Below are 72,089 nucleotides of genomic sequence, written 5' to 3'. Positions count from 1 at the left end.
CATCCCGGTCTGCTTTACGTCATGTTGTTGTAAGACGTTTCAAAATCTTACGTGTCCTTTTAACTCTAGAGCACTCGTTCCTTGGGAGCTTTCTGCACAGCCCTGGTTTGACCCCTCCCCTGAGGCCAGTGTGTAATGGGAGACACTGATGCCTCAGACGACACAGCCTGCAGGATCATGAGGCGGTAATTCTGTATTTATGATAAAAAAGGCTCCTAAAAGGCTCCAAAACGACATTCAAAAAGAGGAATTTTGATAAATTATAATAATATGTCCCTCCTCTGCTGCTTCTGACTCAGCTTATTACCAGACTCAGCCCCATGCTTAAAAAACAGCTATTTACGTCAAATCAGTTTAAAAAAAATCTTCTTGAGGGCACATCTCAGTGAAGCAGCCCCATTCAGGAAGTGATGGAACTTCCCTTTTCATTTCAAGTGGATGGATGGGTAACTGTGCCAGGTGTTTTTTTTTTCTGTTTATCTTAGTTAAACATCAGCTTAGCGCAGAACTGCCTTTTCCCCTGAACCACTTTCGCTCGCGGGACAAACAGGATGTCCTGAAGCTGCACTCACATGTCCTAATAAAGGACAGAAGCAGCAAAAGGGCTTTGTGATTATTATCACACCTGATGGTTACTGATCACACAATGGGAATATAATAATTTAAAGATGGTTTGAGAAGTCATATTTAGTCAGTTGTTGGTGGTTCCTGCATGGGCTGTACCAAACAGGAGCCTTGATCCACCGTGTTCTACACGATTTAACAGGAAATCGACTGTTTAGTGCGTAAAATGTCTTTCTACCAAAAAAGCGCAAAGTTCATTAAACTGTGTTGTTCTTGAAGGAATCCCGCACGGGGATGAAAATGCAGAACAAGGCAACTGTTTTGTTGGTTTTGACCTGCGTGAGTCAAACATACTCCCTAGAGCAGTCAGAAGGTTTCACTGTCTGTACTGAAACACTACCTGCACCCTTCCACATGCTGGGGCTTGTGCAGTTTCTGCTGAGGAAACCATGGGGTTTAGCCACTCCCACACGGGCATACTAATGAGGGCAAAGTGACGAATGCAGTGTACCGTTTTGCTATCCGGGTTAGTTCTTGGACTGACTTAAGTCACATCTTATCTATCATCACGTGGGCCTGCAGAGGCAACCCCACTTTAATGGATGGGTGCTCACCAGTGAGATACACAACAGAGCAGCTGCTGTTTTCAGTTTCACTGACCTGAAAAGAAATAAAAAGAACAAACACTGAGCTGTTTGAAAGGAACAGTTAAATAAGTGTTAACAGAAAAACACATTTAAAGTCTCCATGATGCATAAAAAGGTAGATGTGGCCACGTCAGCGAAAGGCTGCTTCATCCTAATCAACCACTGCCACCTAGTGGTGAGCTAAACATACAAGCTGGGTAAGGTAACCACCAGGGGGCAGCAGAGGACCATCCTCTCATTATCAGAGCCAGCAGTAAAAGGAAAGGATGTAAGTAGGATGTAGAACATATTGTTTGCTGCCGACCTCATCATGGATTCTGACAGCTGAGGACAGCCTCTTCTGTCACTCAGACAGACCTGGTAAGGAGAGGAGAAATAAGTAGGCGATTATTCTTGATGAGAGGGTTATTGTTATTCATCCTGAGGGATTCATTAGTCCTGAGGGTCAAGATGCTTCTCAACCTCTCCCTGAGCCTTGTCTAGGGTCCAAGAGGGACCTTCACACCTCTACTCCTGAGGTCCTTGACCCTTCAAGTTTATTCTAGGACCACGCACAATATTGAGCATAAATATTAGTGTCTACCGTACCCATGTAGGGGCTATACTGAGCATGTAGATTCTCAAGGAAAATCTCCTTGAAACATTTTTCATCTTCCATCCCCTCCTTACATACCGTACCGAAGTATGCGTCAAAGAGGCATAGATAGAAGGCTTGTGGGTCTTCAGAACGACCCTGTTTGACTGACAAAGCTAACCGTAAACCAGCCTCCTTAGCATCATAAGTGTACTCTTTTTGAATTGCAGCTTCCAGCTGGTTGTAATCATTTGCAATCTCATTACGCTGGCGATCGATGAACGAACCCACGGCATCAGAGGTTAACCTTATCAAATAGATCTTTTCCTCCAAGGTCATTCCCGGACATCTCTGAAAGTGATGCCGAAGGTCACTCAGGTATGTGTCAACCGGGTATGAACTACCCGGTCGAGGGTTGAATCTCTTGACACTACGGGACATCCTGTAGATGTCAGCCATGGACACAGGGGAGTTTGGTTGGGCTGGCTGGAAAGCTGGCACAACCATCGCAGCAGCACCGGCAGGTGCAGCAGGAGGGTACTGTTGTGCAGCCAGAAGGTGTGGCTGGGCTGCAGGCACATATGGATGCGCTGCAGGTGGAAATTGATAAGCTTGAGGTGGATATTGATTAGCTAGGTGTGGATAAAAATGGCCTGGCTGAGAAGTCAGATAGCCTAACTGAGGAGCTGGCGGTGGAGCTAAATGGCCTGGCTGTGGCCCCAGATGGGCTAGCTGTGGAGCTAGCACTAGCTGAGGAGCTAAATGGCCTGGCTGAGGAGCCAGTCCCACCACAGCAGCAGAAGGTGCAACCCCATTAGCAGCAATAGCAACGGGTGGAGCAGCAGGTGGAGGAAGGTGGTGGAGGAGATGGAGCAGTGGGTGGAGGAGGGGCTGGAGCAGGTGGTGTCAGGGGAGGAAAGGGGTCTGCCTTTCTCCCTGAGTGCGGAAATCTCTGATTTTAAATCAATTTCATCCTCTTGTTTTCTTACCTGATCCACAGCAGCAGTGAGACTAACCGTCAGGTCATCTGCCTTCCTCCGAGCATAAATTAGCTCAATATCTGCCCTGATTTTCTTCTCCAGCAACACTTCATTTTCTCTCCGAGCTTCATTTAGCTCATTCCTGTCTAGATCCTGGTCAGAGTCAGAACCACAGGCTCCTTCTCTTTCTTTTTTCAGAAAGTGTGCGCATAGAACTTTGTGTCTCCAGATGAGCAGTAACCTCTTTGTCCCAGAGATGAGCTAGCAGAACAGCAAATCCCACCAGGTTCCCTGTGCGGGCTGTTGGTTTTACCTTCTCACCTTCTCTAGGCAAATTATTCATGTGTGCCAGCAACATACCTACCAGATCATCTGCTGAATAATCCTGCAGGGATGCATGAGCCGTCATGATGGTAACACCAGCACATGCTGTCACAGCGTCAATAATCTGTCTGCCCACAGTGGGAGAACACAATTGTTCCTGATCAGACATAATTCAAATCACAAGTTAGTTTTACACCAAAAAGAAGTGTAATGTACAAAAGATGCCACGAGATGGCGGCAGAGCGCCGGCAATAGTACAGGCATCACTTGCATCACCCGTGACGTCACAACGTTGCGTCAGATCTTCCTCAACATGGTTGATCGACTAGAACGTTTTCACAACACAATTGTCAGAAAACACTGCTAAAATGTGCTCGAACGCTGTCGGAGCTTGTCCCGTAGGAAATAGCGGATTTGGGACACAGACAACGCTGTGTCAGGCGGGTGACAAAGCTGTCGGGTTCGCGAGGCCCGGCTGTCGAACCAAAGCTAGAGTTAGCAGCTTGGCGTTCGTGATTTTTATCTTGAGAGGTGCTATAGAAATTATATTTTCTTCTTCTTTCTTCTTGGCTGTGCTAAGCTAGCAGGAGCTGGAGCTACCAGGTTTTCGGTGCAATTCTCTCGTAGCATTGACCTGCCCGATTAACGACGGACCTGCGTTGAGGCGTTCGTGTTAATTTGTTGGACAAATAGCATTTAATGCGGTCCGAGACTCGTGCGCTCTTCCATTTAAAAGCTTATAAAGACTGTTAGCACTTCGATACTAAGTCAAGCGAATGGGGGGTGGCGTACCACCTTGAGTCGGCTAAGCCTGTCTAACTGTGAATAAATACGGATCTCGTCTGGTATTTTGGGTTAGAATCAGTTTTACGGGGACTCAGACCGGAACCGGGTAGCAAGCTACCGTGGAGACGCTGCTGTCTCCAGTTCCACAAGTTAAAACACAGTGAAGACAGATTCACTCAAAAGACATGAAAGAATCACAACAGATTAAATGACATGAATTTACCTTATAAATGACAGCAGGAAAATCCTGTGCAGATAAAGCTTTTGTAGTTATAAAACTCCAATGTGGCAGAGCTAGTAATAATGGCTCAGCCTTTGGGTGAAAGAGAGGAATCAGTGCCCCCTGTCAGAGGTGACTGGTCCCCCCCCCCCCCCCCCCCCTTTAGACTTAAATGGAGGTCAACTGCTCTCTAGCGGCGGATGACGAGATCGTCTTGTCTCTCACCAAACACATCAATTTTTGATGGATTTTGAGTGTTTTATCGATTAAAATGACTCAGAATCGACACGAAATGTCATAATATACAAATAAATGGCTTAGGCTCGCCAATATGTAAAGGATCGGTTGTTTACATCTTACTTATGAACCATAAAATGTGAGATTCCATAGAAATATGAAATATCAAATCTGATGGATCTTTGAATATTTTAACCACAAGATCGGAACTTTTTATTGCAGGGATTAAGTGACACTTTGTATTTACTCCAAGGAAAGAGAGAGAGTCAGGTTTACAATAGTTAAGAAATTTATTTCTACACAATTTAAACAAGACTAACTTTAACACTCTGTGTACTGACGGAACTAAGGTGAAGTGAGGCAGGAAATGAACGATGGTGTGTGTGTGGAATATTATTCAGAACCAGCGGATCCAGAGAAGCAGTTAGTTCTGAGTGGGAGTGAATGTTTTGCTCTAAACTTTAGTAGGAGATTCATAACACACATGAGATGCCATCTGTCAGTCTACGTACCCAGGGGAAGCCTCCTTTAGATCCAGAATGCCGAGGTCCTCAAGGACCCTCCTTGGTACCGAAGCTGGTAGAAAGCAGCAGTGCTGACCAAACTAGTCTTGGAATGCTTCCAGGTCAGGTTATTATTGGCATCAGCGAGACCCTGAAGGGGTCGTGAGGTTCAGCTTTTATTCTGAAGGATCCGTTGCGGTGAGGTGTAACTTGCAACAGATTTTATCCAGCTTGTCAAGGTTCTTTATGGCTGAAGAGGAAGTCCGGATGGCCTGTCTGAGACTTCTCTAGAACACTTTGAACTAAAGAAAAGGTGGCGTGGAATAGTTTTTATAATTGTCATATTTTGGTTTACTGGTGAATCAGAATTTGACATGCAAAAGAGGGTTTATATAAACACCACAGAAAACCACGCCTAGCACCAGAAACAAAGGTTCTGATTGGATCAGACAAAAGGAAATGTGTCGTATGGCTTTAGCATTACGTGTCATCAGTGTCTAGTGCAAATGTACAAGATTATAACAACTTGTAAAATAGTACTGATCACAGGATTATAATATCAAGTAGTAACATTGTCATTTCACAGATTGATTGAACATTGGGCTCACATTATTATTGGTAATAACAAAGTTTTTGATTATGTGTTCATCAAAATAGTTCGTCTTCGTCTTGAGCTGTAACAGAGGTGAAGCAGTTCAGATGAGCAGAGTGCATGAAAGACCTTGGCCACTATCTCATGTAGATTAGCCTGTCAGAGACTTTATGTCTTTTCTCGAGCAGAAGCAGCAGTACTCATCCAATTCATCACTATTCACTGTAAAGTCACATGGAAAATAAACATGATGTAAAAATAAATCCATTCACAACAACACTGAGAATATGCTTATGTAGACAGTATTATGTACATAAATAACAAAATATGAATTTATCAGTAATTTTACACAAAATCAAAGTTAATTTTGTTAATGTATACTCATTTATAATAACACAGAGAAAAAAATGACTTATTTGAAAAGAGAAAATTGTCATGCCACCGCTCCAGCCAGGCCCGGTTTCCCCAGCAACCACAACCAGCTCATCATCTACCTGATTCAAACCACCTGTCTCACATCAACTCATCAGCTCCACCTGCAACCACCTCTATATAACATCAGGAAAAACACCAAGACAGTGCCAGATTTTTGAAAGCATTTGCTAGTAGATTCTCCAGCATTCTAAAACCCTGCCTAAACCTCAAGTTCCTGACCTTGCTTCTGAACCTCGACCTTGCCACCTGCCTGCTCCCTGACTGGATTATCTCATAGTTTCTGATCTTCTGGACTCCTGACCTTGGATCTGTTACATGGACTCTGCCTCTGGATTTCCCCTCCTGACCAAGCCTTCTGCTACTGCCCTTCCTACAGACTGGTAACACTCCCCTGTGTGTTCTCAAATAAAAACTTTAAAGCGTCTTACTGTGTCTGGTGCTTTCACGGGTCCTCCAGCCCTGGTTGTTACAGAAAAATCTGGCCACCATGGACCCAGCACAGACACAGGAATGGCAGCTCGGTGTGGAATGCTCCATTTCAGGTCTGGAAGACAAAGTAAACGAACTCCTGGATCTGCTCCGAACCGGTGACTCATCTCGTCATGTGACCGACGTCCCGAGGGCTTCCGCATCCCCGGTCCAGTTCTGGGTCTCCCCTGTCCACGAACATCGACTTGTTCCACCGGAAGTTTTTTAAGGTGAGCCCAAACAATGCCGCCCCTTCCTCACCCAATGCAAGATTCACTTTGAACTACAGCCTTCATCATTTCCATCCGAACGCTCCCGCGTGGCTTATGTGATCTCATTATAGTCGGACCAAGCCAAGGTTTGGGGCACCGCTGAATGGGCTAAGGACTCTCCCATCTGTTTTAATTACCGTGCTTTCTCAAATGAGCTCGTTCGGATTTTTGACCCTGTTTTACCAAGCAGGGAGGCTACCCGAGCATTATTGACTTTGGAACAAGGAACCCGGAGGGCTAACGACTATATCATCGACTTCCATGCTGTGGCTGCAGGGAGCGACTGGAATGAGGCAGCCCTCATGGACATGTTCTATCAGGGTCTCTCGGACCGGATCAAGGATGAATTGGCAACTCGAGAGTTTCCTAGAAGCCTGGAGGACTTTGAGAATCTTGCCACCCGCATCGACCTCCGACTGTTGGAGAGGCGGAGAGACAGGTCCAGGAGACCCATTCAACCTGTCAGTCTCCGCTCTGCGCCCATAGGGCCGGCAACTTCACCTGGACACACAACTGTGAGTAACTACAACACACCACAATCCTCCCATGAGGAACCCATGCAAATCGGGAAGACCAAGCTCACAGAAAAAGAGAGATCTAGACGTCGGTTACTCAACCTATGTTTTTATTGTGGGGGCTCAGATCACAGCGTACGTAACTGCACGTTAAAAGGGCATGCTCAATAGAGAAGGGGAGGGCTCTATTGGGTCGTTTGGTTCCAAAACCCCCCGTTCGACCTTTTGCCTCTGCTACGTTTTTTATGCCAAACAGGAGCACAGCTGTCCTGTGTTTATTGACTCTGGAGCTGACACAAACTTTATGGACATTTCTTTTGCTGAGTCTATTGGCCTGCCCCCTGCACCCCATCGCCCAGACTCAAGAAGTGTAGGCTATTGATGGACACATCATTTACCAAGCCACCCATGAAACTGACCCAATCACCATGAGGCTTGGGGGGAACCATGTTGAAACCCTAAGTTTCCTGGCCATCCCCTCTCCTAACATCTCTGTCATCTTGGGGATCACATGGTTGCGCACTCACAATCCACAGCTGGATTGGCTGAAGGGGGAGATTTTGGGATGGTCTGACCAGTGTATGTCCCAATGTTTGACTAATGCCTCTCCTAGTCTCCTACGTACACCTGACTCATCAGAAACCTACCCAGACCTCTCAAAAGTCCCTATTGAGTACCATAACCTCAAGGAGGCTTTTAACAAGCATCGTGCTACCAGGTTACCTCCTCATCGCCTCTATGATTGTGCCATTTGATTTATTGCCTGGGACTTCACCCCCTAGAGGGCGCCTGTTTTCCCTTTCTCTTACAGAGCAAGAAGCCATGAGGAAATACAGTACATCCACGAGTCCCTACAATCAGGAATCATCTGCCCCTCCTCTTCTCCGGCTGGTGCTGGATTTTTCTTCGTAGGAAAGAAGGATGGTTCTTTACGACCCTGTATCGACTACAGAGGACTTAACAACATTACGGTAAAGAACCGCTATCCTCTCCCTCTTATCAACTCTGCTTTCGACTCCCTTCGAGGTTCCCAGGTTTTTACCAAGCTTGATTTGCGCAACGCTTACCCCCTGGTGCGCATTCGAGAAGGGGATGAGTGGAAGACCGCTTTTAACACCCCAAATGGACATTATGAATACCTGGTCCTGCCCTTTGGCCTCACCAACGCCCCTGCTGTTTTCCAGGCCCTCGTCAATGATGTTTTACTTGACATGGTGGGGAGATTTGTGTTTGTTTACCTAGATGATGTCCTTGTGTTCTCTCCCGATCTGGACACCCACAGAAGACACGTCAGAGCAGTCATTCTCAGGTTGCTGCAAAACAACCTCTTTATAAAAGCAGAAAAATGTGAGTTTCACAAGGCCTCTATGTCCTTCCTGGGATTCATACTCTCCCCCAATCAGATCTCCATGGATCCCACCAAGGTGACCGCAGTGGTTGACTGGCCCCCTCCGACAGACAGAAAGCAGCTCCAACGCTTCCTGGGGTTTGCTAATTTCTACTGACGATTCATCAAAGGTTACAGCAGGATCGCTGCACCTCTCCATGCCCTCACCTCTAACAAGGTCAGTTATGTGTGGACTGATTATGCTAACCAGGCATTTCTCAAACTCAAAGAACTGTTTACAACCGCTCCAGTTCTCCACTCCCCGAATCCTGCACGCCAGTTCATTGTAGAGGTGGATGCCTCAGCTGTTGGTGTAGGCGCCGTTTTGAGCCAGCGCAGCTCTGATAACAAGGTTCATCCATGTGCTTTCTTTTCTAAGACACTATCTCCAGCTGAACGAAACTACGACATGGGCGACTGGGAACTGTTGGTGGTTAAGCTCGCCCTGGAGGAGTGGAGGCATTGGCTTGAGGGGGCTATCACACCTTTTCTGGTCTGGACTGACCATAAAAACCTGGAGTATCTACAGACAGCCAAGCGTCTCAACCCCCGTCAAGCCAGGTGGGCCTTGTTTTTTAGCTGTTTCAACTTCCACTTGTCTTACAGACCTGGCACCAAGAATACCAAGCCCGATGCTCTATCCCGGATCATGGAACACCAGGTACCTGAACCCAATGCCTCCACGGACTCCACAGTCCTTCCCAAGGGGGTCCTGCTGGGCATCTCCCGCCTAGCTCTGGAGAACAAACTCAAGGAGACAGAACATCTCTACCCAGCACCTCCTCAGTGCCCCCCTGGTCGGATCTACGTTCCTGACCACCTACGAACAGAGGTATTGTTATTCTGTCACAGTTCTCGCCTTTTTTGTCACCCAGGCATTACCAGGACTATCAACGTGGTCAGAAGCAGATTCTGGTGGCCGGCGTTGGCCAAGGACTCCTGGGAGTTTGTCAGGACCTGCCCCGACTGCGCCAAAGCAAAGGCCTCTCGTAGACCCCCTGCCAGTCTTCTACAACCTTTGCCCATCCCACACCGGCCCTGGTCTCATCTAAGCTCTCCATGCCCTCACCTCTAACAAGGTCAGTTATGTGTGGACTGATTATGCTAACCAGGCATTTCTCAAACTCAAAGAACTGTTTACAACCGCTCCAGTTCTCCACTCCCCGAATCCTGCACGCCAGTTCATTGTAGAGGTGGATGCCTCAGCTGTTGGTGTAGGCGTCGTTTTGAGCCAGCGCAGCTCTGATAACAAGGTTCATCCATGTGCTTTCTTTTCTAAGACACTATCTCCAGCTGAACGAAACTACGACGTGGGCGACTGGGAACTGTTGGTGGTTAAGCTCGCCCTGGAGGAGTGGAGGCATTGGCTTGAGGGGGCTATCACACCTTTTCTGGTCTGGACTGACCATAAAAACCTGGAGTATCTACAGACAGCCAAGCGTCTCAACCCCCGTCAAGCCAGGTGGGCCTTGTTTTTTAGCTGTTTCAACTTCCACTTGTCTTACAGACCTGGCACCAAGAATACCAAGCCCGATGCTCTATCCCGGATCATGGAACACCAGGTACCTGAACCCAATGCCTCCACGGACTCCACAGTCCTTCCCAAGGGGGTCCTGCTGGGCATCTCCCGCCTAGCTCTGGAGAACAAACTCAAGGAGACAGAACATCTCTACCCAGCACCTCCTCAGTGCCCCCCTGGTCGGATCTACGTTCCTGACCACCTACGAACAGAGGTATTGTTATTCTGTCACAGTTCTCGCCTTTTTTGTCACCCAGGCATTACCAGGACTATCAACGTGGTCAGAAGCAGATTCTGGTGGCCGGCGTTGGCCAAGGACTCCCGGGAGTTTGTCAGGACCTGCCCCGACTGCGCCAAAGCAAAGGCCTCTCGTAGACCCCCTGCCAGTCTTCTACAACCTTTGCCCATCCCACACCGGCCCTGGTCTCATCTAAGCATGGATTTTGTCACAGGCTTACCTCCATCTAACTCCTTCAGAGTTATCCTCACAGTCGTGGACCGTTTTTCCAAGATGGTCCATCTGGTCCCCCTCAAGAAACTCCCCACCGCATCTGACATGGCCGATATCTTGGCACGTGAGGTTTTCTGCGTCCATGGTCTTCCACAAGACATCGTCTCGGACAGAGGACCCCAGTTCGTGTCCAGGTTCTGGAAAGCTTTTTGTGCCCGGTTGGGAATTCAGGTGAGCCTCTCCTCTGGGTTTCATCCACAGACCGACGGACAAACGGAGAGACACAACCAAGAAATGGAAACCAAGCTACGCCTCTTGCGCCAGGACGACGCCACAACCTGGTCCCAGAACCTGCCTTGGGTGGAACACGCTATGAACTCTCTACCCACGACTGTGACCGGTGTGTCTCCCTTTTTCACCATTTTTGGTTATCAACCCCTTGTGTTTTCCATTCAAGAGACCCAGGCCCACGCCCCCTCTGCCTATGCCGCCGCCATCAGATGTGGCCGTGCCTGGTGGTCCGCTAGGCGCCGTCTCCTCCAAGCCTCTGCAGTATATGCCCGCTCGGCCAACAGGCGGCGCATTCCAGCTCCCGCGTATAGGGCAGGTCTGAAGGTCTGGCTGTCGACGGCCGATATCCCACTCAGGGTGGACTGCAGGAAGTTGGCTCCCCGTTTCATTGGTCCCTTCCCCATTTCCAAGGTCATCAACCCTGCTGCTGTTCGCCTCCGCCTTCCCAGAGCCCTTAGGGTCCACCCCTCTTTCCATGTGTCAAAGGTGAAACCTGTGGTGTCCTCGTCTATCGTGCCCTCCTCCGGGCCCCCTCCGCCCGCCCGGCTCCTTCCTGGTGGTCCGGTCTGGGCTGTGCGGCGGGTCCTCCGTTCCCGGCGCCGGGGCCGTGGGCTTCAATACCTGGTGGACTGGGATGGTTTTGGTCCTGAGGAGCGGTCCTGGCCGCTTCGTCGACCTCTCTCTCCTCCGGGACTTCCACCGCTCCCGTCCTGGCCGGCCGGGTGGGCCGTCCGGTGCCGGCCCTTGTGGGGGGGATTCTGTCATGCCACCGCTCCAGCCAGGCCCGGTTTCCCCAGCAACCACAACCAGCTCATCTACCTGATTCAAACCACCTGTCTCACATCAACTCATCAGCTCCACCTGCAACCACCTCTATATAACATCAGGAAAAACACCAAGACAGTGCCAGATTTTTGAAAGCATTTGCTAGTAGATTCTCCAGCATTCTAAAACCCTGCCTAAACCTCAAGTTCCTGACCTTGCTTCTGAACCTCGACCTTGCCACCTGCCTGCTCCCTGACTGGATTATCTCATAGTTTCTGATCTTCTGGACTCTTGACCTTGGATCTGTTACATGGATTCTGCCTCTGGATTTCCCCTCCTGACCAAGCCTTCTGCAACTGCCCTTCCTACAGACTGGTAACACTCCCCTGTGTGTTCTCAAATAAAAACTTTAAAGCGTCTTACTGTGTCTGGTGCTTTCACGGGTCCTCCAGCCCTGGTTGTTACAGAAATAAACCCAAATGCTGATGTAGACAGGATTATGTACATAAATAACAAAAATATATATTATTTGATAAATTTATCAATAATTTTACACCAAATCAAAGAAAAGACTTAAGGGAATTGGGTTACATACCTTTCTGAAGAAGAGATTTCATAATCCAGGTCACTATTGTCTGGATCTGTGCATCTTCCTCATGAGAAGATGAATCCACCGGACACGTTAGCGCCGCCATCATCAGCAAACATATCCAGGACCTCTTTAGTGGTGAAAAACGTCTTGCTTTCTCCAGCCATTGTAAAAATATGATGTTGAAAAAAGCACATAACTATCTAAAAAGCTCCTCTCGTCAAAACACGCTAGCGAGAGAGAGTCAGCGCTGCAGGTAAACAATCCTTTGTGCGTCCTGTGCTCCTAAGTAAAACACAACTATTACGCGCACATGGCAAAGATGCATTACGCGCGAGGATATCTCAGGACCTCATTGTACAATTTGCGTGGTTCGAATCACGCCTTAAAGCTCTTAGCCAGTAGAATCGTGTGGTCTTTTGTTTCATTGTTTCCAAACTGAAACAACAAGACCACGAGCCCCCCCAAGGGGTGAGCCAATCTTCTGGGTAAGATGGCGTCGCGGACTTCTAACTCACCTGTAGGGAGTAAAACATGGCAAAACAGTCAGGAATTAGTTTGTTGTGATGGTGGGAAAATTGATTACATGAATCGAGTGGATATTTTTTACCGTAACATGGATTATGATCACAAATCAGCAAAGGTAAGACAGACTTTATGCTGCTGACTGCCGAAAAGGAGCTGTGTTCTCTGTTTGATCGCGGCTGGCTTTGTGAGCTTTTATGGTACAGAAATGAGACTTATATTGATTGAAAGAAGAGAATCATGGCTTTATTTTGAGTGGCTGTCTTTCTGGATAGGATTGTATCTATCGTGTGTTTTCCTCAGGCCTTGCTTGATATGTGAAGTCAGTGTTTTTTTTTTTTTTACTTCCGGTTGATTTAAAGGCTCAGTGTGTGAATTAGGTGTTGCTGAGATGGAAAACAATGTCTTTATTGTTTAGACTAGCTTCTTCCCATTATGCGCATGTGTAGTTTGCATAAATTGGTGAACATTAAGCGTGGTTTTGGAACGACTTTAAAACCGGAAGTAGGCTTCTTTCCGGAGACGCACATGTCGGGAGATTCCTGAAAATTTACCCCGAAGTTCTTGTAGAAACACAGCTAAAGACACTGAGAGAAAAGAATTATGGGAAATGGAGGCAGAACACAGATACTGGCGGAAGAGGAAGAAAAAGAAAAAGCCTTAATAAAACTAACATGACACATCCTGACACTAAAAAACTGAACTATTGAGGAAAACAATCTAATAGCTATAAATTAACTGGAGACCCAGACGACGATAGCCTAAAACTAGCAGAGAACAGAATAAGTGGCTGAAGGCATGAAGGTAGTACAGAAATACAAGAGGAGGACTGAAACGCCACCAGATAAAACAATAAGACTAAAAACAGACGGCACTGGAACCAAAGGCTGAAAGAAATAAACTATCCTAAGAATAACAGACGAAACAATAATTATAATAATGAGCTAAATGGAACAAAACAACAAGAACAAGTGGTCAAAGGTCAAAGACACACGAGGAGGATAACTAAACTAAATGCCAACTAGATAATACAATAAAATGGGAAGCTAAACTGCACTGGGGGCAGTGGGAGAACTAAAATGAATGCTGAGGACAGAAATCCTACAACCTTCAGTAGTCATGATTTTATTTTATATCATAAGACAGAGGCTATCATTTTCAGACCTAGGTCTGTAAAGGAAAAAACTTTAGGCCCTCCTCTTCATGCCCCATGGTGATCTGTCTGGGGTTTAGACTGGATACAGATCAGCCTCTAGTCAAATAGATAAATGCCACCATGAAGCCCTGTTGTTTCCCTCTGCACAGAATAAGACCTCTTAACATCCTGAAACAAAAGCATCTGGAATCCGCCATCATTACATCTAGGCTTGATTATGCAAACTCTCTTTTGACAGCTGTGAACAAGACTGCGATCGGTCGCCTTGAGAAATTCCTCACTGGAACAAAGAAATATAGTCACATTTCCCTGGTTCTAGCTGAGCTGCACTGGCTCCCGGTGACTTACAGGGTGAAAATAAAAAAAAGGCTCATAAACTGGGTGGGATATTCGATTCATTGTTGGTTCCGATCTTCTGTTGAGGACAGGGATTATGTCGTTTCTATTGGTGATCACAAATCAAAGCTGATCACCATGACACGCGGGGTCCCCCAAGGCTCAATTCTTAGACCACTACTATTCAATCCAGCTCTAGAAACGTTTACATCAAAATTGAAAACCTTCATGTATTCATCAGCCTTCGAATGACTGTACGTATGCTGCACCCTTTTCACTGTATTGGCTCACCCTTTAACTTAGTTTCTTTTTTAAAAAAATTTTTGTATTTTGGTCATGTTGAGTTTAATGTTCTTACTAATGGAAACATACTGAATTACATTTGTGTATGAAATGTGTTATATAAATAAAGCTGCCTTGCCTTGCTTTGCAAAGTTTGAATAATATATTTGTTTATTCTGGCCTGGCTAGAAGGACGCTGCTACAGAGAAGTTCTGGTGAGAGGATTCATGGAGATCTGGATGTTATTAGGAAGTGTTTCTTCGGTAACTTTTCAGTTAATTCTGCTTTTTTACTTCTTCTCTTTCATAATTATATTCCCAAGAGAGCAACAAACATTTTTCATGTTTATTTCAGATACGGAGGCTGAATTGTTTATCAGTAGTTCAGTAAAATCAAGGCGCAGTTCTGGTTTAATTCCACTAGAGGGCATTATTTCATCTCATCACCCCCCACCCCCAAAAAAACCATCTAAGAAACTCTGATTATGAAGCACTGTAGCTGGATGGGTTTAACACAGCCATTACAGTGACTTACCTAGTTTCTACTGCAAGAGTGTCATGGAGTTCTATTTTGAAATAATCTACCGGAAGTGATTGTCTTAAGTAACTTTTATAAAAATAAAATTTTTTCATCCATTTTCTTCTTCTCCTTCAACATTATATTCCCAGGAGAGCAAGAAACACTTTTCCAGCTTAATTCAAATAAAAAGGCTAAAATATTTATTTATCAATACTTTGTCTGAACCAAGGTGTAGTCCTCTTTTTGTCCACCAGAGGGCGTCATTTTACCTCATCGTTCTTATAAAATCACAGAGACTGCTTTTGAACTGCTGCAGGGTTCAGCACTACAGCATTGTGATTAACTGAGATAACTACCGTTTTAACTGAGTTAGAAACTAAAACACATTGTTAGAATGACTTACCCTGTTTCTACTGCAATATTGTCACACTTTTTTTAAATTATTTAAAGACGAACTTCTAAAACTAATCAACAAACTTATCTCCCGCTCCTTTATAATTATTTTCGCAAGAGGATAAAACCTTTTTACAGCTTAATTGGGATAATGGAAGGTAAAATGTGTTCAATAGTCATTCACTACCAGATATTGTATGTCTGTGTCTCTGACTATGCTGCATAATGTTGGAACAAGTTTTTTCATTTGTTATTCGTGGTTTTTGGTTGGAGGTTACAATACTGGATTACTGCCTGTGTGTGTACACATGCACCTTTGTTATTATTTTTCTTCAAACTATTCTCTTAAGTGTTGGTGCTGCTGTAACAAGTGAATTTCCCCACTGTGGAATCAATAAAGTCTATTCTATTCTAAAATGTTTATTTCTTAATAGTTTACTAGAATCAATGAGTATTTCAGGTTTCATTCCACCAGAGGGCATTATTTCATTTAATCATTTCTAAAATAGAAATGAAAGAAACAGATTTTGAAGCACTGAAGCTGGATGGGTTTGACACTTTGAATCCAGACAGCCATTGTGTGTAAAACGGTTTCATAACTACAGTTTTGGTTTTAAGGTGAATTAAAGTCAAAAAGTAGAGTGACTTACCCTGGTTTGTTGCCACAAAGTTTTATTTTGAAAGTATTAAAAAGAACGATTTCCACAAAGTAACTTTTATATTTTATAAAAGAAAAAGTTTCTTCCTTCCGTTTTATTCTCATTCCTTCATAATTATATTCTCAAGATGAGAAACAACAACCTGCTTATATGTTCTTTTCTCAATGAAATTGAAAAAACAGTGTTTGCTAAATGTTTCCTATTGTGAACAGAAATTACCTTTATTTTCCGGTAAGGCATTCATTAGATCTCTACATATCCATCCGTCCACCCATTTTATCCTGCTTATCCAGAGTTGGGTGGTGGGGGCAGTAGCCTAAGCCATTCCACTGACCAGAGTTGTGCCGCCCAGCCCAGAGGCCCCTGCTCTGCCACCCAGGTTGGAGCTGCAGCCATCCTGTCCAGAGGTTTTCCGAGGCTCAGTCTGAGCCATCCTGTCCTGGGACTCCTGTGTCCAGTTTCCTGTCTTAGATTTGCTCCTCGGATGTCCTTAACCTTTGACCCCTATGTTCCTTAGCTGTTTTCCCTTGTCTATAGTGATCTATTCTCTCACGCTTTCTTTATTCTTCAGTTAGCTTTTGTTGTGTTCATTCCATTTGCTTCTCGGTTTTCATTAGAAAATCCTGCTTAGTTTTGTCAGTTTCTTGGTTTCTCCTACCTTATCCTTGCCCTTCAGTTTTAGAGATCTAAGGATTTGTTTATCCTCCCTGTTTTATTTATATCCTCTTCTAGGCTTTTAGTTTCCAACTCTTGGTTATTATTTGGTATTTTATTATTCCTTAAGACTTAAGGCTTAAGTCTTCAGCTCTAGTGTAACCATTCTCCTCCTGTTTTCTTTGCATTACGTCTTCCTTCTCCTGAGCTAATTACACCTGTCAATCATTATCATCAGTGTTCAGCACACCTGTTGCTTGTCTCCACTCACATTCTCAGTGTATTTAAACCCAGCCCTGTCAAGTGTTTGCTGTTGGTTCCTTGTATCTATGCTGTTTTTTTGCTGTGCTCTTAATGTTCCAGTGTATTATTAAGCATTCATTTTTTTAAATCCCTGTATTAACATTGCTTAGTACATTATTAAGCATTAATAAAAAAAAGTCCCTTTATTAATGTAACCTAGGCATTAAGTAAAAATAATCTATTTATTAACATTACTTAATTAAAAAAAGACTCCCTCTTTTTTGGCTGCTTGGTGGGATCTGAGTCCCTGGGCCCTTCTGGGTCCCCGGCGGTGCAGGTCGCCCCTGGGGCTTGGGTCGCTGGGTTACGGGCTCGGCCGGCTTGGGGGTGGGAGACTGTGGCCGGGCCTTTGGGCTTGCCACTGATATCTCCTGGGACTCTGCCAGCTGCTGATTGTGACCCCCCTGGGCAATCCTCTGCGCCTCTCGAGAGGGGGCTGGAGCTTTTTTGGTTACAGTCTCCATGGGGTCCCTGTGCTCTGGGGCAGCTCCTGGATCTCTGGGACATGGAGCTCCCTCCATCTCCTACACATGTTTGGGGGGCAGATCTGTGGTACCTCACACACTTTATTGGATGCTTCTATAGAGAAACCTTACATACACAAGCATGGGTATGCATACAGGTGCTCACATGAGGCTCTCATAAGCATGGACTGTGGCACGTTCAACACATGTCTTAAGGCTGTGGTTGGCACTAAATGCACTGTGATTTATTCAATTCAATTCAATTCAAAAATACTTTATAAATCCCAGAGGGAAATTGATTGCTGTAGTAGCTCAGAATAATAATAATTATCAAGTAGTCAAAGAGTTATTGTATATTACAATGGCTGTTGGCAGGAAGGATCTCCAGTAGCGGTCAGTGTTGCAGCGAAACTGAAGAAGCCTCTGACTGAAGAAACTATTCCATTGTCGGATAGTCTTGTGAAGAGAATGCTCAGGGTTGTCCATAATTTTCTTGATTCTCTGGAGAATCCTTCTTTGCATTATCTCCTCCAGTGGTTCCACAGTCGTCCCCAGAACAGAACCAGCCTTTTTTGTCATGAGCTGAATTCAGAAGTTCCGTAATGGAGTTGGAGTTGGGGAGAGGGAAGTCAGGGCCTCTCGACTTAGGCTACTGCCCCCCGCAACCTGACTCCGGATGAGCAGATGAAAATGGATGGATGGATGGACAAATAACATAGATTTACATGTAAGTAGTTTAAATAGAGTGCTGTGCTGTTTGAATGTATAAACTGAACACCAAGAGAAATCACTAGTTTGATTTTTTTCCGTGAATAAAATAAATATGTCAGGCAGGAGCGTCTCAGAATCTGTCTGAGATCTGTCTCAGTGAGACAGATAATAGCAATCCAAAGTGCTTTTAATGTGTGATCTGACAATTGATCAACCATTGCTTAAAAATTAAATACAGCTTAGCCGGTTAATTGCTGTGATCATAAAACACGGAAACGGCAGCACGCAGAGCTCACGAGGCAACGTTTTACGTGATGTTTACGTGTTGCTATGAGTAATAAGACAGAAAAAGCCACGCCAAAATAAGTTTAGGAAGCCCACTAAGAATCGTAATAAAAGCATTTAAAATAAACACCATACTGTCATGGCGGGCGGCAGTCGTTTGACCCACGACATGCAGAATCACCACACAGGAACCGGTAAGTAAGTAAAACGACTTCATTATTTACTGAAGAGCAAAGATAGGAACGGGAACAGACGACGGGCAGGCTGGCAGCAAGATTTCAGGATGGAACTCTGAGGAGGGAGACAGAGTGAGTATATGGAGGAAATGACGGAGAATGATATTGGGAGTGGAGCTTACTGATTGCAGTTAGTGGTGAGATCTTCCAGAGGGATTGGTCAGGTCCGGGTGAGCAGGAAAGCTCCAGAAGGTGATGGGACTGTTGGTCCAGAGAGGAGGTAGGAACAGCGGTTTGGTGAAGGCAGGTGAGCGGCTGAGAGCGAGCGGCCAGGGGAGGAGACAGCGTGATCTGGTGTGCAGGAGTCCAAGTTGGTTATGGAGGTGGTGGAGTGTGGAGAGAAACCTGGAGCAGAGCAGGGAAGGATAATCAGGGTTTTCACTGGCGACAGAAAACAAGTAGAACTTCATAAGCACTGGTAAGCAAATCAGAACTAGAAAAATCACAGGATCAAGACAGGTTAAAGCTAGAGCTACCCAAGACAGAGTAATCATCCGGCGAAGTGAAGTGTCACACTGCTCCTTAAATCCCCTGGGCCGTAATGACTGGATTGGCTGCAGCTGGAGAATCTCAGACGCGCCCACCTGAAAACAGTGCTCAGAAAATATAGGTTAATTGCAGGAGGCTCACCACGGACCGTGACACATACACAGTTGAGGAAACGTTGGTTTAAGTGCCTGAGATGAAGCAGTCGCTGCATAAGTGAAAACCTTTACTCTCGGGATCCCACAGCTTCATTTTAGCCCGGTCACTAGCGCGTTTTATTACAATGATCCAACGTTTGCGGCGCTCCGGATCTTGGGGAATCCTGTAGATGGCTCATTCCTCATGTCGTCCGCGTCTGTTCTGCATCCTGGGGCACAACAGGAATCTACCGTATTTCCCGTTTGATTGAGTTTTCTGACAATAACAAATAATCCAGCTGTGGGCTTCTGCCTGCCAATATTGCGCCGTTTCGATTTGAACTGTTGCATGCCAGGAGACGTGACGTCAATTCCCGGAGCTCTATAGAGGGACCCTTCCTGTAAAGTGTTACCGATGTCTGATTTCATAACGGGCAGGGTTGTTTCTGAACCTGAATTTTGTTTTTCTGAGTCCGAATGTGAAAGGGTGGAGAGCATAGTCCCTGCATATTCTGCAATATTAACATGCAACAAATTGATTTAATTCTTTTTTTTGTTAATTGAATGTTTCTTCTGAAAAAAGTGAAAGAGCAAAACATAATAATTACACAGTGCAAGTGGAAAAAACAAGCAATCTGAGACATGATTAGACGCAGTTAACAATATGTCTGATCTCCAATGTGACCTGGTCTACACCTCAATAGAGCTTTTTCAGGAACCAGGCAAGAGGCAGCGGACACCAGACCAGTTCACAGTCCATTACCTGGTGAAAACCCACATGCAGAAAGGCCACAGATGGGTTTCGAACCTTCCTTCTTCCGGCTCTCGGAGGGTGCAGACGCTTTTTTCCTCCTCTCCTACATATCTTATCCTCAAGGCCCTTTGTCTGACTCTGTGTGCTGGGTGCACGGCTGCTTCTGCATTTTTTCTGGAAACTGGAAACTGAAATCACTAAAATGGATCTCGTCAGTTGGTCACTCAAAGTGATTGATACAATTTTTTCAATGATGAGAACGGGAGAAGGGGCTCCCAGATGCCCCTCCGGGACAGACCCAGTTGGACACATCATGGACTCCTGGAAACAGTGGAACTTGATTTGTTTATCTCAGCTGTCTGTGGAGGACTCTGAAGACGTGTGGATATTTGTGGTGTAGGTGTCAGGTTTCCTGCTCATTGGCCTCGGAGGCTTCCTGGCTTACTGGAAAATCAACGAGCTGTCGAGTAATATTGGTTTGCTCCCGGAGCTCAGAGATGCTTTGCACCGTGCTGTGAATTCACAGACTCACATAATTGTCGAGATGAATCGTAAGCTTGGAACTTTGGCCGAAATTCATTCATTGGCACAAAAGATGGACGCCATCAAGGACAGAGTCGACAAATCAGCACGGATTGGGATAGATTAATGTCCATTATTGGGATTTTGAGAGGCTGAGGACCAACAAACTGTAAGACAGAGAGGAAATTATCTCTGTCTGGCCCCAAAACAATTTCTAATTGGAATCTGGCGCCCTTGAGCCTGCAAGGCTCCAACGAAAACTCCCCCCTCAGAAGATATATGGAATGTGCCGTCGCTGTGGCAACTCAACTCTGTCTCCTATCCCAGCCTGGGCGGGACTGCGGGAAGGTCACTTAAATGTTCCAGGGTCACTGCAACCCTCCAACCCTCAATGCTCCTGCCCCTTGTTCAGACGGAGGTGACACGCGCTGCTTGTAGTGGCTGCAGGAACCGAAGTGTGGATAGTCCCAAACCCACCACCCGACCTAGTGGACACTCATGTTGTGTGATGTCTGAAGTCTGTTCCATATCTGTCTGAGGTGTTTTTTGTTTGTTTGTTTTTTGCAGAGCAAAGCTGCCCTCCCTGTGGAGGGTAACTCTGAAGTGCTTTTTTTCCCTCCACCTGAACCAATCCTCATGAAACCCTCTGATCTCTATTAAGGTAGCGCGACTCAGGGTTGCAAATGACCACAGTCACCAATTCTTGTCATGTGTCTTGCCCATGTATGTCTGATCTCTGAACTGTGTGTACTGAAACTCTAATTTCCCTCTGGGATTAATTAAGTATCTTTGAATTTTAATTAGTTCTGAGGCTACAGTGCTGCCCTGCTCCACCATTTGCAGCAATGTGTTGTTGCTCCAGGTGAACATTTGGACATTCTGCTGCTGTTGATGAGTCTCTAGTGATGTGTTTATGAACATGTTTGTCTGTTGGAACATCGTTCGTCTTATTGTTGACTTAATGCTGAAAGTAAAAAAATCCCCCTGAACTGGAGAAACAAGTTGCAACGCCCAACGGGCACGTTACGTCTCAAGACAACTTGGTCTAAGCCTCAGAAAACTTAGAACAATACAGCATTTTCTTTTCTTTCTTTTTTTTTCACAGGATTTTCTAAATAAACCTATGGGAGCTCAGTGGTTTCAGGATTATTTTAATATTTACTTAAATGCAACAACGTGTTTCTTCTTGGTGCAGGACGCCACCGCCTGATCACAGCAAACACCAAACAAAAAATCAACAAAAGCAGTAGACTTTTGCAAAGGTTCTCACATTTTATCCGTCTTACTCAGTTAGCTTTGTTTATCGTAGATCTTAAATGTCAAACGTTGTGCAGCAGCTTTTAATGCTTGCCTCTCATTAATGTGATCTTTGGTGTGTTTTCTTTCTTCGGTTGTTCGTCGCTGACGTTTACTTAAATCTGTAACCAGAAGGAAAACTAAACCGACAGCAAACGCCTCTGTCCTCTCACACACCTGGTGGTGTCGTGTTACAAACTGCTGCCTGCTTCCTGATTGGCTGCAGCAGGGCAGGTACACTCGGGCTCCTGCTGCTGAGACATTTCCCAGACAAATCTGGGGACAGGAATCTTTTTAGCCAGCTGTTTGGCCTCTTCCTTTTTGAGCTAATGTGTGTTAGACCTCTGCTGATGTGAAACGTTCACTTCATGTAGCTGTGGGAGATGAGAGGACGGTGCAACCTAAAGGATCCTCCAGGATCTGGGCTCTGCGCTCTGCTGCAGGAGGAACGTTCAGCCGAGACAGACCAAGAGTCCGTCAGAGACGGTGGCGGCAGGCAGAATAAACGTAAGAGAATGAGGATAGAAGTCTGCTCAGATCTGCTTTGTAAATGTATTTGTATCTATTTCCTTTTGAAAAATGTTTATAGGTTCAAGTAATTGCTCAGAAACACTTTTTATTGTTTATTTGAGGTTCCACGCGTCCAAACTCAGGAGGATCAAAAGAATCAGAGCTGTACATGAGACTGAATTCTTTAGCTTTGGCGTTGGGTTAACATGACCTGAGCTGTGAAAGCTAAAAGCAGGGGATGATGGGAACTGTTTGGGCCCAGAGCTTCTCTCACGGTTTTTCTACAGGTTCCAGATGTTCTGTTTATGGCGGTGAGAAGGTCTACGTCGGTGTTCGCGTCAGAAAGCCAGTAAAGGATCTGCTGAAGACCATCCGGCTCTCCCAGGGTCAAGACAAACCAGATTTAAAGGTGTGTGTCATCTGGGTTTTCTCACGTGATTGAAAGTTTTGGCTTTTTTCTCCCACCAGAGAAACATTCTCTGCTTCACTTGAGTCCATCCTGGATTTGTTGGTTTTCCTGTTTCTTTGGGACAAGAATTTTCATGAATGTGAACATGGCTCTATTGCCTGCCTCCTCCTGAACTCACTGCTTTTCAGCCTCAGTTTGAAGATCTGCTGCTTGATGCTTTCATGTACACTGATTTTTTCAAAGTCTCTCAATATCATGTGTCTCCAATAGAGTTCATAAGACTACTAGCAGTGACACGACATCCTTTTCTTTTCTTTTTTTTACTATGAAACATGATGTTGGCTGGCAGGAGAGAGGCCGTAAGGGAAAATCGGGTGAGTAGAAGCTGAGTTGTTCTTCCTGAAGCTGCTCAGACCTGATCAATAGAAGTCTGTAGAAATAAAATGGCGTATGCTTTAGTGACTGGAGATTTTAAGGGCTGCGAAACTGAACATGAATTAATTACTTTTTATCCATGAGTGCATACAGATATTTTACTAAGTAATTCTTAGATTTTATATCAAATTTAGCTGCGTTTTTTTTATATTCCTTATTAAAAGCACACCTATGAAGAAACGTATCGAACCTTTCTCAGTGAGTGCATTCGTTTCCAATCTGGGCCCTTGTGCTGTCGGGTGGACGAGAAGGGCTTCAGGGTTTGGGTCTTGGTTTGTGGCCGGTCCTGCTGTGTGGTCTCAGGCTGAGTGGATTTTCTTTCCCACAGGAAACCTGCAGCGAGCAAGAACGCGCTCCAGAAACAAAGTCATTAAGGTGAGCATCCATCCCAGCTGTTCCTACGGGAAGTTGTTGGAATACTTAGATGTAAATGTTGTTTTGGTACAGTGTTCGATGAAAAGCCAGGAGGAACTCGCAATCCTTATAGAGGTGCTGGAGGAAGATCTCAGAAATAACAGCTTCCCCTTCTCATCCCAAAATCCACCCACAGCCAGCTTCCTGGAGAATCCCGAGTCATCTGCATCTGGTAACTCCTGTAGAGCCGGTCACAAGCTCCTGATGTTATCTCAATGACCAACAGCTTATTCCACATTTCCCCCTGGATGCAGGTCATGGGGATGAATATGATGAAATCATTCCCAGCCCAGATTCCTACATGTCGTACTCTCTGGGCATTGCAGAGCACCACCTGCCCTCTGACCGCAGCTTTGCCAGCTTCCAGCCCTCCAGTGATGAAAGTGGAGACATGTGGTTTGAGCCTCAGGACAAACAGTGGGACCAGAACAGCTGTGATTTCTTTTGGACTCAGCTGCAGAAAGAGGAGAGCCAGCTGAGGGCAACCTCTGACGCAGAGCTTCTAGCCACCGATGGACATGGCAGGACGTAAGTTTGCTGCTGATGTAAAAGTAGAAACGGATGTGGAGTGGATGAGGAGTTACCGTGCACTAATTACATCACATTACATCACTATTCATGATTCCTTAGTCAAAAAGAAAATGTGAAAAAAAGGTTAAAACTAGGATTTAATCTGGAAAATTGTTGTTTTGACCTCTTCCAACATTTCTCGGTTCTCACAGAGTTGCCGTGTTGTCACTTTTTGGGTGGGACGGGTTCCCCTGCATGTTCCTGTTGTAGCGTCCTGAGATGCATTTCTCGAATTTAAGCAAATACAGAGTTTTATTCGGTTGGGTAGAAAAGCCCCAAAGAACCGCTTTTGTCATTACGTCATTAAATCTTACGCATTGTCAGCAAAACTACACACAAAAACCTTGAAATGCATTTCCTCCATTGTCCAGCTTTTGCCCACAGCTTAGAAGGTTTAGATGCAGAGGTAATAAATCCTAGATGGAAACCCAGACATCCCTCTCCTTTCCAACAGTTCAGCTCTTTCTGGGAGCATTCTCAGACCAGAGAGGATATAAACGTCGTCCTTCTGGAGCGTAGGTGTCACATCACCATGGAAATCCGTTTTAGCGTAGCAGCTGCCCTGATGTTTGTCAGCACAGCTGAGATGCTTCTAACCTGTTCTCTCTCACTTTGCTTCTGTGCTTTTGTCCTTCATATCTAATGAAGTTAATGGTGGGACGGTGTTTTCTTTTTCTACATGTCATGCTTCTCTTCGCAGACTTCTGCATGAAGTGGTGTGTATTGGAAAAAGGGCATTGGCTTACGCCATCGCCAAAAGAATGGTAGCACTCAACAGCCTGGACCTTAAAGACACTGAGGGAATGGTACAGTTACACACACACACACACACACACACACACACACACACACACACACACACACACACAGAGAGAGAGAGAGAGAGAGAGAGAGAGAGAGAGAGAGAGAGAGAGAGAGAGAGAGAGAGAGAGAGAGAGAGAGAGAGAGAGAGAGAGAGAGAGAGAGAGAGAGAGAGAGAGAGCGAGAGAGAGAGCGAGAGAGAGAGCGAGAGAGCGAGAGAGAGAGAGAGAGCGAGAGAGAGAGAGAGAGAGAGAGAGAGAGAGAGAGAGAGAGAGAGAGAGAGCGAGAGAGAGAGAGAGAGAGAGAGAGAGAGAGACAGGGTGATGCTGCTGACTGTTCTGGATGTTTTAAAAATGAGTAAATTATCTGTTTAAATATTTTGACACAAGACTTCTAAAACACACAGAAAATTGACCTCTTGGCCTTTGACTTGAATCAAGGATTAAACTACCTCCATCCATCACTTTCAGGAGTTTAATGGTGGCTGATCTTTTCTTCCAGACAACCCACATGCACTCATATTTTCACTTGAATCTGTTCGACTGTTTATTGTGAAGTGGTGATTTTTCCACCCCTGGAGAGTTGGCATCTTGCTAAAATTCTCATTTTGTATCAAACGTTCAGATGAGTTTTAACAACTGTCACTTTTGGGTTATTTTAACAGTTATTATTAATTGTTGTTTTGATGTGGATTTCCACGACTTTCCTCTGCAAAAGACATGTTTTTAGTTCAGTTTAGATTTAAATCTTTTGTTTCGTGTGAACTAAATGTTTTGTTGTGTGCTCTCTGTTAAAAGACTTCATATGACTTTTCTCTCAGCTTCATCTCTTCTTTCAGGCTTTATGCAATATAACTTTTCATTGAAGTGAACAAATGGATACACACTTTTTGGTAGGGCCTAGGAACCACAACCACCAGGCTGGAAAAAGACATTTGTGTATTTAAAAGCTACACAACAAACGAATTAGCTTGTTCATTGCTTTTCTTGTAAAAAAAAAAAAAATTCAGAGTTCACAGAGGCTGTTTTGAGCCTGTAAGACGTGTGAGTATTACTCACGGTCTAAACACTCGTACAAGCAGCTCCGCTCTCCGCAGGTCCTGTTGGCTGGTAAACGTGAACATTTAACATGGTGCCATTTAAAACAGTAAAATCTGGATTTGATAAAGCGCCTTCTAGAGTCTTGGAACCCCCCAAGGTGCTTTACAACACAATTAGTCATTCACTCATACACACACACACACACATTCATAACCTTTACTGGGCCACAATAACATCAGGATTATTACTCTAAACTGAAAATGACACGGAAAATCTTCTAGCTTTTCTAACTCGAATTTTTGCTGCCGTGTGTGTGTGTGTGTGTGTGTGTGTGTGTGTGTGTGTGTGTGTGTGTCCGTGCATCCATCTTTAAACACCTTTTACTCACGTGTTTGCATGTAGTTGTTAGTTCTTGTCTCCCTGTCCTAGACCGCCCTTCTCTACGCAGCGAAGCACAACCAACACCTCATGGTGGCAGATTTGATCCATTTGGGAGCAAACATCAATGAAAGGAACAACTCAGGAAAGTCCTGTCTCCATCTGAGCGCTGAGAACGGCTACATCAGAATCTTGGAGGTCAGCACTCTTTTCTCTAAACGTGGGCAGCTTTTCCAGTCTGATGCCGCAAACAATACACGATAATGATAATGATAAATGACCCGCACTTGTATGGCGCCTCTCAGAGTAAGAACTCCAAAGCGCTTTACACTACAGTGTATCATTCATCTATTCACACACTGATGGTGATGAGCTACGATGTAGCCACAGCTGCCCTGGGGCGCACTGACAGAGGCGAGGCTGCCGAGCACTGGCGCCACCGGTCCCTCCGACCACCACCAGCAGGCAACGTGGGTTAAGTGTCTTGCCCAAGGACACAACAGCAGAATTCTCTGTCCGGAGCCGGGATCGAACCTGCATCCTTCCGATTACTGGACAACCCGCTCAACCTGTTGAGCTACTGCTGCCCCATGATGATTTTCCCTCTGACTCATGGAACACTTGTAAATGGTTTCTAGTTCAAATCAACACTTCGTTGGAACGAGAATTTAGTTTACAAACATGCCAGCTCTTAGAGAACTCTGATGAACACATCTGGAAAAAATGTGACATGGCCGCTTTGCAGCGCACGGTCAGCTGTAACTCTGGGTGTCGTGTGGAGCTTTTAATCTTTTCATCAGTTCAACGAGTGATTTATTTGGCACGCAGCAGGTAATTCAGTTCCCATCCATTCCTGGTGCACGCATCACCTGAACGTTCTGGGTCGGGATGCTTTTGATGTCAACCAGTTTGAAGGCAACGAGGTGTTTGAGTTGTAGTTCAGTTGGTTTATGAGTCCAAATCACAGCTTAGTGGAAACAACAGTTCTTTATTATTCATTCATTAACACAGGCATGGATTCAGCCGCATCACAAACTCACTCACTCACTCACTCACTCACTCACTCACTATGGTTATGAGGTGCTGATCTCACACACAGGTGAAACTCAAAAGTGAGAATATTGTGCAAAAGTTAATTCCATTCATTCCGAAACAAATACATGAGAAAGACTTGTTGCATGCACAGCCAAGTATTTTTTCCAGCTCAATCATCAGCCTGGATGTGATGACTGACTGTTTTAGGAATGTGTCTTCGTTATGAAAGCAGGCTGTTATTACACTGCTCCCTCCCTGGCACAAGTCCTGCTGCACAGTGGCACGGCTGGTGTTGCATTAATAACTGACGCTGTTTACTAAAGCTGCCAGAATCAAGTTGATGTGAGAAATGCTGCCAACAGAGTGAGAGCAGGGTTCAGTGACTTAAACTTTGTCGCAGACGGCTCCTTCTGCTGCTGTCCTACGTTTAACTTCCACGACGGTGGAATTAAGATCCAGTGTCTCCCTTTAACTTCACAAATCACATAGAGAGAGACAACCTCGCCACCCGTGCCTGCACGTCATTGACTCTGGTGTGGCTCTGACCTGTGTCAGGGTATCTTAATGCACTGGAGCTCAAACACACTGGGGGTGGAGGTTAGATGTTTCTTCTAATTTGAATTAAACTTCCACCAGGCACCAGTGTGCCCAGTCTGAAGTGACCCACACGGTACCACATACAGCAGAATGAAACACACATCAGAGGATTGTTTTGCTGCTTCTGGTGGTGCAGAATCAGAGCTTGTGTCGCATTTAAAGCTTGGTTTTACCATTTAGACTGAAGTTACTTTAAAAAGCATCAGAATGTGGAGCCAGCAGCCTCCTGACTTGCGTTTGGTTAGGGTTGTAACAGGTTACATTAGGATGGACATGACAGATTAACAACGCGGGCGCGGGAGGAAGGGAGACATTCAGAGAAAAGGAACCATAGAAGAAGAAATGAGGAAGGAGGGGTTGCATTCCAAACTCAACAATTTGGTTAAGTGTTTATCTGCTTTAGGACCACGTAGAGCCCAGATAAGGGGCGTGTTTCGGTAGAACTGTTGGATTTAGGCCACGTTTAAGTCATTCTGCCTTGGTTTTCCTCTTCAAGTGAATTTTTCAGGCTGATAGAGATTTGTTTTTGTCTTTGATTTCAATTCTGACCCTTTGAATCCCTTAAATGTTGAAATAACAGTGATTGTTACCCGTGTGGTTTTCATCTAACCTTTAGGTTCTGAAACAAGCATTAATGGATGGTGTGTACGTTGATGTTGATGCCACTGATAACTCTGGTAGGTTTTGACCATTTTTACTTTAATGTAATGGATTAATTAAAAGCATGGGCTGACATGTAGATTAGGAGTCGGAACTGAACTGACTGTGTTCTCAGGAATGAGCGTCCTGCAGTGTGCTGCTGCAGCTCTGAAGGCCAGTGTGAGTGCAGGAGAAAGCTTCTCCCAGGATCACAGCAGACTTCGCACGCTGCGTCAGCAGCACATGGTGGAAACCCTGGAGTGTCTGCTGCAGATAGACAGCTACCTGCATACCACAGCTGCCCTGTCTGTAACAGGTACCGACAGTTTCTTATCACTAAGTGACTCACAAATTACTGCATTTAAAACACACAGCTTTTTATCATGGTTTGGTCAAAGTTCAGGATTAACAAGCTAACAGCTAGTCAGAAGTAGATGTTCTACCATCTTAAAAGTGTTCTAACCTCAAATTAAACAAAGTTACCTGTATTTATTACCCTTAAAGCTTACCTACAGCGGGCCCGGTAATAGCTGATCTCTCTTTAGCCCGACTGAAAGGCCAACACATTTAAAGCACCATTAAATACTGTTACTAACCTTTTATCTTCATACTTTCTGCAGCTCAACACTCTAGTTTGTTTTTACAGAAACACGAGATTCTTTTGTCTCTTGATGACTTTTGTTTTCTGTCTCTCAGGGGAGCCAGAGTATGCAGCTCAGAGTTGGCTCCACAGCCAACACGCTCGCCCGGCAGGGCTTTTTGAAACCCCGACAGTAATGTTCTGAGTCAGTTCAGGCTTGACTTTGGATGAGAAACAATATTTAATTGGTTCCTCGTGCCCAAGGATCAGTTCAGGCCTGTCACGTATGTGAAGCATCTGGTGTTGTGTTTGTGGTAAAAATACCTGACTTGCAATCAGGTGTTTTGTTGTTGCCTAGACACAAATGTTAGATGCACATTAGCTGGTTTCTGTGAAACTTCAATTGTTTGTTACATGTAACAAGTAAGTCCTCAAGCAGCTGTGTCCCATAAGATTCTGAAGGTGGATCTATTAAACAAACGTACCTCTAAAGGGACAGGAAATAAGTCAGCTGAAGGCTCCTTAGGTGTTTTGTTAATCCTACAACAATAACACATGTTTGGATTTGTAATGTATTATTGTGCAGGTGAAAAGCAGAAATCCTAGAAATGTGTTTATGGTGCAGTGAATGGACAGGATCTGGTCATAAATCACTCCAAGGTCTGTCTCGATAGGCAAAAGTTGCCATGCATCTAAAGGGAGAGGCTGATGAGCTCCAGTTTAAAGATAACAATCGTTCTACTTGAACAGAGATTTAAGTAATTGAAACTTTTTTCTTTGTAGGCTAATCAATGAAATCATTTAATTTGGCTTTCTGAATAAATAAAATATCAGTAAAGCAGAGAAAATTCAGTCCATCTAGTCAAAACTCATCTGGGAGCAGAACATGAAGCTCATAGGTCCGAGCACCTAGCTCTGTGGAACTCCGTGAATAATTTTTATATAAGGAAGGTTCCTCATCATGAGCATAAGGACTAGTTTCTAACACTGTGTGGTGTTACGTTATCACACGTGTTTTTATACCCGACAGACTCGTTGGTTTATGAGACGTGTTTTTAAGCAGGTCCTCTATTTAAAACAACTAACATCTTAAAAGCAGATTGCAGCATCTCTTCATAAACCCAGATAAGTCCTAACTTGTTTATTAAATGTTTAATGACAGTAATCTTTCTTGTTTAAATGTATATAGTGGATTCTTTTGACGTGGTTTGTAAAACGTCCTCATGTTTGGAGTGATGCATGCTGATATAAGCTGCTAACAGGTGGCTGTTGTGCTTTTTGAATGTTTATTTTCTTCTGGTTTAATAAAGGTGGTGTTAACATAATGTGTTCGCTGTACTCAAACACTTCACAGAGTTGTCAGAAATGTCTGTCGCTGGAGAAACTCACCGCTGACATTTTTGTTTTGGGTATTTTATTTTGACTTTATTATAAATGTGAAAACTTCACTGAAACAAATCTGACTTTTTCTTTTTAAATTTTATTTTTATTTTCTGCTCATCTACATCAGTAGGATGGACCCCATGACCTTGTTCTCTTTTACTTCGATAGGTGATTTGACACAACATCACAAATGTTTCTTTGTTGAATGTTTTTAACTGGTTCCCTTTTTTCACATCTAACAAAGCCAGTTCTCTTGGAGCAGAAACCGTCATTGTTATGCGCCGTTTCAGTAATCTTAACCAGTAAGAGGAGATCCTTTCATGGTTGAACTGTGAAGATTATTTTATTGATTTGACCCCGTGCACTGAACCGATTAATCCAAGCCTAGGTTAGTCAACAACAGTCATGATCAGGATCTTGAATGTTTAAAGTTCATATTTACAGAATGCAAACAACAGATTTTTATTTCAGACATTTAAGTGTGAACTGGGCCTGGAAACAAACTCGTTCTTACTGACGGTTGTTATTTTAACATGTTTGCTGATCACCGTGCAACACAAGTGCAGGTTACACCTTTACTCTTTCTGCTTTCTGCACAGCCTCATGATCACAAAGGCCAGCAGGAACTTAATTTCCATGAGTCTTTTCTCTGGAACATAAATATCAGTAGCTCTCAGGAGATTCAAGTTGCAAGAACAGGTGAGTTATCTTCTAAACGCAGCAGAATGAGACACACCTGTCCCCTCGCAAAAGCTGAAAATCTGATGGTGAGTTTAGGCCTCTTCAGACATCAGTGGTGGCACCAGGGGGGCACTAGGGGGGGCGCTATAGCTAACCCTGGATTAGTCATTGCACCCCCAAGTGAATATTAGATTTTTTTTTTACAATTAAATTTTAATTTAACGTGTGGATGTGATAATATTCAGCACACAAAACAAAAATAATCAGTAAAGTATCATATAGATAGTAAAAACTTCAACGAAAACAGGAAACGTTAACCTTTGACCTCATTTTTCACCTGCGAACGAGTGAAAGGTAGAGTTAGTGGTAAAATGGATCGGTTTTTGTTGCCCAAATTTCCACGGGTTCAGTCAGAAACGAATGAATCTTTGGAAGTGATCTCAGACCCACAAAAACCTACGGATCTGGATGAAGAGAGTCAACTATGGGGTTAGACCCGTGCCAAAACCCGTGCACGCGGGTTTTGGCACGGGTCTAACCCCATAGTCAACCCTCAACCGCTGCAGCAGTCGAGGGTTTTGCCACCGGAAATGCTAACGCTAACGTTAGCTAACCTTGCAACACTATAGATGGTTTTCTGTGTGGCTGTATGCGTTTATAATTTCATGGAAAAGTCAGCGATTGTTCATATGTTTATGATGTATATTAATGATTGTTTCAGGTGTTGTCGAGGTTTTGCGCACACATGTGTATATGCTAGTGTTGAAGGTGTTTTAGAGAACAATAGGTACGCATGACCACTTCCTTCATAGCACCTGCAGAAAAAAATTTATGGAGCCGCCACTGTCAGACATTTGTATCTGCTGGTTAAAGATTTCATACAGAACTTGTTTGTGTTCACATAAGTTTAAATTCAGAGTGCAAAAATTAAGACCACAGTCGTTAGAGCAGTCAGACTGAGAATATGTGGAATGTCTGGTTCTGCAAGGCTGTTTTGGCCCGGCTGGTAAACAAAGATCCTTATGAGAATGTTCCCTCCAGTCACCACAGGCTGTGATAAAAGAGAACTTACCATCACTGACTGCTGGCCAAGGAAGACAAGTCTTTCACAAGACAACTAAAGTGAATTTGTGAAATATCAGATGGAGCATTTACAGGAAGGATGACATCAAATGGCACCTCAGGTATTCATCCTTTCATACGTTCACCACAATGATGCGTTTCAAAAGAAAATGCTGCATGTGTGCATTTTTAGATCAGCTTGAAGTATAAAAGTAAACATTGAATGTTTTGTGATTCCAGTTAAATTAGATGAAATCAAAGTAGAACTTAACTTTATTTTGTTTTCTCTCCTGTTGATCAAGCTGCAGTTTGTGTTTAATCAGTGTGACGAGAATCCAGTGTGTTTCTGAGAAGAACCCTTGTCGTGCTACAGTAATATCTAAAGGAAAGAACATTTAAAATGTCTGTAAACAGTAAAATAGTTTGGTTTATTAAATAATCTTAAAACAACAAAGTTTGGATTAGAAACTTGTCACGTTTTAAATCTACTAGTTTGTTTTTCTCCAGTCGTCTCAGACCCTTGAACCAAATGCAGCTCAAATGTAAAATCAAGACTAAAGATTTAACCCTTTCACCATTAACCTACACACATCTCTGCCCACCCCTCACCCTCCAGCCACTCATTATAAATTTAAAGCCTCCTGCTGATAGACTCTCATGCCTCAAACAGAGCTGCAGGCCATTTTCTACAGCCAGCTCCAGCTCTGCACACAGCACTGTTCCAGTCAGTGTTTGCTCCTCAGCCCCACCCATCTTGTTTCTTCTGCTTTCCTGTTGCATCACCCCCCCCCACACACACACACACACACACACACACACACACACACGCACACACACATGCGCGCACACAAACACCATGCCTCAGCCCCACTTACTCAAACATGTTTCAGTTTGCCTTAATGTCTCCATGTGACCAGCGCCTTGTGCAGCATATAAATCCATGCCTACTGTATGGAGGTGCTGATGCAATGCAGCACGTTTTTTATGTTCATTATTGCTTAAAAGTGTTTTGACGGAGAAGCTGCTGATGTTGTTGATCAGCAACTCCTGTGCGTCGTCTTCTTACACTAATGCTAAACTGGTTTTCAGTGCTGAAAAGATCTGGAAAAAATCCCAAATCAGAAAAAATAAACACTTGAAAAGATGTTTTCAATTGTCTGTGTCTGATATAGTGCCTTCTACGGTTCTACAAAGAAGGATGCAAGTGTGGGGCTGGTCAGAATTTGTTGGATCTCAGTGGCCTAGTGGTAGAGTGTCCTTCCTGGGACTGGGAGACCAGATTTCAAATTCTGGTTGGGTCATAGGTTGCAGGTCGATGATAGACTTTGTAGTCGTATCATCTGGCCTGCGGCGTATGTTTTGGACGCCCGAGTGAAGAGAGGAGCGGAACTGTCAACTGATCACCACCTGGTGGTGAGTTGGATCAGATTGCAGGGGAAGATGCTGTGTAGACCTGGCAGACCCAAACGCATAGTGAGGGTCTGCTGGGAACACTTGGCAGAAGAATCTGTCAAGACGGTCTTCAACTCCCACCTCCGGCAGAGCTTTGACCGTGTCCCGAGAGCAGTGGGGGACATCGACTCCGAGTGGGCCTTGTTCCACTCTGTGATTGTTGAGGCGGTTGTTGCTAGCTGTGGTCGCAAGGTGGCCGGTGCCAGTCGTGGTGGCAACCCCCATACCTGCTGGTGGACACCAGAGGTTCGGGGAGCCATCAGGCTGAAGAAGGAAGCCTACAGGGTGTGGCTGGTCTGTGGGTCTCGGGAGGCATCAGACAGGTACCGGATAGCCAAGCGGGGTGCAGCAGTGGCAGTTGCCGAGGCAAAATCTCGGGCGTGGGATGAGTTTGGTGAGGCCATGGAGAAAGACTATCGACTGGCTCCAAAGAGGTTCTGGCAAACTGTCCGGCGCCTCAGGAAAGGGAGGCAGCAACTCGCTCACACTGTTTACAGTGGGGATCGGGAGCTGCTGACGTCAACTGGGGCTATAGACGGACGGTGGAAGGAATACTTTGAGGAGCTCCTCAATCCCACCTACGCGCATTCGGAGGAGGAACCAGAGCCGGGACTGTCCAATCTCGGGAGCAGAAGTTGCTGAGGTAGTCAAACAACTACACAGCGGCGGAGCCCCGGGGGTGGGTGAAATTCGTCCTGGGTATCTCAAGGCTATGGATGTTGTAGGGCTGTCGTGGTTGACACGTCTCTGTAACATTACGTGGTCATTGGGGGCAGTTCTTGTGGAGTGGCAGACCGGGGTGGTGGATCCCATCTTTAAGAAGGGTGACCGGAGGGTGTGTTCCAACTATAGGGGGATCACACTCATCAGCCTCCCTGGAAAGGTCTATTCCAAGGTACTGTTGAGGAGGGTCCAATCGATAGTTGAATCTCAGATTGAGGAGGAGCAATGTGGTTTTCGTCCTGGCCGTGGAACTGTGGACCAGCTCTATACCCTTGCAAGGGTGATGGAGGGGGCATGGGAGTTTGCCCAACCAATCCACATGTGTTTTGTGGGTTTAGAGAAGGCTTATGACCATGTCCCCAGGGGCACCCTGTGGGGGACACTCCAGGAGTATGGGGTGGGGGGCCTTTTGTTAAGGGCCATTCTGTCCCTTCACCAGAGGAGCGTGAGTTTGGTCCGCATAGCCGGTAGTAAGTCGGACCTGTTCCCGGTGAGGGTTGGACTCCACCAGGGCTGCCCTTTGTCACCGGTTCTGTTCACACCATGGCTGCGCCTAGAAATTCTGTCCATAAAGGTTATGAACAGAATTTCTAGGCGCAGCCGTGGTGTGGAGTTTGTAGAGTTTGGTGGCAGGAGAATCTCATATCTGCTTTTTGCGGATGATGTGGTCCTCCTAGCTTCATCCAGCTCTGACCTTCAGCTCTTGCTGGGTAGGTCCGCGGCCGAGTGTGAAGCAGCTGGGATTAGGATCAGCACCTCCAAATCTGAGACCATGGTTCGCGACCGGGAAAGGGTGGCTTGCCAACTCCTGGTTGGGAGAGAGGTCCTACCTCAAGTGGAGGAGTTCAAGTATCTCGGGGTCTTGTTCACGAGTGAGGGTAGGACAGATCGGGAGATCGACAGGCGGATTGGTTCGGTGTCTGCAGTGATGCGGACCCTGAACCGATCTATCGTGGTGAATAGGGAGCTGAGCCAGAAAACCAGGCTCTCGATTTACCGGTCGATCTACGTCCCAATCCTCACCTATGGTCATGAGCTTTGGGTAATGACCGAAAGAACGAGATCGCGAATACAAGCGGCCGAAATGAGTTTCCTCCGTAGGGTGGCCAGGCTCAGCCTTAGAGATAGGGTGAGGAGCTCGGATATTCTGGAGGGACTCGGAGTAGAACTGCTGCTCCTCCGGATCGAAAGGAGTCAGTTGACGTGGTTTGGGCATCTGGTCAGGATGCCTCCTGGACGCCTCCCTGGGGAGGTGTTTCAGGCATGTTCTGCCGGCAGGAGGCCCCCTGGTCAACCCAGGACACGTTGGAGAGGTTACATCTCTAATCTGGTCTGGGAACGCCTTGGGGTCCTGCCGGAGGAACTGGTGGAGGTGGCTGGGGAGAGGACGGTCTGGAGCTCCCTAGTTGGGATGCTGCCCCCACGACCCGGACCCGGATAAGCAGAGGAAGACGATGGTTGGGTCATATTAAAGACTTTTAAAATGGGTCCAAAGGCCTCCCTGTTTGACAGAGGGTTAAGAGGCTGGACTGGGGGGTTAAACCACCAAATACTTACTGAGTGCAGCCAGAAGCTGCAGCTCACCGCTCCCCATGGGGATGGGTCAAATGCAGAGATGACTTTTACCAGTGTGATGATGACTAATGGGACTTTAACTGTTTAAAGGCTTGAAATGTCTGGTTTTGCATGGAATGAGTCTGTCTCACAAGTTTCACCTATTACACTCACTCACACACACACGCACACACACACACACACACACACACACACACACACACACACACACACACACACACACACACACACACAAACACACACACACACAACTGATAGCTCTTACCTCTGAATAAGAACCTGAATGAACATATCATTTAAGTTATCCCACTATGTTCATGTGTTACATCTTGAAATGACTCATTACTGCATGAACTGTCTGACATGCGATAGCGTTCTGAGTGTTAATCAGACTTTAAAACTAACGGCTTCGTTGCAGCTGGGAGACCAAGCCACTGTAAACCGGAGCGCAGGGGCACCTGCTGCACTCATGCTTCCTGAAGTTGACTCATTTCAGCAGAAATTTGCAGACAGGTGGGCTGATATTAAATGGTAAAGGGCCTGTATTTGTATAGCTCCTTCTTAGGGTTCTACAATCCCCCAAGAAACTTCACAACACAACCAGTCATTCAGACATTCATACACTGGTTGGGATGAGCTACAATGTAGCCACAGCTGCCCTGGGGCACACTGACAGAGGCGAGGCTGCCCAGCACTGGTGCCACCGGTCCCTCCGACCACCACCAGCAGGCAAGGCAGGTTAAGTATCTTGCCCAAGGACACAACTCAGTTGAGCTCTCTGATCAGAGCAGGGATCAAACCTGCAACCTTCTGATTTCTAGACAACCCGCTCATCCTCCTGAGCTACTGCTATCCCTAATAATCATATGATTTAATTAACAATATGTCATTTACATGCCTAAAGCCCTCTGCGTAATATGTCAGCAATCCCTGAGCACCACACAGCCTTTTGGGATGGCATCAATGATTATGGTGGATTATGATGCTGAATTCATGAAACATCTTTTAGCCCCATATTTAAATTGCAGCCACACTCACAGATCCTCCAGGATTAGCTGACCAGGCGTTTGTAAATGGAAGATGGGGAAGAGCCAGTCTGTGATGGTTAGCCTAACCTTCAGGCTGACAGGGTTTTACTGTGTCTCCTCCATCTTCCAGAGGGGGATGATGAAAACACCTCTGATGGATAATGTTTCAGCCCTTTCCTGGTATTTCATAGTTGAGTCCATCCATATTGATTTGAGGTTTTAAGCCCCTGGACTGGTGGGTAAAAACATAAAGCCAGGAGCTCCTAAGCCACTGTGCGTTCCTCCATCACCATCTTTTTACATAGAGTACAGAGTTGCTGTCGCTCATCCTCTCATGCAAGCCTCAGATCCTTTCCCTATCAAAAGTCTGGTATTCCACATTCTTAGAGCTTCTTCGGGATGCCGGGGATCAGCACCTTTTAGCCCCCATCCCAGTCTGAAAGCCGGTTTCCATTGCTTCAGCCTCCCCACTGGTCCACAACCTGTGAGGTGCAAAATCAAAATCAAGGGAGGGATAGCTGAAGTGTCCCCTGGGTTAGAAAAGAGCACAGAAAGCTACTTTGTGAAAGGCATATGTAGCTGGACCTGCTGTTGGTAAATAATCTGTCCTAATCATAAAATGTTTGAATAACTTTAGCTGAATTTCTACCAAAAGGTTTGTTTGTTTATGCATAAACAGAATGACTCTATTACATCTACTCTGGGTGCTTTCACATTCCAAAAATTCACAAACAGGGAAGAGAAGCTGCATATTATTAGGGTTCCAAGCCCAACGGGTAGGGAACCCTATTGCTTTTGTATGGAATTTTCCTTATTATTGTTGAGGGTCTGACCTCATGAGGAAATTACTATGCAGTGATTTTCCCCAAAATGACTGTGCTTAAATTGCTCTGAAAAGCAAATAATCACATCAGCGCCAAGAAACTTCATTTCCCATGATGCTTTGCACACGGAAGCATTGTGATGACGTCACCGCCTAGTACCAGAAACACGTTCTGCGCATGTGCGGGAAGCCGTGGAGCTTTTCCCGCAAACTAAGACCATAAATCTTCAGCAGAGACAAAGAATCCTCGTTCTTTTGCCCAGGATACCTGGCGGTAAGGACACGCTTGTCAACGCTCCGACAACTTGAGCACGCGGAAGCTCTAAGTGCCAAGTTGAGCCCACGGAACTGCTGGAAACTAAACTGCAAGCCCATCAGATCTGCTAGTTTCTGCTCCCCTCCAGCTGATGTTTGAGGACACAGAACTGCGGAGGAAAGCAACAACTCCATCAAGCACGCTGTAAGTTATAACTCAGCACAGAAAGAAACTTTGCTGTCTCTGTCCAGCCCGTGGAGAAACACTCGTGAACGCCAAACAACGGAGAAAGCATCAAACCGACGGACGACGCCGAAAGCTGCGGAGAAACACGGAGAACCGTCAAATCAAAGAGGGAGGGACGCCTCGCTCTTCTGGTGATCAGCAACTCATCTCTTTCTCTCTCTCCTTCTTCTTCCGTTTCCTCTATAGTCCAGAATAAGCAATAAAACCGCGCTATTGCTTAAAAAGTAGCTTCGTGTTTTCCTCTTTCGTCCCAAACACGTCCGTCGGGTCATTTTGAAAGAATAAACTGCTTATTGATCATTGTTTGGTATCTTAAAATGGTTTCTGTCATGGCCAGGCTGAAACTAAAAGATATTAATTTGTGATTAATCTTTTGTGTTGTTTCATGATCTTTTGAAATGTTTTGAGTGATTTAAGGTTAAGTTACTACTGATTCTAAGTGCTTTGGAAGTTAAAGTGCAAGTTGCCACCCACACTTTAGCCAGACAAAGGGGTCAGCCATCTTGTATTCAAGACTCCATTTTGAATCCATACACACGCACACACACACACACACACACACACACACACACACACACACTACTCCTTTGTGAGAACAAAGGACCCCATTCATACATCCTCCATCACATGCAAACACATCCATCTTCAATCATATCACACGGTTATTATTCATCTATTCCACTGTTTATTCATTTGACAAATTGTTAATTAAATGTTATAAAATTCAGATTTTTGTGTCCAGTAGCTTTGTTGTGTCGAAGAGAAGTCTCTGCTCCGAGGATTCTACGAACTTCAAGAAAGACTGATAAGAGTTTTGGATTCATTTCCCTTTCTAATTAAAGGGTGGTGCCCCGAAGATATCTAAGAATATCTTAATTAATTAATAAATCAGTAAATAGTTCCATATTTACAGAATTTATTGAAGAATCCAAAAGTAAGTTAAAGCTTACGAATTGTTCGCTCCTAATAACCCCAACATTATTTATTATTCATTATTCTTCTCCGTTAATTTCATATGGGCGCAGGAGCCAGAAAATGCCAAAAAAAATCTGACATGGCAGTCTGATAGAAAATCCTGACCGCTACTCAGACTCCAAAGTTTGTACCCAGAGTCACCTAGGTGACGCTATTGCAAAGGTCAATGCGTTTCAGCTACTAGCTCCCAAACCATAGGTCTTACAGTCTAAAACTTTATATATGCATGATCCTTGGATGATTCTGCATGTCATTTGTACTGGCCATGCCCATTTCCACCTCACTAGAATTTTTGCTAGATCGCAAAAAACGCTAAACTTACTTTTAACTCATTCACTGCCAATGACGACTAAAGTCATCATTTGCATTTTTTTACTGTTTGAGCATCAGAACGAGCCCCCGCGCTGAGAGAACAAACATCTCAGCCCTGAAGCCGATCTTCATCTGCTTACGTCACAAGTCACATGATCAAGAAGCAGACCATCCATGTATTAGGAGGTCGTTTTGGGACGTTCCTGTAAAAAAAAGTGAGGCGCGAACCGGAAAAGCGTCTGCCGATCACAATTAAACAACGGATTATGAAAGAACGGATAACGCTCAAAACACACGGATTCTTCCTGATGTAAGAGGTGAGTCTCCGCTTTGTTTTGGTTGTTTCGGCATCGACATAATCCTAGCGCGTAACGTTCTGTGACTCTTAAAAAAACAGTAAAAACGGTGAGAAACGCTGGCAGCGAAGGCCGTCAGCGGTCAGGAAATGGCTGGCAGTGAATGAGTTAATCACCAATCCATCATTTTCCATCGAATCAACTTCAAACTTTGATCATATGATCTATAGACTAAGCTAAGTCGTTGTGATGACAAAAAATGCGGAAATATAGTAAATTGGGCTAATGGCACCGTCAAATTCAGTGCGCTAGCTAGCACACGTCCTAATTGATGATATCTCCACAATTTTTAAGGTTTAGATAATGAGACTTTAGACTCTTACAAAGAATGAGCTGTAAGCCAGATCTACTTAATTTTGGTTTGATTCACCAATAAGGGGCGCTGAAGAGTCAAAAAGTTTGTTTCAGCGAAACGGCTTGCTGGATTTACACAGAACTTGGCATAAATGTTTATCATCGGACCCTCAAGCTATATTTAGAAAATTATTTAAAAGTGGGCGTGGCTTATAGGCTTTAAAAATGTTCACCCTTTTACTCTTGAAAAACATATATTCTACATAGAAATTTACAGTTCAAATCCGTAATAGTGCCATCTACAATCACAGAGAAAATTTAGAATTTTGCCCAATAGGTGGCGCTGTTGTACCCCAAAAATAATTTTGGTAATTTTTTCCCCATTTCTTCAGTTAAAAAACAACTTATCTCATCCTGTATGTTCATTGAGTCGGTCAAATTTAGTTGAGTATTTTGAAAAAATGTTTTAACTTAAGCAAATTTGTGGAAAATTGCATAGTAAGTCAAACGTACTTTTGTTAACTCCTCCCGGCCGTCAAACACAATCAAACCAAAACTTTGCCTGACAAGAGGGGAGGAGCGGCTGACCAAATGAAGTGGGCAGCATTTTGATATTTTATTTATTTTTGGAAATATGACTTTTTTAAATAATTTTTTTATGAAAATGTTTTTTTAGTATAACTTTTAAAGACTTTAACATTTTCAAAGCTGTTCTTAACAACCATACCTAAGGTTAATTCAAGTGTATCTCTTCATTTTTAGCTTGATTCAACATTGGGGGGCGCTATAAATAGGAAGAATTCAATTTTTGCCAGATGGCCGAACGGCGGGCTGAACGGCCGCAGTAGTGGAACAGCTTTGATTGACTACAACGGGACCGTTTTTGCTGCGGAGTTCGTGCCGGAGCAGAGCGGAGCGGAGATAGTGGAATTTTGGGGTGAGTGTTCATTTCATTCTGCCGGTTTAGAGAAATGGCACGACAACTGCAGGAGTCTTTCATCCATTCAAACACCCAGTCACACGCTGGTGGGAATGAGCTACAATGTAGCCATAGCTTCGCTGGGATGCACTGAGAGGCGAGTCAGCATTTTCTGGTCAGAGTTGGGATCGATCCTTTATTCTTTCAATTACTGCACAAGCCGCTCCACTTCCTGAGCTAATGCTGTGCCATGCAGCACATGACTTCACTCATTAAATCTTCACGTTCTTTAATAAGTAAACGATGGAATTCGATTGTAGTCACGATTGAGAAGTCAGCCATGCCTATGAAAGATATGCGTATAGGCTGTGCAAAAGGTTTAATGATGTATCCTGAGTGTTCCTTTCATTGCGCCGGTTGAAGTGAGCTGACGGGACGCTGGCAGGAGAACGTGTTTTTGGGGTGGGCCCACATGAGGAATGGCGAAGGCGAGGGTGGGGCCGGGTGGAGGACAGGTGCTGGTTGGCTTGGAACCTGTTGATAACTGCTTGCAGTTCTAGTTTATATTTGTTAACTTCCTAAAAGACAAAGTCAATTTTTTAGTTCTGCTTCTTTGATGATTATGAACTGAGTTCACACAAAGTTAAAATCAGTTTTTTTTTGTCTTTTGCTGGACCATCATGTGGTTGCAACAGACTGTATCTGTTGTTGTTGTAATGTTGTGTAGCAGAAAGGTTGTTTTTCAGTTTTAAAAGGAAGTGGATTACATGGATTCCTTTGCAGCACCACTCATCCATTCAAAGACACATCTCCGATTGTTCAACACCTATCACAGCAAAGGCTTCTGATCCATGAACCGAGCATGAACTTTCATTTGACAGGTCTTCACCTATCTGATGGTTATATTAGGATAGAAAGTTGTTTAGGTTTAAAGCATTGCTCTCTTTTCAGCTAATGAATCCAAAACACCTGCAAAAGCTTCCTGAGCCTTTAGATAGTCTCTCAGTTTAAGCTGAATTACTGAAAAAATAAACATTTGCAGCACATTCTTGTTGTTCCAGTTTCACTTGTGTGTTTTTGTGTGTCATTTAAATTCTAAAGCTTTGTTTTGCTCTTTACCAAGTTTTTTTTCTGCAGCTGCATCAATAGCAGAAGTAAAAGTCATCTATTATGCCGATGAATTGCTGATGTTTTTTCTAAGCTTAGAGAGACACCTGGTGGTGAAAGGCTTGTCAAACATGTTCTGGATGTTATTCCTGAAGCTTTTGTTCAGTGGAGGCTATAAGACCCAGAGATTTAGTAATGACATTTAAAGTTGTCATGTCAGCTAGAAGTGAAAACCAAACATCCAGAATACAAAGAAAACAAGCAAGGGGTTTGAAACACAGCAACACAACATAATATGGCCAGGATTAAAAGCCAAAGGCTTAAATATGCTTAGAGGGTGATTACAGATGAGGATGAGCTGGCTCACTGGTGGAAAACAGGTGAGTGTTGAGTAGAACAAGAAGAGCTAACTGAGAAAAACAGTAAACAAAAACACAGGATTAAAGCACTAGCTCCCCACGCACGCTCACACACACACACACACACACACACACACACACACACACACACACACACACACAGAAGTATCAAAACAACTAAAACATAAGGCTAAATAAAATAAAAGTAGTCATGCTTCACAACTGTGTTAATTTAGATGTTCCAGTAAACCAATAAATGAGGATGACTGATTTTCAGTGGCAAATAGCTCCACAGTTTGGACCTGTGTTATGGAAATTTTATGTTTCATTACTTTAGTCCAATTAACAAATCTATTAACTGAATGTCCTGAAAGCATTCACACACACATTCTTGTCCTCCCATACACATACACACTCTCTCACACATGTCCACTCCCATTCCTTTCTTATCTCTTTGTATAAATAAACTTTGCGACCAGATGTTCGGGGCATTTGCCCTGTGCACTTGCCACAAATCATGATTTGGTTGTATCTCTGCCACATTGTCTCCTTTTCTCTCTCTAGCTGCAGGAACTGAGTTTATTGATAAAATATATTGATAAAATCCCTAACAGAATTTGGTCCTTCGAGAGCCGGGGTCCTGTCACCTCGCGGCGCCAAGAGACGATGCCGGAGAACTGTTGACAACCTAAATCTCCTCCAGCACTGAGTTTTGCTGGGGGGTTGGTGAGGATGTAACGTGATGAAGGAGCTATTCCTCCAAGGTTATTTAACCTTTTCCACAGTTCCCTTTGACACCGCACCAGAATGCATGAAACAGCCTCAAGGTCATGCATTCGCTTCTAAACTGTTTACTTTCCAGCAATGAAGACAGAAGATGAAGAGACTATTTTCTTTTATTAAATCAAAGAACTCCATTTTCAATAAAGCTAATAAAAACAACTGTTAGTCAATAATACAATGTGACCAATCTGTGAAATCACAATGTTATGATTAATATATTTTAATAAGTTATATGACTTAATCTAGTTCACTAGACACACTGACACACGTAAGGAAAACAATCACATGACACATTGCTAAACTGATCCAATCAGAACATTCCTAGTCTGAAGCGTGGCTGACTCTCTGTGGTGTTTATAAATCTGTCAGCTTTGATTCGTCCAGAATCAAAAACATCCAGATTAATAAAACAGTTCCAACGCCATCTTAAGTTCAGTATTCAAGATCTCGTTCTCAAGATCCCATGAAGTTCACCAAATGTTAAGTGAAGTATGGACAGGCCATCAATACTTCTCTTTTTAAGCTGAGAACCATTCAAGCTGGGAAAATTCTGTTGTTTACCAACCAAGCAACGGTACCTTTCAGAACAAAAGCTGAACTCGCTGACCCAAGGAGGGTCCCCTTTTTGATGCTGTGAACCACCTGTCGCTTTTTACCTGCAGACAATCCAAGGACTAGTTTGTCGTGATGTGACTCTGTACTATTGGCTCCAGTACCGGAAGGAAGGTCCGAGGACCTGGCATTCTGGATTAGGGTTGTCACGGTAACCGGTATAGCGGTAAACCCCGGTAAAAAGGTTGACAATAAAAATAACCGTCCAGTTTTTAAAAAACTATATTATCTCGGTGGGTTTACCGTGGCCGCGGTTTCGGCGCGATGACCCTTACCAGCCACCGTCGCTTCAGCTGAAGTTCCCGCGGCGCGTACACGCACTTTTTAGTTTGCAACGGTACCAAAACTTTGAAGCTGAAATAATGGCCGAAGGAGGAGACGGCAGCGCCCAGGACATCCATCAGCCCTCAAAGAAGACTAAATCGGAAGTATGGGCATATTTTGTATTTCTGAAAAATGCTGAGGGACAGTTAATAGAAGACGGCTATCCCGTTTGCAGAACGTGCAGGAAACAAGTGTCTGCAAAAGGCAGCAACACTTCAAATCTAATGGCACATCTGCGTGACCATCACCCACGTCTCTACAGCCAGTGCAAGGTAAGTTAACATTAGCATTTTAGCTTAAATGCATGATGTGAGGACTTTTGGTTGAGGGAGAATGCAACGAGTCACTATATACTGCAGCCGCAGCGTCCTCTGCCAGCATTTAAACCGTGTCACGGACACCCTGTTGCTGGATGAAGCATCTTATTTGTTGATGATGAAGAGAAATATACAATTAGTTCCTTGTCATTGATTTGTTTACTTATTCAATGCCATTTATACTTGAACATTTGGATTTGATTACATAGTGTAGTAGTTATTTTAGTAATTTTATTTAAAGTGGCTGTTTATTTTAAATACATATTTTTTTAAGGTTGACTTGTACAGTGCTCAAGTCAAGTGTGGACTGGAGTTTTAGATTTTTATTTTGATAATGAAGAAAACAAGTATATGAGAAAACAAGTGGTGTTTCTTTGATTTGTTTACATATTGTTTATGTTTCGAATGTTTGGATTTGTATCATTTAAACCTGCACTGACTACTGTAACATGTTCCAGAAAAAGAAGCTATTTGTTCCTTTACTCGTGAAAAGTTGCACTTTTGCTAAGGCTTTGTGTTATTTTAGGTTTAATAAACACTGTTAAACCTTTTCAGAACTATTTCAGTTTGTGTAGAACAGGACTATCAATGCTTTCTGAACTAATGCAACACCGTTTAAAAAATACCGCGATAATACCGAAAACCGTGATAATTTTGGTCACAATAACCGTGAGGTTAAATTTTCATACCGTGACAACCCTATTCTGGATCCATCGTGGAGGTCACACTGAGGGTATGTGGATGCAACATAAATGGCGTCTCATGTGTTTATGACTACGAGTCTCAAACTCTGATAAGTTAGGAGCAAAGCATCATCTCCCACTCAGACTTTGTTTCTCCGTATGTGAGGGTTCTGAATTTGACACTCATTCACACACACCAACCATCTCACACCTCATTCAAACAGAACATCCATCATTAGAGAGTTAGTCTTGTTAAATTGTTTAAAATTATTTGGTAATAAATTTCCTTAAATGTTTGAAGGTCTCTCACTCTTCTCTTGTCTCTCTGTTAATACAAAGTGTTATCTAAATTCCCTGCAATAAAAAGATCCAATCTTCTGATTTGAATAACCCAGTGTCCATAAGATGGAATTCTCAACTCTCAACTCAACTCAGCTTTATTTATAAATCGCGCCTTACAGGCAAAAAGATGCCACCAAGGCGCTACACTGATCAAATAAAAACATAAAACATTAAGTCCAGAAAATTAAACATTGTATCACACGATACAGATTAAAATACAATGAGTAAAATCGCTATAAGTAAAACCATAAAACTAGTTAGAAAGGTTAAAAGACAGGTCATAAAAATATGTTTTTAGCCTTGCCTTAAAAACCGCAAGAGAGGTGGAGGCCCTTATGCTCAGAAGAAGCTTATTCCAAAGCTTAGGACCTGCCACAGTAAAGGCCCTGTCACCACGCGTCTTTAGACGTGTTCTCGGGACCGAGAGGAGCATGAGGTTCTCCGAGCGGAGTGACCATGAAGGGGTGTATGGTTGAAGTAGTGACACCAAGTAAGGAGGGGCCAAACCATTTAACATTTTAAAAACTAGTAAAAGTATTTTAAAATGAATCCTAACATCAACGGGCAGCCAGTGAAGCGCAGCCAGGACAGGAGTAATGTGGTCAAACTTGCGCCTGCCCTCTAAAAATCTGGCAGCAGCATTCTGGACAATTTGCAACCTGGCTATTGAGCCCTTACTCACACCAAATAGAACAGAGTTGCAGTAGTCCAATCGTACCGTAATAAAAGCATGGACTACCGTCTCAAGATCATGACGTGACAAAAACGGTTTGATCTTTGCCAGCCGACGAAGGTGGAAAAAGGAGGAGGAGATCACTCCATTGATGTGGGTATCAAAACTAAGGGCGCTGTCCAGTTTAACACCAAGGTTAGTCACCGATGTAGTCAGCTGGCCATTAAATGACCCACAGTCAGTTAGGGAAGAGTCACAATGTATGCTTGGAGCAAACAATATAGCCTCTGTTTTCTGATCACTTAGGCTCAGAAAATTTTCAGTCATCCAGGTCTTGATCTCCCTCAAACAGTTGGTAAGAGTAGAAATAGAGAGACCACTTGACGTGTTCAGAGGCAGGTACAGCTGACAATTGTCAGCATAAAGGTGGAATTGAACTCCAAGCTCACGACAGATGTCACCTAAGGGCAGAATGTAAATAGAAAACAACAAAGGTCCCAATATCGAGCCCTGTGGTACCCCCCAAGGTAGATCAGAGTACTCTGAGGAACAACTTCCCATCCTAACACACATTTTTCTATTTGTCAGGTATGATCTAAACCAGTGGTTCCCAAACTTATTTAGCCGCGCACCCCCTTCTATGTCCCGACCATGTCGAGCCCCCCCCCCCCCCCCCCCCCCCACATAAGGGCATGGATATATATATATATATATATATATATATATATATATATATATATACATATATCAGATGTCAAGCTAAACAGACAGGGTTAAAAAAAATTCCCCATCACTTTAATTTTTTAAATAGTAATTAATAAACATTCGATACCATTACAATTTCCTTTGATTTAATATTAAATAAATATTGGGATTGCCCAGGTAGCACATAAACAATGCAATTTAACGGTTTTCTTAAAGTAGGAACGTTTAACCTGTGCGGCCAGAGCGCTCTCCTTCCTTCTGCTCTGCGTAAACCTGAACTGATCACCTACTTGTGCGTAATCAAATGTCAATAGGGGACAAGATATAGCCATGATGTTCACTTTTACCTCAGACAGACTTATTGCTGTTTCATGGTGTGGCTGAATCTGCGATCCGCTGCCACGCTGACTGGAATAACAAATGCTGTAGTAACATGAGATGTGGTCAGGTTCGGAGTCACTGGCTGGAGCGGACCCGACTCATCCCAGAAGCTAATATCTTAATTTGACCTTGAATGAAAAATAACCTCTTAAAAGTTTTTATCACGGTGGAGGCAGCTTCATTTCTGCCTTCAGTCTGACGGCGCGCCAGAGTTAAAGCAGCGTGTGCGCTTATTGAATCTGTGTGTGTGCGTGCGCGCACGCGCGCGCGGCACAGCCGCTCAAGTCACCGCGTCTCGTCATTGACATTATGAAGTTAGGGCACATGTGGAGGACACGCGCGCTCAAAAATATACTTGTTTTCAATTACATTTATTGGGCCCACTTACTTTTTCTTTGGCCCACCCACAAATGAGTTTCTACGCTAATGGTGACATATGACAGACTTCTCTGAGCTCCGCAGCCGTTACACTTTTCACCTCGCGCACCCCCTAGCGGCAGCTCACGCACCCCCAGGGGTGCACGCACCACACTTTGGGAATCCCTGATCTAAACCATTCCAGGGCTAACCCTGAAATCCCGACATGATGAAGACGGTGAAGCAGTACTTCATGATCTATCGTGTCAAAGGCAGACGTGAGGTCCAGCAGAAGTAACAACACAGAATTACCGCTATCAGTCGCTAGATAGATGTCATTGAGCACTCTAACCAGAGCAGTCTCCATGCTGTGTAGAGCTCTGAAGCCAGACTGGAAAGTCTCAAAAATGGCATTCTCGTCCATAAAAACCAAGAGCTGGTGGTAAACACATTTCTCTAGCACCTTACTCAAGAAAGGAAGTTTCGAAATGGGCCTGTAGTTTGCAGCCAGCGAAGCATCCAGTCCAGGCTTTTTGAGCAAAGGTTGAATTAACGCTTTTTTGAAATCATCAGGGACTATACCAGAACTGAGGCTCATGTTAATTATGTTCAATATTAAAGGGGCTACTACTGGAAAGACTTCTTTAAGGAGGCGCATTGGCATTACTTCATCCGGCGAGCCACTCGGCTTAGCCTTCCCAGCGATCTTGATCAGATCATCAAGACTAATTTGTTGAAATGCTACCAAACCTCTGGTGGCAGTAACAGAACGGCCACATACCGGTGCCCTAGACATGGTAGCCGGGAGCGCAGAAACTTTCCCAATGAAAAAGTCACGGAACTCATCACACATTTTAGCTGAAGCCTGTACCACATGATGATCATTTAGTTTCAGAACTGAGTCAATTGCTGTATAAAGTACTCTGGGGTTGTTTGAGTTTAAAGAAATGAGATTTGAATAATATGCAAATTTTGCAGATCTAACTGCCTCTTGGTATGATTTCCAACTGTCACGTAGAGCAATTGGGGAAACGTGCAGATTATCCTTCTTCCACTGTCTCTCGTATCTTCTACATGTCCTTCTTGCGGCACGAGTAGCGTCCGTTGACCACAAATTTACCATACGCTTTCCCCTCCTGGGCCTTAACGGCGCAACAGTGTTAAGGATAGCCTCACAGGTCTCATTAAAGCAAGTAAGCAATCCATCCAGTGAGGACTCGTCTGATAAATCAAAGAAGGCTTGTTCAAACAGTGAGGTGAATTGAGTTGCAGTGTCAGAGTTCACATGACGACTATACCTACTGGGGGCAACAGGTGCCAGCAAATTACTTAGCAGAGTAGTCTCAAATAATATGGGATTATGGTCTGAGAAAACTGCATCCTTAATAGTCAGATTATCTACTGAATACTCAATATGAATTTTTAATGTCTTATGGTCCTTAATTAAATGTAATTAACACTTCATTACAAGAGTCTTGACGTCACTAGGAGGAATGAGGATCCACAAACTCAAGCCCTGTAGTGGAGAGATTTGGTGAGACAAGTTTGTTGTTTGTTTGTTTTGTGGTACAGAGAGAAAATCCTCGGTGACCAGAGAATAAAGTGGTGAAGTCTGCTGTGAATAGGATGGTTTTTGACAGGTTCTTTTGAATGCTGTCTGTATTCGGCTTGGTTTTGTGCATTTTAGCCAAAAGTAGAAATGCAACTCTGGTGTAAGAAATAGAAGGAGACTGGTTGTCATGTTCTGTGTCCCTTTGTTTCCCAACCCCTCCAGTTCCCACTCCAGGTCATCTTCTTGTGTCCCATTATTATCTCCAGCCCTCTGTAGACTTCCCTCAGGTGTCCTTCTAATCATTCCCCATTCCTAATCAATCTTTATTTAGTTCTCCTCATCCGTCTAGTTATTAGTTGTTTGTTTTTGGCCCTCAGTCTTTAGGTTTAGTTTTGTGTTATAGGTTAATGTTCATCTGCCCTCTGGTCAAGCTCCTTCCCTTCCCATTTTGTTAATTGATTCCACCAGCGTCTCCTCAGCTCACACTCCTCACACCTGTCACCTGTTTCCCTGATTACCTCCCTCCTGTTTATAAGCCTTGTCTTGTCACTGTGTGTTTGTCGGTCCATTGTTGCTGCCAGTGTGTTTGTTGTTTGTATGTCAGTATTTTCTGATGCTCTGTTTGAGCTTTGTCACTCGTCCCAGTTCTGTGCTCTAAGTGAGCTTTAGTTCTTCTGGACTTTTGGATTTTTGGCTTGCTGCCATTTGGATTTATTTTTGTTCTTCCTCCAAATAAAGGATTTTTACTTTACATATCAACTCCTGCCTTGTGTCATACGGGGTTCTGCAATTTGGGTTCTACCCTCCTAAACATGACACTGGTAAAAAAAAACAATTGACATTACAAAGTGGTGTCGTCCGCTGTGAACAGGATGTTTTGACAGATAAATGCTGTCTGAATTTGGCCTGGTTTTAAGCATTTTGCCGGAGAAATAGAAACATGCTCTAGTTATCTGTGTTATTGTTTGTTTGTCTTAAATGTTGTCTGCTTTAACTGTTGCTTGAATAAATTGAGTGTATGGGTTTGCCTTGTATGTGTAGTATCTCACAAAATACCTTTAGACTAAAAATTGTACATCGATGGAAATGTAAATACAGGAAATGTTGAAATGATCAGAAAATTATCAGAGGACTGATGGAAAACATGATATTGACAACCGCTGATGTATTACAAATGTACTATGGCCACGAGGATGCACAGAGCGGTCGAGAGAAAGAAAGGGTTGAAGATGTGAAACAGAGAGGGAGCGCAGCCAGCCTCAAAAGACCCAAAACAACAGCTGCTGTGCTCTGAGCTAATAAGGTCTTATTGAGGACTGAAGGTAACCTAACTAGAACATAAAGATGAAAAAATTAACTCCTTGATGCAAAGTGGTCATTACAGTGGACAGGTTCTCAAAATTGTCGTCGTCGTCGTCGTCTTCCTCCGCTTATCCGGGTCCGGGTCGCGGGGGCAGCATCCCAACTAGGGAGCTCCAGGCCGTCCTCTCCCCGGCCTTGTCCACCAGCTCCTCCGGCAGGACCCCAAGGCGTTCCCGGACCAGATTGGAGATGTAACCTCTCCAACGTGTCCTGGGTCGACCCGGGGGCCTTCTGCCGGCAGGACATGCCCGAAACACCTCCCCGGGGAGGCGTCCAGGAGGCATCCTGACCAGATGCCCAAACCACCTCAACTGGCTCCTTTCGATCCGGAGGAGCAGCGGTTCTACTCCGAGTCCCTCCCGAATGTCCGAGCTCCTCACCCTATCTCTAAGGCTGAGCCCGGCCACCCTACGGAGGAAACTCATTTCGGCCGCTTGTATCTGCGATCTCGTTCTTTCGGTCATTACCCAAAGCTCATGACCATAGGTGAGGATTGGGACGTAGATCGACCGGTAAATCGAGAGCCTGGCTTTCTGGCTCAGCTCCCTCTTCCCCACAACAGATCGGCTCAGCGTCCGCATCACTGCAGACGCCGAACCAATCCGCCTGTCGATATCCCGATCCCTCCTACCCCCACTCGTGAACAAGACCCCGAGATACTTAAACTCCTCCACTTGAGGTAGGACCTCTCCCCCGACCCGGAGGTGGCAAGCCACCCTTTTCCGGTCGAGAACCATGGTCTCAGATTTGGAGGTGCTGATCCTCATCCCAGCCACTTCACATTCGGCCGCGAACCTACCCAGCAAGAGCTGAAGGTCAGAGCTGGATGAAGCTAGGAGGACCACATCATCCGCAAAAAGCAGAGACGAGATTCTCCTGCCACCAAACTCGACACACTCCACACCACGGCTGCGTCTAGAAATTCTGTCCATAAAAGTGATGAACAGAACCGGTGACAAAGGGCAGCCCTGGCGGAGTCCAACCCTCACTGGGAACAGTTCCGACTTACTACCGGCTATGCGGACCAAACTCACGCTCCTCTGGTAAAGGGACTGAATGGCCCTTAACAGAAAGCCACCCATCCCATACTCCTGGAGCGTTTCCCACAGGGTGCCCCTGGGGACACGGTCATAAGCCTTCTCCAAATCCACAAAGCACATGTGGATTGGTTGGGCAAACTCCCATGCCCCCTCCATCACCCTTGCAAGGGTATAGAGCTGGTCCACAGTTCCACGGCCAGGACGAAAACCACATTGCTCCTCCTCTATCTGAGATTCAACTATCGATCGGACCCTCCTCTCCAGTACCTTGGAGTAGACCTTTCCAGGGAGGCTGAGGAGTGTGATCCCCCTATAGTTGGAACACACCCTCAGGTCACCCTTCTTAAAGATGGGGACCACCACCCCGGTCTGCCACTCCCTAGGAACTGCCCCCGATGACCACGCAATGTTGTAGAGACGTGTCAACCATGACAGCCCTACAACATCCATAGCCTTGAGATACCCAGGACGAACCTCATCCGCCCCCGGGGCTCCGCCGCTGTGTAGTTGCTTGACTACCTCAGCAACTTCTGCCCCCGAGATCGGACAGTCCATCCCCAGGCCTCCCAGCTCTGGTTCCTCCTCGGAATGTGCATTGGTGGGATTGAGGAGCTCCTCAAAGTATTCCTTCCACCGTCCGACTATAGCCTCAGTTGACGTCAGCAGCTCCCCATCCCCACTGTAAACAGTGTGAGCGAGTTGCTGCCTTCCTCTCCTGAGGCGCCGGACAGTTTGCCAGAACCTCTTTGGAGCCGATCGATAGTCTTTCTCCATGGCCTCACCAAACTCCTCCCACGCCCGAGATTTTGCCTCGGCAACTGCCACTGCTGCACTCCGCTTGGCTATCCGGTACCTGTCTGCTGCCTCTGGAGACCCACAGACCAGCCACGCCCTGTAGGCCTCCTTCTTCAGCCTGACGGCTCCCCGAACCTCTGGTGTCCACCAGCGGGTACGGGGGTTGCCACCACGACTGGCACCGGCCACCTTACGACCACAGCTAGCAACAGCCGCCTCGACAATCGCAGAGTGGAACAAGGCCCACTCGGACTCAATGTCCCCCACTGCTCTCGGGACGTGGTCAAAGCTCTCAAAATTGTAGTTTATTTATTTGTTTTTTTGCAATTGAGCACAGCTGTTGTAGACTTTATTGCATTTGAGCCCCTCCATGTGGACTTCAGTAAGTCAAGCCAAAATATTTCATGTTCAGAATAAGCTGTCCACTATGGTGGACATGTAGTAAATTACTTGCAAATTATTAATGTTACAAAAATATTTACTGAAATTTGTTTCATTCACACCTGAAGATGACTGAAAAAACATTGTTAAATAATCATGGTTGAAGATTTCACAATTCATCAAAGGGTTAAGCACTGGCCAAATATTTAATTCCTGGTATTCTGGTGACTAATATCATTTGAACTATGAACCGTGTCACTTTTAGTGGCTGAAAGGGAAAAGGTTTTAGTGGAACCCCTAAATTTGAGAAATTGACTGTTTATCAGTACTTGGTAGTAAAAGAGAGCCCAATAAAGCTAAGTAAGTAGGTTTTTAGTCGAAACCACTTGGACTGGGAGATTGACTGTGTGGTTAACAGTAATCCCAGACCAATAAAACTAGTGACTATTGTCAAATTGCATTTCATCTCCTTATTTATTTATTTTTTTATCTTTGTCTCTGACATTTAAAATCAAGACAAGGGAACTTCAGCGAATGACAATCAAGCCCGGGCGACAGCAGATTTGGTTTGCAGCCCATGTAGAAGTCGAAAACTGCATTTTGAACACTCTAAAAAATACCGGTTGTCATGAGCTGAATCTCCTGGTGTCTGTCAAATGTTGGAACTTGTTCAAGTCTCCGATTAGCGGACACTGTGATCAGAACTAGGGGAGAAACTGTCTGGAAGTAAAATTAAAATGAGACAGCAGATTAAAGCTGTTGTAGGTAATTTGCATTTAAAAAGTTTGAATTGTTTTAATTCTTCATGTATTCCCAGATTGTGAACTTTGAAATGCTTTGACACAGAATTTCATGCTCCTCTGTGTTTGGGTATAACAGCAAGGTTGTATCAGAAAAACATACATATTATAACAGACCTTGACAGCCATGTGATTCTAAGCAGAAATCAGAAAAGGCTTCAAAATACACCTCCTTGAACCGTCACTCCTCCTTGAACCGTCACCTTATCGTGGTGGAGGAGTTTGAGTGCCCTAATGATCCTAGGAGCTATGTTGTCTGGGGCCCTTTGTGCCCCTGGTAGGGTCTCGCATGACAAATTGATCTTAGGTGAAGGATGAGACAAAGAACGGTTCAGAGGATCTTTCATGGATGAACTCTCAAGGAGTCGGAGTACCTGGCTCGGAGGGTTACCGGTGTCCCACCCTGGAGCCAGGCCTGTGGTTGGGGCCCGTGAGCGAGCGCCTGGTGGCCGGGCTTTCGCCCATGGGGCTCGGCCGGGCCCAGCCCGAACCGGATGCATGGGCTCATCCAGCTGTGGACCCACCACACGCAGGAGGAACATGAAGGGCCCGGTGCAATGTGGATCGGGTGGCAGACTGTGGCGGGAGCCTTGGCAGTCCGATCCCCGGACAAGGAAACTGGTTTTTGGGACATGGAACGTCACCCTCGCTGGTGGGGAAGGAGCAGGAGCTTGTGGCAGAGGTTGAGCGGTACCGGCTAGATACAGTCTGACTCACCTCGACACATAGCATTGGCCCTGGAACCCAAGTCCTTGAGAGGGGGTGGACACTCCCCTTTGCTGGAGTTGATCCGGGTGAGAGGCGGAGGGCTGGGGTTGGCTTTTTTTTAGCGCCAAGACTCTCTGCCTGTGTGTTGGGGTTTACCCCGGGGAATGAGAGGGTAGCTTCCCTGCGCCTTCGGGTCGAGGAACGGGTCCTGACTGTTGTTTGTGCTTTTGGGCCAAATATCAGTGCAGAGTACCCACCCTTTTTGGAGTCCCTGGGACAAGTGCTAGATAGTGCTCCATCAGGGGACTCCATTGTCCTGCTGGGGGACTTCAATGCTCACGTGGGCAATGACAGCATGACCTGGAGGGGTGTGATTGGGAGGAACGGCCCGCCTGATCTGAACTCGAGTGGTGTTTCATTATTGAACTTCTGTGCAAGCCGCAGTCTGGCCATAACGAACACCATGTTCAAACATAAGGATGCCCATCGGTACACTTGGTACCAGGGCAGTCTAGGTCGCAGGTCGATGATAGACTTTGTAGTTGTATCATCTGACCTGCGGCTGTATGTTTTGGACACCCGGGTGAAGAGAGAAGCTGAGCTGTCAACTGATCACCCCCTGGTGGAGAGTTGGATTAGATGGCAGGGGAAGATGTAGACCGGGCAGACCCAAACGCATAGTGAGGGTCTGCTGAGAACGTCTGGCAGAAGAACCTGTCAAGATGGTCTTCAACTCCCACCTCCGACAGAGCTATGACCACGTCCCGAGAGCAGTGGGGGACATTGACTCCGAGTGGGCCTTGTTCCACTCTGCGATTGTTGAGGCGGCTGTTGCTAGCTGTGGTTGCAAGGTGGCTGGTGCCAGTCGTGGTGGCAACCCCCGTACCCGCTGGTGGACACCAGGGTTCAGGGAGCCATCAGGCTGAAGAAGGAAGCCTACAGGGTGTGGCTGGTCTGTGGGTCTCCGGAGGCATCAGACAGGTACCGGATAGCCAAGCGGGGTGCCGCAGTGGCAGTTGCCGAGGCAAAATCTCGGGCGTGGGAGGAGTTTGGTGAGGCCATGGAGAAAGACTATCGATCGGCTCCAAAGAGGTTCTGGCAAACTGTCCGGCGCCTCAGGAGAGGAAGGCAGCAACTCGCTCACACTGTGTACAGTGGGGATGGGGAGCTGCTGACGTCAACTGGGGCTACAGTCGGACGGTGGAAGGAATACTTTGAGGAGCTCCTCAATCCCACCTACACACATTCCGAGGAGGAACCAGAGCTGGGAGACCTGGGTATGGACTGTCCAATCTCGGGGGCAGAAGTTGCTGAGGTAGTCAAACAACTACACAGCGGTGGAGCACCGGGGGCGGATGAGATTCGTCCTGGGTATCTCAAGGCTATGGATGTTGTAGGGCTGTCGTGGTTGACACATTTCTGCAACATTGCGTCGTCATCGGGGGCAGTTCCTGTGAAGTGGCAGACTGGGGTGGTGGTCCCCATCTTTAAGAAGGGTGACCTGAGGGTGTGTTCCAACTATAGGGGGATCACACTCCTCAGCCTCCCTGGAAATGTCTACTCCAAGGTACTGGAGAGGAGGGTCCGATCGATAGTTGAATTTCAGATTGAGGAGGAGCAATGTGGTTTTCATCCTTGCCGTGGAACTGTGGACCAGCTCTATACTGTTGTAAGGGTGATGGAGGGGGCTTGGGAATTTGCCCAACCAATCCACATGTGTTTTGTGGATTTGGAGAAGGCTTATGCCCGTGTCCCCAGGGGCACCCTGTGGGAAACGCTCCAGGAGTATGGGATGGGTGGCTTTCTGTTAAGGGCCATTAAGTCCCTTTACCAGAGGAGCGTGAGTTTGGTCTGCATAGCCGGTAGTAAGTCGGACCTGTTCCCGGTGAGGGTTGGACTCTGCCAGGGCTGCCCTTTGTCACCGGTTCTGTTCATTACCTTTATGGACAGAATTTCTATGTGCAGCCGTGGTGTGGAGTGTGTCGAGTTTGGTGGCAGGAGAATCTCGTCTCTGCTTTTTGAGGATGATGTGGTCCTTCTAGCTTCAGCCAGCTCTGACCTTCAGCTCTTGCTGGGTAGGTTCGCGGCCGAGTGTGAAGCGGCTGGGATGAGGATCAGCCCCTCCAAATCTGAGACCATGGTTCTCGACCGGAAAAAGGTGGCTTGCCAACTCCGGGTCGGGAGAGAGGTCCTACCTCAAGTGGTGGAGTTTAGGTATCTTGGGGTCTTGTTCACGAGTGACGGTAGGAGGGATCGGGAGATGGACAGGCGGATTGGTTCGGCGTCTGCAGTGATGCGGACGCTGAGCCGATCTGTGGTGATGAAGACGGAGCTGAGCCAGAAAGCCAGGCTCTCGATTTACCGGTCGATCTACGTCCCAATCCTCACCTATGGTCATGAGCTTTGGGTAATGACCGATAGAACAAGATTGCGGATACAAGCGGCCGAAATGAGTTTCCTCCATAGGGTGGCCGGGCTCAGCCTTAGAGATAGGGTGAGGAGCTTGGACATTTGGGAGGGACTCGGAGTAGAACCGCTGCTCCTCCGGATCGAAAGGAGTCAGTTGAGGTGGTTTGGGCATCTGGTCAGGATGCCTCCTGGACGCCTCCCTGGGGAGGTGTTTCGGGCATGTCCTGCCGGCAGGAGGCCCCCGGGTTGACCCAGGACACGTTGGAGAGGTTACATCTCCAATCTGGTCTGGGAACGCCTTGGGGTCCTGCCGGAGGAGCTGGTGGAGGTGGCCGGGGAGAGGATGGTCTGGAGCTCCCTAGTTGGGATGTTGCCCCCGCAACCCGGACCCGGATAAGCGGAGGAAGACGACGACGATGAGGACGACGACGCTTTAAAATGCAATTCCTGAAAGAAAAACTAAACCAAAACGAAAGAGCAACTCCGAGTTAATGCTTTAATTTAAATATAGGCTTTGCACACTTTGAAATTTAGTAAGAAGCTGCTGAACAGTTGATTTGTGTTCATCCGTCCTCTTTGGAATGTAAAGATCGGCCCATGTTTTCGGGAACTGTTGAGATTAGGTAAATGTTGACACAGCTGCTCAACCTTGTACACTTTAAAATCTGGAGAAATAAAGTTATGTAGTTTCTGACTGAAACATTTGATATTGGTAAAATTTAAACCAATTAATGTATAGACTTTTTGCTGAACACATCAAATAGTAGATTTTTGTCAATGACCAAATATTTGATTAATTGATGGGGCATACATTATGATCTTGACTACCTTTCATAACTCGGATTTCAGAAAACACGATAAAGTCTAAAAAAATCTTTGTTACACACTTAAATTTATTCGATAAATTGGATTTAGATTATGAATGTTTATTTGGCTTTACTGAGTTATTCGGCCGTTTCTTAGTATCTATATGGAATTTAAATGTTGGAGATTCAGTTGTTTATTTTCCCATGACTGGGTGAGATTAGGCCATTTCTCAGTACCATGCCAAACCTCACTGTTTCCTTACAGCAACCCAAATGAAGGAGCCTACTGGAGACTGCCAGGCTGTGCTGACCTATCCACACACAGAGTGAGGTCTGACACTTCGAGTATGATAGTTAGCGGATTCCTATTGATAATCTGCTAACTGTCTGATGCTAGTGCATCTGTTGATACCAATAAAACTTGATTATGAGAGTAAACAAAATACTATTAACAGAGTGTGACCCCTGATAGAAGGTTAAATGAACAGAATTGAAATGTCAAATTTAGGAGTGATGATAAATGTTTAGTTTTTTTAACCTAAATTGCCTTATCATTAGGAAATAAGGGATTAATATATGATATCCTAAACTCTCAAAAATACTGATTGTGCCTATTTAAATTATCATCTATGAATTATCTGGTTCGCTCCCTCGAGCAGATTCTTAAATACTGTCATTAATCAATCAATATCATTAGAGATTATCTAGTGTCATCAGAAACATTATCTATTGAAGATAGATGGATTTCTAGGCTACCATGGGTTTTTTCTCCATTATTCTGTTATCATATGACATTAGACATCTTAGAGGTCAAAGGCTATTACTCGATCCATGGGTCAAGTCCATTTATAACCTTGAATTTTTCCTAACAAATGAGTCTTCTAAACAATTCTCCCTATTTGTGATTGAAGTTACCTAAACCTTGATTTAGTGTTCATGACTTCAGTAGCGTTAATTTATGATCAGTTACTTCTATATGAGGATGTTAGAGTATCTGTATAGTTGAAGAATCTAGTTCTTTACAAGTTATGAAGAATATAAAAATTATGTAAAATATCGCTACCTTGTGTTAGTCAATCTATCTCGATTCTCAATGAACAATGTAATTAAATATTGAACTCCTTCCTAGTTGGTTAATTAACATTTTCTCAGTCTTTATTCTGCCTCTGCTGTCAGCTCTCACTTCTTATCTCCATTTTTATCTGACAAGAGAGCAGCACTTGCCCTTGGCTATTGTTTTGTTTTTATTATTGCTAGACGAGCATTATAAGATGACACTTGTCCTACATGACCATTAGATGTGATCAGTAGCATGATGATCTAATGAATGCTCTTTGATGGTCACATTGTATTGAGAATGACCCGATTACATGCTCACCTAGTAGTTTTTACGTTTGTCGATCTTTTATTTTGTTTATTTCCTGCTGTTTTTGAATATAAATACTTTAGCTGTTCATTATCATTCTTAGGTTATTTTCCTCTGCTTGACCTTTAAACTAATTAGGGCTCTTCCTCATGCATTTCCTTGTTTCCCGTAGTATAACCATTTTAGACTAATTACATTATTACAAATTACAAATAATTTCTTTTGATTAGAATGTCTTTTCCTTTCCTGAAACATTTATCGTCTTTTCAAATAAATTTAGGGTTGTGTGACCCCAAGACCACCTTCAATTGTTTTTTGGAACGTTCACTGTCTCTATGTGACAAATGAGGTTTATTTTCCTTAAATACACCTGCTATTCAATTTAACTTACAGAGTTTTAATTTAGCAGTATTTATCTCTTGTTGACACATTTTACGCCTCGGAAGCACCTCGTGATTTTTTAAGCGCCTCGTGATTTTTATCTTGAGAGGCGCTATAGAAATGACACTTTCTTCTTCTTCTTCTTCTTTACGCATTATTCGAGTAACAATATTGAGTACCATTGTGCATTGTTGATGTACTTTGAAGCAACCTTACCTTACTGAATCTATGTGAAGTTGAAATATTATTTTTATAACTAGGACTGGTTTCATTGTTAGTTAACTCCAGTGTTAGAAGCAAAGAGATAAAATAAAAAGAAATTTGGACATATTCCCTGATTTAGCTCTGATGATGTGAATATAGGTGAAAGTTTCTGGCATAATGAGAGCAAACGCATATCTTTGACAATATTATTTTGTGATATGAGCTTGGGAATGCTGACAAGCTCACCCTTTTTTCCCAGATGGGTTGATTCTGTTTGATTTCATTAGATTACAATCTTCTGCAACAGCTCTTCTACTGCGATTTCTCCTGTTACTTCTAGGTGATGTGAATCACTCTGTGTTTATTTTCAATTTTCTTTACACTAATTAAGGCTTTTTTGTTAGTTTTATTTTTGCTTTGTTTTATGCACACTGTGTTGGACAACTCTGCCCCCTGTTGATGTAAACTGGTAATTGCAAGTTCATTGGGATGGATCTTTTGTGGCTTTTGGGGAAACATTTTATGTGAGGTCCAACTTTTGCATCGGTTTGGCGCAATGCTTGCTGGTATCAGACCTGTTTTGTTTATATCCTTTAATGCCTCTTTTGCTCTGATGAGCCATGAGTGCCTCATGCCTCAAGAGGAGGGATGGCTGATAACGGTTTCCTCACATTATTACACTGCCTGGATGGAAATACTTAAAATATTGGATGATAAGAATTTTTGCTGAAAACAAGTCAAAATCAACAGTGATCTCCCAGAATGTTCTTGTGCTTTTTCGCCCACAGGTCGTGAAACCAGGAAATTGGGTTCTGATGAAGGTGCTGAAGCAAGACAATTGTGGGCTGAGAAGGTCCATTCGAAGTATTCCTCATCACTCCCACTGCTGTGAAGATTGCTGAGAAGCCATCTTGGATTCATCTATCCCACTGCAAGCTCATCTACGTCAACTAACTGCTTTTAGAAGCACAACGAAGTCCGGGTTCAAAGGGGTGGGCCACCACTAGGCTGCCACGTCTCAAAACCGGTGAAGATAGAGGTCTGCTTCAAGATCATTAGTTACACCACATTGTTGATGTTGGTGGTCACACTCATGGCCCTGCACTTGGGCCGACCCTCAGTACCTGATGGAATGACTGGACAGCAGCATCTGAGGGGGGTACTAGAACTGGAACTGAAACGACGGATTGGGGCTCCTCCCTGACCGCACACCTACATGACAACGTGACCTGCATCCACCTCGGCTGACGACCCCTGGACACAACTATGACATGACACAGCAACGAAGAAATGCTGGGAAAGGACACCTGCTTCAATCACCTGCACCCAATCTCTAACCTGGTTCACGGTCAAAGGATCAGAAGGACTTTTCGGGGACAAGATCAGCTCCCTGACAATTAGACAACAATTAGAAGTCGAGGGACCAGAAGCCGACGCCCCCGGACCAGAAGCAGACGGTTCCAGTCCAGAGGCCAGAGGTCCAGAGGTCGGCGGTCCAGAAATCGAAGGAGCAGAAGTCGACGCCCCCGGACCAGAAGTTGATGGTGGCCCACGCCCGGTCCTGTCCTGTGGTCGATGCCCCTTCCAGTTCTGAAGTCGACACCTCCTCGTGTTCTGAAGTCGACACCTCCTCGTGTTCTGAAGTCGACGTCTCTTCTGAAGTCTCCTCTGAAGTTGACGTGTCTGAAGTCGTCTCCTCTGAAGTCGTCGTCTCCTCTGAAGTTGACGTCTCTTCTGAAGTCGTCTACTCTGAAGTCAACGTATCTGAGGTCGACGTCTCCTCTGAAGTCGTCTCCTCTGAAGTCGACATGTCTGAAGTCGTCTCCTCTGAAGTCGACGTGTCTGAAGTTGTCGTCTCCTCTGGTGTCGACGTCTCCTCTGAAGTCGACGTCTCGTCTGAAGTCGTCGTCTCGTCTGAAGTCGTCTCCTCTGAAGTCGACGTCTCGTCTGAAGTCGTCTCCTCTGAAGTCGATGTCTCGTCTGCAGTCGTCTCGTCTGCAGTCGTCTCCTCTGAAGTCGACGTCTCATCTGAGGTTGTCTCCTCTGAAGTCAATGTCTCGTCTGAAGTCGTCTCCTCTGAAGTCGACGTCTCATCTGAGGTTGTCTCCTCTGAAGTCGACGTCTCGTCTGAAGTCGTCTCCTCTGAAGTCGACGTCTCGTCTGAAGTTGACTCCTCTGAAGTTGATGTCTCCTCTGAAGTCGATGTTTCCTCTGAAGTCGACATCTCCTCTGAAGTCATCTCTGAAGTTGTCTCTGAAGTCGTCTCTGAAGTTGTCTCTGAAGTCGTCTCTGGTCGTCTCCTCTGAAGTCATCTCTGAAGTCGTCTCCTCTGAAGTCGTCTCTGAAGTCGCCTCTGAAGTCGTCTCGTCTGAAGTCACCTCTGAAGTCGTCTCGTCTGAAGTCGCCTTATCCACACCAGAGGTCGACGCTCGTTCCACTCTAGAAGTTGACATTTGTTCCAATCTAGAGGTCGACGCTCGTTCCACTCTAGAGGTCGACGCTCGTTCCACTCTACAGGTCGACGCTCCCTCTGGTCCGACGTCTCCACCGTCTCCGGTTCCAATGGTGGTTCTGAAGGTCGCTCCGGTCCAGCCCGTCCAAGGGACTATGTCCTCGGCCCAGCCTGCAGAGACTATGTCCCCGGCCCAGCCTGCAGAGCTCCTCTGCTGCAGACGCAGGCCTCCTAGGGCCCATCGCCTCCTCATCTGCCGCAGGCGCCGGCCTCCAAGGACCCGTCGCCTCCTCATCTGCCGCAGGCGCTGGCCCCCAAGTGCCCATCGCCTCCTCCTCTGCCGCAGGCACCAGCCCCTAAGAGCTCGTCTCCTCCTCCTCTGTCCCAGGAGCAGGCCCCCAGACTCTGCTGGTCCCTGCCGCCTCTCCATCGGTCCCTCGGTTCGTCTGGGCCCTCCCTCCGGGTCCCCCTCCTCCCGCCCTGCTCCTTGTTCCTGTGGGCGTCTGGGATCCGCCCTTTGGGGTGGGGGTGGGGGGGGGGGTGGCGGGGGTGTACTGTCACACCCTGTCCTGTCTTCCTGTTTGGTTCAGCCTTGCGTCTCGTTAATTACTCCCACCTCAATCACCTTGACTCCCGGTCCTCCTGCATTTAAACCCCTTCTGTTCTGTGTCTTGTGTCGGTTCATTGTTTCATTGTCCTGTATGTTCATTATTAAATCCTTGTTTTAAATATACCTGACTGCCTGCCTGCCTTCTTCCTCACCTGCATTTGGATCCTGCCTCCGCTCCACTCACCAGCACACGTGTGACAGGCCGCCTGGTATTTTTTTAATCTTATGGCTGCAAATTGTAATAAAAAGTGCAACGTGTGTGTAACTCTTCTCCTTTTTTCAGAACAACCTCAGCTTTCAGTGTATGGTTTGTATTTAGAATTTATTTATATTAAAGCCTTTAATAAAATCAGCTTAAAAGTGAAAAAAGCAAAAAACGGATTTGAATTTTTTACATTTACTACTGAACAGGAACTTCAAAATTACTGGGCAAACAATTTGGAATGAACAATTTAAACTTTGAACTGTAATGCATCTATTCTTAAAAAAGTTTGAACCTTGGTATCTTTTTTAGCAGTTTTTAAGACTATTTATTTTTGTAAACTTTCAGACGATTTTATTTGATGTGGTAGACCGTTAAGCAGTTTCTCTCCAGCTGCAGGCAGAGCGCACCTCACACTGCCATGGGGTGCTTCTCTTGCACACCGTGCACTGCTATACCGAGAACTTTTGTTTTAGCAAAAATAATTATTTATTGTAAAATGATAAATAATGCTGGAATGAAGCAGTATCTCACAGCTAGCAAATAGTTGAGGGTTGTTCAAATAAAAAAATAAAAAATAAAGACTGAACAAACGTTCATATCCTGGTTCACTGGAGATCTGTCATTCTTCGTGGTCACTGTCTTCAGATATAAGCCTTCTGGGACACCTAATAGATCTTGTTGATTTTCTTTGAGGCATTTCCATAATTTCATGCCGGCTTTTTATGCTAATTAGCTTCCCCATTCCGTTATCCGCTTTCACCGTGGGTGCTGCACACAGACAGTTGGTGTGATCAGCTCTGAAAAGCAGATGATCAATTCTCCATGCTTCCAATCAATGCTCGATGCCCAACCCTGCAGTGTTGATCTGGCCCACAGAGAGCCTTGATCGTCGTGGAGTGTGTCTGGGATTACATGGAGACAGAAAGAAGTGAGGAAGCCAGCATCTACAGAAGATCTGTGCAGGGGCATCTCCAGTCTTTAAGAAACACCTGGGCTGAGTCCAGACCACAAGTAATCAACTTTTGGCAAGGGAATTTATCATTTTTTTGTCATTTTTGGGGTGTTTATGATGATACAGTAGACAGTGTGAGTACAATAACATCAACAGATAATACATAAAACCCTTATTTGGTCAATTTTAGCCTCCATGAAAAACTGAGCAATTCAGTCACTTTTTGGCAAGTAAAATGCCAATTTTGTTGTCTACAATTAAATCATCAATAAAGAATTTAAAGATATTTTGAGGTGCTTCTTATAGGAAATCACAGGGTGTAGTCTCTATTTGGCAAGTGACAATCTTAATTTTATGTGCTGAAGTGCTTTTACCTTGTTACTTTTAAATGGAGCAAAGTAATGTATAGATAGCAACCTACACAGTGTCATTAAAGCCAAAGTTTGATCAGTTTAAATACTATTTTTCAAGTAAAAATGTGCCCCAAACTAGTTAACCGTGGCTCCATGTCAAGTGGACTAAAGAAGGGAAGGGGGAAAAATTCAAATCGCTTGAGAATTGTTTATTTACATTTATACAACGTTTGACTTTACATTCAATACAGGGTGCCATTTGTTTATTCATTTTTTAGGATCAAGGCTGTAACATAAAGATAGCCAGTTCTTACCACAAACCATCTTTCAATCACAAATATTGCAAAAAGGATTGATATATCCTCATTGTGAACGTTTAAGACAAATAGCAACACTTAAAACAACTTCCGAACTGGAAAAAACGAATATTCATGATAAACATCTGTTTAAGTACCGAACGAGGATATCTCTGCTTTCTCAATGTCCATATTGCTAGACATGTCGAGTTTTAAGGCAAAATCCTGGGGAATTTCGTCTAGAAATGAAATTACCCTAACCGTGCATGATCCCACGGTGGCTAATCATTTTTTGGCAGCCAGTCGCTTTTTGGCACAACACCGCCTCACTCAATATCTCACACTGAGCGCGTTGCGCATGCTCGTGTCCATTCAGAGCATACTTTGCAAAGCAAGAATTTGGTCTAGTTCACTAGGCTATAGTTATCCTGCTTGGCCTATCAATCATAGGCCAGAGACCAAAATTAAACATATTCAAAAAAATCTATTTATGTTCCTCCCATTTGATCAAATCAAAATTAAAATCAACACAAACAAATACATGTTTCTTAGCACAAACCCTGTGCAATATATCAGCAGTATTCTGTATAAATGTTTCAACACAAGAACCTGGTGTTCTATACATGCAACTCAAAATAATTGTTTTCCTTTTGGTGAAACTGATTTCTATTATTATACTCTCCATAATGTCATCATTAACTGTACTATCTATTACTTTACACTCAATATGCTTCTGTACATAGAAGGCAACACCCCCACCTTTCTTATTATTCCTATTTACGTTAAACATAACCCTCCAAATCAAGGCATGAATCTGTTTCTTTTGTTATCTGTCTCACTGATTGCAATAATTTGAAACTTATATTTTAGTGACCTTAACAAATCTTTAATTTGACTAAAATGTGTATGGAGACTTCTGCTGTTAAAATGTATGATAGAGAGTCGTTCTATTTTAAGTGTGTTTAACTCTTCTTCATAATAATATTCTGATTTCGATTTGTTTAGATTGTAAAAGGTTGCCTCTGGATCAATATTATTTTCAAAACCAAATAATTTCTGGTCGGATACATTTGACCCTTTTAGGCTTAATTTGGTCTGCATTTCTTAATTATCTGATTGTCATTCCCATTTTTAGATGATCAACTATAGGTTTTCCAGTAAAACATGATCTTGATAACACTGAAGCACTTGAGCTACCTGATCCTCCCTTGTGGTGTCCTCCTCAGGGGCTTCATCCTCACGTTGTAAATCTTTAGCTGTAGTTCTTAGATGAGTTTGATGCCTTGTTTCCATGAGATTATTTTGTTGCATAGTCTCTATATTCATTTTCACACACCAGAAATTGTGTGATATCATTTTTCTGTCCAGCTCCATTTCCTAGCTAGGTATTTCTTGATGACGGTAATGTGGTATCCCCTTGCTCAGGGTACTAGAAAAGAAAAAAGGGTACTTTTTAGGCGTTTGTTATTTAGCTTCTTCATCTGTATTTCTCCATCTCCTGGAGGCTTCGATCCATGACCACTTTTGCTTGTTCAGGTGATCCATTTAGATTTACAAACACTCTTACATTTCTCACCCATGTTGCTTGAATTTTCTTTTGTTTCATTGGTGTCCGGCCAGTTCTGGCTATTTAAGCTTTTTTTTTTTGTCAAGTGTTCGTTTACATAAACACCAGAACCCTTTAGCTTTCTAGATTGACTCAATATATCAATCTTCTGCTTTCTGTTTACAAGCTGTATCACAATTGATGACTTATTTCTGTTATCCTTTCTTGGAATAGTGAAGCAAGCAGAGATCCGCCCTGTATTTAGATTAATCTTCTTAACGCTGAAGAACTGAACAACCTGTTACTCCAGTGTGTGTAGCTCTTCAGGTGGTGCCTCCTCACCTTCTTGACCTCCCGCTGTAGCTCTGGCATAACTGCGATGCTTTGTTACGAGCCCAGTGTTGAGTATATCATTTGCTCCTGCATTTTGTTCCAAATCAATTCTTTGTCCCATCCTCTCAATCTTCTGATCCTTCTGTTTGATTGAGGCCTTCAGTTCCTGTAGCTCCTCCATTAGGCCCATAAGGTTAGCCTGTTGTTTAGCAACCTTGCTAATTTCTTCAGACAAAAAGTTCAAGGATTTTTTAAATTTCTTCCAGCTCTTTTGCCAATTTTTTGGATGTAGCCATCTTTTGCCGGTCTTGTTTTTCATCTTTTTAGACAGATTTCATTTTCATTCTTGAAGGAAAATTTGAGGATTTCCTGAGACATGAAAGTCATGCAGGCACCCCCTTGTCAGATGAATTGGTGCTGTGTTGAAGGCAAAGGGGGGGTGGGGGTATAATAAATATTGATTTAGTTTAGATTTCTCTAGATAGCTTTGCTCCTGTTTCTTTGCCTGAGTTAACCAAACTAGTTAACTCTATGAAGACCTCTGCATGCCCCCTCCACATCTTACCCTCATCTTTGTTTAAAAGTGCTTTTCAGTCCATCGGTCCCAGCGTGCTCTCTATAATTAATGATTCTCTGGTTTCTGGTCAGGTCTCTGCTTACTTTAAGAACGCTGTAATCCACCCCGCTTCTTCAAAAACCGAGTCTCGACCCCTCTCTCCATAGCAGCTTCAGACCCATCTCTAAACTTCTGTTCATCTCCAAGATCTTGGAAAAGGTTGTGGCTAAACAACTCACAGCTGCTCTTGATGAACATAACAGATAGCTTCCAGTCAGGTTTTCGTAGAGCTCATTCTACTGAAACAGCTCTTCGTAGGGTCTCTAATGACCTTCTGACTCACAGTGATGCAGGGGACTGTTCTGTTCTGGTCCTGCTGGACCTGACTGCAGCCTTTGACACTGTTGACCATCACCTGCTACTGGAGAGGCTTAGAGACTGGGTAGGCCTATCAGGATCTGCTCTGGAGTGGTTCTCCTTTCATCTGTCTGAGCGTTCTTTCTCTGTGGTTTCTCCAAATTGCCATTCTCTACTGCCTTCCTCACCCATGGTGTCCCACAAGGTTCTGTGCTGGGACCTCTACTTTTCCTCCTCCATCTGCTCCCTCTCCAGCACATCCTGAGCTCCTTTAAAGGAATCTCCTTCCATCTGTATAGAAAATGACATCCAACTGACTCAATTAAAACCAGGATAGCTGGGAGCTTTCTACAGCTAAATGAAGATAAGACTGAGATCCTCATCTGTGCCCCAGACAAGCTGGCTCCCAAAGTGTTGGCTTGCTTCTTACACTAAACCTTCTGTCAGGAATCTTTAACTGATCAATCAATCAAGGCTTTATTTATATATATAGTGCCTTCCACAACTCTTTACGGGTGCCCAAGGCACTAGAACACATTGTAAAAAGACATACAGTCATAAAAAGAGAAGTTAAAACATAAAACATAAAATGTAGAGCATAAGGCAAAGGGATAAAACTATGAACAAAAGTGACCTAACAAGGAACAGAACAGCAATTAAAAACAAAAACTAAAATAACATAAAAGCAAGCCAACTTTAAACATGGCCTGGAAACGCTAATTGAAAAAAATTTGTTTTCAGTCGACTTAAAATCTGGCAGCCTAACTGCAGGTGGCAGCTGGTTCCACAGTGACGGGGCTAGGACCAAGAAAGCCCGGTCTACACCGAGTTCGACAAGGAGGCCCAGATCAGAAGAGCGCAGAGTGCGTGAAGGCAAATGTCCCTTCAGGAGGGCCACTAAGTAAGGAGGGGCATGTGACCTCTGACCCAGCTCTCACCCTGGATTCTCATATCAAATCCCTTGTTAAGAAGTCACCTAATTAAATTACTTGTGTGTAATTTTGTCTCATTATAAATACACTTATTCTGTTAGAGCCTAGGTGGTTTGTTAGAGGACATTATTGAACAAACAGCATCACGAAGACAAGGAACCACACAGGTCAGAGATAAAGTTGTAGATTGGTTTAAAGAACAGTTACGTTATTAAAAAAAACATCCCATGCTTTAACATCACAAGGAGCAGTGCTCACTCCACCATCCGAAAATGGAAAATGTCTGATACACCACAAACCTACCAAGATTTGGACATAAACTGACTGACTGAACATTGATTTTTCATCATGATATATTGGGGGTGTGGCATGAGTACGTGTCACGCTCACTGCGTGAGTGTTGACAGCCCTGCCCAAGCGTCCAGCAGGAGCTACGATGGAGCAGTTGAGGTAAAATAATGTGTTAAAACGGCCCAGTTAAAGTCCAGATCTAAGTCCCGATGAGCATCTGATGAAAGACTTGTTCAGACGTGCAGCCATGAAACAGAAGAGGAGAAAGGAGCGTACCTATTTTGTGTATCTGAATACTGCGTATATAATTATACACACATGCATGCACAAACACACATTTGTCTATACACACATGTCAAAAATAAGTATTGTTACTGTTCTAGGTAATGACACCACAAATCAATACAGAACACCTACTTTATGTTTAATTTGTTGTCATAAATTTGTATTTATTTTCTTGCATTAAATTGTTGAAAACGTTAAATGTTGTCTTTGGTAATAACTGTTACTGTCACTTAATACATTAATGTAGTGGAAATAAACTGTTGGATATGCAGTTATGGTGAAATAATCTAAATCATCATCATGGAAGTGTTAAAATATGCTTTCTTTCCGTCTGTACCATCCAAACAACTAACAGCAACAGAATCAACAGCTTCAACGACATTCTCCGTCAGCCAGACCTTTTCTCATTCTCAAAGTTCTCTTGCATCTCTCTCTTTCTTCTGCAAGTATTGTATGATGTTGCCTCATGCACTTGAAAGGCCTACAACTGCTAGGGGAGATACCAAGAGATTTCACACACACACACACACACGCACGCTCATACAGATCTTTACACTTATGCATGCACTCACACACACCCTTTTCAAGCTGTGAGAGATGAGATATGCTACTTGTGTTGTCTGGTAACTGCTAGAGATTGATATGACTCCATTGTACTGTCAGGATCAATCCTAATAAATAGTCTTTATAGACTAGGGTTCTTGAGGTGTGCTTGTTGGCACATTCACCTCTTCACTGTCCAGACAACCCATTCTCACTGTTATTCTAAAGGAAACTTGTTTTCTTTTGCTGAAATGTGCCAAAGTCTGTTTCTCATGTGTGATGAGCCGAGGGAAAGATAGACTCGACAGACGAGGGCTAAAGCCCTCACCTCAAACCAGATTGGGGAGAAAAGTCTTTTTATCTCTTAAGTCCACCCTTAAGTGTGTGTGTGTGTGTGTGTGTGTGTGTGTGTGTGTGTGTGTGTGTGTGTGTGTGTGTGTGTGTGTGTGTGTGTGTGTGTGTGTGTGTGTGTGTGTGTGTGAGATGCGCTGATGGCTTTAAAATGAAAGCAATAAGAAGCATGCAGCAAAAACATAAAGAAAGAGTCCAAAGTCAGAGAAAAGTGATGTAACTGGTTTATTTGGCTGTAATTTACCTGATGAATAATTTCCTGACATCGACATCAAATATTTAAAGGACCTGAATCTCAGATACATCAAACTGATTGGTTGAAAACAAAATTAAATTGTACCGTTACCCAACAACAATTTATTGTTGTGTCGACAAGTGATTGTTTGTCCGCAAAGTACAGCCGAAAGAGAGGGAGAGAGAGAAAGGGAGAGCGAGAGAAGGGAAAGGAAAACAGAAATGCCAGCGAGTGTTTCTCGGAGCAGGAAGCCAAAACCTGAGCGTGAATTACACGGACCGGACAGAGTCAGAGAAACGGCATCACCAGCTGATGGAGAGGATAAAATCAACTCAGTTAAACTGATGCGATGTGAAGATCTTGAAGCCATGCAGTTAACATAATATTGCCTTCAAATAACACTCGCACATGCTTTTCCAAAATCAAACATGCATTGGGTATCAGTGGGGTAGAAGAGGTGAAAATACTCAACAGTTTAGCAATACAAACTCTAAATGTTTCTGATAGAGCGTGTTAGACATTTTTGCCACCAATCACTTTATTCGGTTGATTGAAGCAACTGGTAAATTAGCATTATAAGTAAAAATAAAATATAAAATAAAATATATATTTAGCTTGGATCTGCCTCGATGCTGCTGTGTCACAAAAACAATAAGCAAATTCAATCACTACCACTAATTTAGAGAGCCTTTTGTAAACGATCCATCATTGCAAGATCAGATTCAGTCAACACAAGGCTGTGAGTTCAGTTCGGATCACAGTGGTCACGGACAAGTCCAGCATCTCCTCCTGAAGCCACCTCACTAAGGCTTTGTTACAGTTTAGTCACACACTTCTCCTTTCCTCTTTCTGGTAAAGTTTCTCTTTGTTTGGCCATCCCCCTTTCAACAATGACTTTTTTTAATAGAACTACCAAAATCATGCAACTACCCCTCGTGCTGAGACAAAAACCACTTGGTGCTCTTGACATGATTGTTCTCTTGGTGCTGGTTGGGAGGACTGCAGTTTGAGGTCAGCGTGGGCGTTTTTAGGCACTGCCATCCTGTTTGAGCCGCTGACTGCGAGCCTTGTAGACCTCGATCAGTAAATCTTTGACATACTGGATTTCCCGCTCCACCGACTCCGCCTTGTCCCGGAGCTCACGGTTCTGCCCCTCCAGGCCATGCAGCTCCTCCTCCAGAGAGTCTAGCTCCGCCCTCTTACGCAGCCTGTACCTGTAACAAACATGGAGGGGGTTTGATTGCCTTTAATGATTTTTGCTGCCTTGCAACTTTACTCATGAGTCAAGATATGGATCAGTGTTCCCTCCACACTTCTGAATTCCCCCAACATTTCATTTCTGAGGTCGGCCCAGAATCTTTTAGGTGGGTCTGAACCAGGCAGACCCTCCACAGAAACAGACAGCATGGTGGTGCTTTGTCTATAACTCCTGACATGCAAGGCAGAACTCAAAACAGTGGTATTCAGGTGTCAACCGATTCTTAAGAAATATATAAAAATGGAGAAAGGCGTTGCTTTGTTTTAGTTTTGATGGTACTTCACTTGTTGGACACATTTAAAAACATGATTGATTGAGGAACGTTCATAAGGACACAGAGAAATAAGAGTGATTTGCATACCTGTGAGCAGCAGTTTTGTTCTGGTCCCTCTTCTTCTGCTTCCGCTCTCCACTGCCAGAATCCAGAGAAGCTGGACTCATCACCAGGGCTGGTTTGATGGAGCTGGGCTCATCCTTTAACCTCTGGGGGGTGCGGTGGATGGGGGCACCCAGCAGCGGTCCTTCACCCTCCCCTCTGGACAGACATTCATAGCTTTGGTCTGCAAGGCATTCTGGATAGAGGTAGTGGCCGTGTTGGGGCTCGACAGCCTGCGCCTGAGCCGGCTGATCTAGGTCTCCTATAAAGCTATGGTAAGGCTCCGTGTTGGCCATGGACTGGTGGAAGTAGCCATCACCGGCCACCATTGTCTCTTGGGGAATATTTCCAGAGAGTCCTCCGTCCTTGCTGCAGTGCAAG

General features: G+C 44.6%; 2 protein-coding genes across 5 annotated transcripts in view; one reads left to right on the top strand and one right to left on the bottom strand.

Annotated features, from left to right (window-relative positions):
* Positions 1-22,017: 22,017 nt before the first annotated feature.
* On the top strand, positions 22,018-30,703 carry zgc:113279 (NF-kappa-B inhibitor zeta). 2 transcript variants are annotated; one of them, XM_070543158.1, is made up of 11 exons: positions 22,018-22,344; positions 22,635-22,756; positions 23,106-23,130; positions 23,520-23,566; positions 23,639-23,777; positions 23,932-24,133; positions 24,876-24,981; positions 26,446-26,592; positions 28,643-28,703; positions 28,802-28,981; positions 29,362-30,703. In XM_070543158.1, exons 1-11 carry the CDS (start codon positions 22,221-22,223, stop codon positions 29,448-29,450), a joined length of 1,242 nt encoding a protein of 413 aa, XP_070399259.1. In that variant the 5' UTR covers positions 22,018-22,220; the 3' UTR covers positions 29,451-30,703. The 2 variants fall into 2 exon arrangements, with proteins under 2 accessions (XP_070399259.1, XP_015807584.3); XM_015952098.3 differs by having other exon boundaries at positions 22,022-22,344; positions 23,860-24,133.
* Positions 30,704-70,040: 39,337 nt separating this feature from the next.
* atf5b (activating transcription factor 5b) overlaps positions 70,041-72,089 on the bottom strand; it is a 4,304-nt gene continuing 2,255 nt past the window's right edge. For all 3 annotated transcript variants that reach the window (XM_015952100.3, XM_015952101.3, XM_070543388.1), the window contains 2 exons: positions 71,694-72,089; positions 70,041-71,288 (listed from right to left, as the gene is read on the bottom strand). The exon at positions 71,694-72,089 is cut by the window's right edge and continues 790 nt beyond it. In XM_015952100.3, coding sequence (XP_015807586.3) covers positions 71,102-71,288; positions 71,694-72,089 — 583 coding nt within the window. In that variant the 3' untranslated portion in view covers positions 70,041-71,101. The remainder of the gene's footprint in view (positions 71,289-71,693) is intronic.

The sequence above is a fragment of the Nothobranchius furzeri genome, chromosome 13 (genome assembly GCF_043380555.1).
Source record: "Nothobranchius furzeri strain GRZ-AD chromosome 13, NfurGRZ-RIMD1, whole genome shotgun sequence".
Lineage (NCBI taxonomy): Eukaryota > Metazoa > Chordata > Actinopteri > Cyprinodontiformes > Nothobranchiidae > Nothobranchius > Nothobranchius furzeri.
The sequence above is the reverse complement of the archived record's forward strand: the minus strand, read 5'-3'. Positions and strand labels throughout refer to the sequence as shown.

Coding starts and splice junctions, on each gene's coding strand:
- zgc:113279 (XM_015952098.3), top strand. CDS start 22,221: ATGAGAGGACGGTGCAACCTAAAGGATCCTCCAGGATCTGGGCTCTGC. Junction 23,131..23,519: donor AGGCCGTAAGGGAAAATCGG/GTGAGTAGAAGC, acceptor TCTTTCCCACAG/GAAACCTGCAGCGAGCAAGA. Junction 28,982..29,361: donor AGCTGCCCTGTCTGTAACAG/GTACCGACAGTT, acceptor TCTGTCTCTCAG/GGGAGCCAGAGTATGCAGCT.